We start from the raw sequence: 66,658 nt of genomic DNA, 5'->3' as shown, positions 1-66,658 counted from the left end.
GTGGAGTGTCAAGGGAAAGCAAAGATGCAGAACCAGTTCTATACCTTAGTTTTCACATCAGAAGTTGATATTACAATTTTACAGAATATTGAATGGACTCACAACTCTTAACATTCGCCTGTACCTGTTTTTGTTTTTTCCACTGTTTACCTATTATTTACTTATCTATGCTATTTAACTCTCCGATCTGCCTGTATTGCTCGCAAGACAAAGCTTTTCACTGTGCCTCAGTACACATGACAATAAATTCAATTCAATTCAATTGAGAGGTAAGAATAAAACAGTTAGAAAATATTAATATTCAAAGTGAAATTATGTTCAGGAAGTCCCTCAAACTTGATGCAGCTGAAGGAGAAAGTGAGGACTGCAGATACTGGAGATCAGAGTCAAAACGTGTGGTGCTGGAAAAGCACACCCAGTCAGGCAGCACAGCTCTTAAGCTCTTCATCAGGAATGACTCTCCTGCTCCTCAGATGCTGCCTGACTGGCTGTGCTTTCCCAGCACCACACTTAATGCAGCTGAACCCTAATCTCTTAAAATCTAAAATCTTAAGCCGGGAAAGAAATTTCAGAGGTTCTGACTGCATTTCTTCTGTAAACTCCCAGGATCAAATTTGAGCAGACACCATCACCAGAGTTACAAGGGCAGGTAAGTGGCTCACTTCCGGATTTGTCAAAATTTGTGCATCATTGTGTGGTACAATATTCACACTAACCAAATTCAATGCTAATTGGTACTCATGAGCTGTATCACAGATTTCCAACAACAACAGAAAATGCTAGAGAAACGCAGCAGGCCTGGCAATGTCTGTGGAGAGAGAAACAAAATGAATGCTTTAAATCGAGTGTGACTCTTTAGTTCTGAAGTTCTGAATGGTGAGGGCTGTTTGCGTGTGGGGAAGGGGAGTGGTGAATGTTGGGGAAAGATGCCTTAAGGTGTTCTTCTCCATGGAGAACTAGCCATTTGGATACAGAACTGGCTCAAAGATAGAAGACAGATGGTGGTGGTGGAGGGTTGTTTTTCAGACTGGAGGCCTGTGACCAGTGGAGTGCCACAAGGATCGGTGCTGGGCCCTCTACTTTTTGTCATTTACATAAATGATTTGGACGCGAGCATAAGAGGTACAGTTAGTAAGTTTGCAGATGACACCAAAATTGGAGGTGTAGTGGACAGCGAAGAGGGTTACCTCAGGTTACAACAGAATCTGGACCAGATGGGCCAATGGGCTGAGAAGTGGCAGATGGAGTTTATTTCAGATAAATGCGAGGTGCTGCATTTTGGGAAAGCAAATCTTAGCAGGACTTATACACTTAATGGTAAGGTCCGATGGAATGTTGCTGAACAAAGAGACCTTGGAGAGCAGGTTCATAGCTCCTTGAAAGTAGAGTCGCACGTAGATAGGATAGTGAAGGCAGCGTTTGGTATACTTTCCTTTATTGGTCAGAGTATTGAGTACAGGAGTTGGGAGGTCATGTTGCGGCTGTACAGGACATTGGTTAGGTCACTGTTGGAATATTGCGTGCAATTCTGGTCTCCTTCCCATCGGAAAGATGTTGTGAAACTTGAAAGGGTTCAGAAAAGATTTACAAGGATGTTGCCAGGGTTGGAGGATTTGAGCTATAGGGAGAAGCTGAATATGCTGGGGCTGTTTTGCCTGGAGCATCAGAGACTGAGGGGTGACCTTATAGAGGTTTACAAAATTATGAGGGGCATGGATAGGGTAAATAGGCAAAGTCTTTTCCCTGGGATTGGGGAGTCCAGAACTAGAGGGCATAGGTTTAGGGTGAGAGGGGAAAGATATAAAAGAGACCTTAGGGGCAACTTTTTCACGCAGAGGGTGGTACGTGTATGGAATGAGCTGCCAGAGGATGTGGTGGAGGCTGGTACAATTGCAACATTTATGAGGGGTTTGGAGGGATATGGGCCGAGTGCTGGCAGGTGGGACTAGATTGGGTTGGGATATCTGGTCGGCATGGACAGGTTGGACCGAAGGGTCTGTTTCCATGCTGTACATCTCTATGACTCTATGACTTGAAAACTGAACTCTCATCTTCAGGAAGCAATGCAGAGCCTCCCTTTGTCAACAGGAAGCTCTTTTATAGTACCTCTGTGGGTGTATTGCTGTCCCTGACGGCAGGTTTCACCAAGGTAAAATATCCCTCATTGCAAAGCCATGTGTTTCCCATGCAAACCGCTGACACTTCAAATTATGGTCAGAATCACATGGAAACCTGGAAAAGTGGCAATGGTGCCCACTTCCACTTATATTGAGTTAGGAACAGTGTATAAAATCTGCCCTTCTCCACACTGAAAATTGAAAGAGAGCTGATTTGAATTTGTCTTCACTTCAACGTTCTGTTGTCAGGACACTCTCTAATAGAGGGGATGCTATTTGATTTGTAGCTGCCGTTTTGAGATCAGCCCTAATGTTGCTCCAAGCATTTACATTTTCCTCTTAAAGTTTTGAAACTTGAGAAAGTTTCCCATCTTTCTCCAAATATTCAGCTGCAAGGTCTTCTTTTGACTCTGTTGGACAGATTCACAATTGCGCGCATTTTATAAATTATATGCATTTATAAATTCTATAAATACTATGAATTTTAATTTAAAATACTTTATAACAGTTTGTGTTACTGCACCAAACCCTGTATAAATAGTTATGATTTGGAGATGCCGGTGTTGGACTGGGGTACAAAGTTAAAGCTCACACAACACCAGGTTACAGAATTCTGTGTGTTAGGATTGAGCCCTCCACTACCACCTGATGAAGGAGCGACGCTCCGAAAGCTAGTGTGCTTCCAATTAAACCTGTTGGACTGTAACCTGGTGTTGTGTGATTTTTGACTATAAATATTTAGATGGCAAGTGATTGATTCCCCCAATTTCTTAACAACTCTCATTTTTGCCGACTGCCTTTGAAACATGGCATTTTGTAAACATTAAAACTGTCCCTGAGTTCTTTATGTTGGTTGGACTCCAACTAGTTTACAGTTAATCCTTTCCAAGAGACTGTCAGGAAGAAGAAAAAAAATGAGAAAGCTCCACTTTAAACCTCTCTCAGGAGCCTGTGAGGGGATTCATTTTACTGGAAGACAAATTTTTCAGTGGCTTGGTGAATCACCTAGGTTACCAGGCAAACAGCACTCTGAAATTTATTGTGAAATTTTATGCTTGATCTCCCCCACGCAAAATTAATTGTCTTATGTGAAGGAGGACAGTGCATAGCATCCAAAAAAATGGAATCCCAGCAACCAATGATGCCACATTGTAGCCAGAAAATTATGTAAATAGAAATCTCAAGAGATAGACACTACATTTAAAATTGATCTGAATTCAAAGAACAAGTTGGCTTAAATTCTGACATTTTAAAATGGCAGTAATTGCCTTACTGGTCTCTGAAGTCTAATAAATGATTGTTACAGTTTTCCTTGTTAGTCGATACCTGTATATGAGTGAAAGTATTTGCGCAAAGAGATAAAAAGACAGATAAAACTGCTAATGCTAGAAATCTAATACAATCTAATGGGGGGGCGGGGGCATGGTGGCTCAGTGGTTAGCACTGCTGCCTGCTGCCTCACATGCCAGGGACCCAGGTTCGATTCCAGCCTCAGGCGACCGTGTGTGTCGAATTTGCATATTCTCCTGGTGTCTGCATGGGTTTCCTCCGGGTGCTCTGGTTTCCTCCCACCATCCAAAGATATGCAGGTTACATTAATTGGCCATGCTAAGTTACCCATAGTGTTCAGGGAGGTGAAGGTTAGGTGCTCTGTCAGGGGTAAATATAGGATAATAGGGTAGCGGAATAGGTTTGGCTGTGTTACTCTTCAGAGGGTTGGTGTGGACTTGTTGGACTGAAGGGCCTATTTCCACACTGTAGGGATTCTGAAACAAAAAATGCTTAAAACACACAACAACATTTGGAAACAGGTAGGTTAACAATCTGGATGTAAGCTTTTTGTCAAAACTGGAATGAAATCAACAAAGCAAAATGTATTCTATTGCAAGTAGTGTATAGTATCCTCTAACCCTCTGCAGTTCTCATAATATCATGTCCAGTGGTACTCCAGCTTGAACTGAATTCAGTCATTGCATTGTCCTGTCTCAATAAAACCCAGGGCACTTCTTACATGCAAAAATAATCAAGATGAAAACTTTCAACTATTGTCAGCAACTCTACTTGATCTACATAGGCACCTAGTTACAGACCCAAAGATAACAATAAAAGACTTTTCATTCATATATTAATACTTACTTGAATTAATTTACTATGCCTTCATGACCTTCAATTTTCTTTTCTAAAATCTGTAGCTAATGCAGATACTGGGGTGAAACTATTGGCTAAATTAGCAAATGGCCTAGAGCAAGGCATTTCACTTTCCTGTTACTGGCCAGCATGCTCTGATATAGCTTCCTCTGGGGCATATTCTTTCAAGAAAGAGTGGGTAGCTTGTGACAACTTCCATCCACAAGGGGCCAATGGCCAACTAAATATTGATTAGAAATAGCTGAGTCCTGAGTACTGATCTTTGTGGTACCATGCTGGTAATAGCATGCCAATTAAAACATGTCCTATTTATTTCTACTTTGATTTCTGTCCTTAAACAAATCTTTAATCTATGCTTATTGTCTGCAATCCTGTGAGTAATCACATTTTGTAATTATGTATTTCCAGTTGGCATGCAAGTCCCCACTGAAGTCAAACCATGGTCAAGGGATGGAAATGGTCTCCTAGCAACAGACTGGGGATGGGGTGTGTTGAGGGGTTTTGAGGGGAGAGTAATGAGGATGGGTGCATTTTATCCCATTAGCAAGCCCCTGACACTGCCATATCCATAAGATCCCAACAGTGACAATTAGTCTTTCATCCATGGGTTGCCTCTGCAAATTACGACCTGGCAGCTTGATCTTTGTGAATTTTAAAGAATTACAAAATATCAAGAGGGCATCTACATCTTGAAGTATCCTCTCTCCATCATCAACAACAATCAGCCTCAGTGCTGGTGAGCTTCCTCATGATCCTTCAGGCTCAGGAACCTATCAATTGTTCTTAATTTTAAAATCAAGGTTAGTTATGAGAATTGTTATTAGTTAGAACACAAACAATAGAGTTTTGGATGACCTCAAGTTTATGGAATAGATTGGAATAATCAAAGCTAGAGAGAAGAAAGGCAGCGATAAGGATTTCAGAGGCAGATGAGCGAAGTCAAATAATGTTATAGAAATGGAAAGGTGCTTATAGAAATAATATGGGCATGTGGTTGGAAGCTCACTTGAGTCAAATATGACACAAAGTTTGCAGGGAGAATGTTTCACCCTCAGACAGTTGCTAAGGAGAGGAATGAAGTTTGTAGACAGATCAAAGACAACGGCTCTGGTTTTCCCAATACTAAGTTGAAGGACATTGTTGCTCATTAGAAAGCTGTGTAATAAACTAGAGACTGTGGACAATTAAAGAGAGTTAGCGATGAGGTAGAATGAGTGCCACTAAAGTACATGTGGAAACCAATGCTTTGTTTATACATGTTAGTAAAATGAGGATTGTAAATGTAGGAACAGGAGAAGGCACCAGAGTCAAATAAGCCATTGCAGCTGATTATTTTGGCTACAATTGAATAGATGAATGGAGCCAGACAAATACTGTTCCACACAGCTGGACAACAGCATTAGAGATTGATACGCTCAATTATGTCAAAACAGGCCAAGAGCAATAAAAAGGATGATTAACCATTCTCACAAATACACAATATACCAATTGTGACATTGTAAAGAAAAATTGGTACACTGGTAGGGGTAGAACCTGATTGGTGAAATTTAAAAGTAAGGAAGTCACCCTGATGTGTTTCACAGGCCTGCTTCATGGCTCAGTGGTACATTAAATGAAATAATGAGTAGGTTTTTCTTTAAACTACATTTCTTGATTACTCCTAATCACCTGCTCACTGTTAATCGAGGGCATTAGAACAAGTGATAGCCGTTAAAATGCTATCCAGCCTACCTAATAAGTGCTTACAGTCATTTTAAGTAGCAATGAACCCAATGCAATCCTCCAGTTTGCCATTCCTAGTAATGGCTTTAACACCTTTCCAATGATTCTGTCCAACCTGAAATGCAGGCTAAGCTCACAAGCCTTTTTTTTAAAGTATCTAATCATCCTATCAGAGATATTACTACATAGCCCCAGAGCTGGTCGAATTTGAACACAAACCTCCTGGCTCAAAGATAAGGAAACTACAACTGTGCTGCAAGAGCCCTCCCATGAGCCTCTCTTTTTTAAAAATTTTACCTATTTATCAAATCAACCTGTTCAGGAATGTTACTACACATCTCTGGAGCAGCTGTGTCTTGAACTTGGATCGCTCAGTCTGGGGTAAGGATACTACCACTGCACCACAATAGCCCCACGAGCCTATCTTAGTCAAATCTAAGGCCATCTTTCCATGTGTTGTGTTACAGATTATGGAAATCCAATCCCATCAGCAGGACCATACTGCATGTGATGTGACATGCTGGATTATCCCTTTCCTGAGAAGATAGTGGAGAGGATTTCCACTTAGATAATTGCTACTGCCTACCTACAGGCCCATCTTTTCTAGGTTAATTAAATATTTGCAGTCAGCTTCCAGTATGATTCCTACCAACAAAGGAAGCCGACAGCAGATACTGAAAGAAATTGGATCGTGTTTCAACCAGAGCATTGCTAGCCTCACCAATGTCACCTATATCCTCTGAATGAATAAGCAAATTTAAAAAAGGCATTTTAAAGGCAGAGAAGCCATTGATATGAGAATGACTTCAATTTTTATTGATTTTGGCTGAGACTAATGCTTATAAAGTGAGATGGAGAATGGGTATCTTTACCAGAACCTTTCTCTCAATTGACAGAATTCAGGACCAGAATTCAGGTGGCCAAAGAAAGCTGGAGCAGAATTCTGCTGTCACCAATAGGTGGACAATCAAGGCACGGTTGTGAGCAAGTGGGAGTTGAGCAAGAAAAATGGAGCTGTGGCAGAAAATGGAAATCTGCTTAGCACCCGATTTCAGGTTAGCTTACACAGGGGATTCCACACCAGTATTAATTCTACAGTACCTGTAACAAAATATTTTGTGTGAATAAAATAGGCTAACCATCTGTCTGACTAATAGACGAAGGTCAAAATTAGAGTGGGGCTGGAAAAGCACAGCAGGTCAGGCAGCATCAGAGAAGCAGGAAAACTGATGTTTCAGGCAAAAGCCCTTTATCAGGAATGAGGCCTCGTTCCTATGAAGGGCTTTTGCCCAAAGCGTCGATTTTCCTGCTCCTCGGATGCAGTTTGACTGCTGTGCTTTTCCAGCACCACTCTAATCTAGACTCTGATCTGCATCTGCAGTCCTCATTTTCACCTAATACTCAGAGGTGCCAATGGTACTTTGGTGACTCTAGCCGATTACTTACTTATTATCATTTTAGTGAAGGAGCACTGAGGGAATTTGTGTTCTCAGTTAACGCAAAATGAATCTCATTTACAACTTCTGATTTTCTATTAAGCAGACTGATAGTGCGAAGAGAACTTTGCATACTCTTTCTGTCTATATTCATATTTGATCATTCTTCTGCCAATTGGCTTCTTTTATTTGTTTGGAGCTTCTCATGATAAATATGTAAACTATTTAAATTGAATTTTAAATAATGAAGTGTATTCTGACTGGGTTACACTTTAATGAAGTTCAATGTCGATGACGATCTGGTTTGGAAAGTCTTTTAAAGCTATCTTTATGTGAACAGGAAAGCTTTTCTTTTACCTTTATAGAATTACTACAGATGTAACATTTCCAACTGTAAATGAAATCTTCAGCAGGAACCCCAAGGACAGAAACAGTTCTGCTTTTTTTTATGTGGCTTATGTTGAAGATACAGCAGGAAGACCCTTTAAGACCTTTACTGCAGTGTTTATTGGCAATCCATCATGCTTTTGTGTGTTTGATGTTTATTGGCAGAGAAACTGTCTCTAGAAGTAAGTTTCATCTAAAACTTCATGACCTGAGTGGAGGGTTAAAAAGAATTTGGACTGCACAGAAAGGTTGATCACATCAGTTGTTTGGACAGGATGTTTGGCAGGATTGTTAAAATGTAGTTTGTATAAGCATATCCTCATTGGAGTTGAAAGTAAAATATCAAACAAAAATATCCAACCATTTTACAGAGGACTGAGATGAATGATAACATTAAAATAACCTTTGAGAGTATTTGTTGACTGAAGCTCAGTACAATGTCAATGAGAAGATGGAAATTGTAAATTTACAGATGATTACATACTCAGTTAATGCACTGTATAAACAACTTCCTATAACTTTGATTATTTACCTTTGACCTGTGACAATTTCTTTAATCAGTGACAGAAAAGGCCATGAATCCTATATGAGCATGTTTACTTCAATGATTTATTTCCTCTGAATTGATGTGGATTTAAATTACTTACATTTGTTACTTGTCAGTATATCTGCGGATCTTCATCAGAAACTATCCTGAAAACTGAATACAAATGTACTACTTTAAATAGCTTTAAAATGAGAAAACAAATTGTGTGGCAATAATGAATAGAGTATGTATTAGTCAGAGCAAGGTGATTGTGCTCACTTCACAAAACGTCCAATCCAATTTTGGTAAAGTGTAACGTATTATTCGACAAGTGTGCAAATATACCAAATAATTAACAGAATTTATATGATGTGGTTTTATCTCCAAAATGTAAGATGGCCCTTTAGAGTGCCAACCGGTTCCAAGGAACAACTTATGTGCCTGAATTCAGAGGCCCCCAATGATCATTAGAAATTGGCTCTTGGGTTTTATCTACATATCATCGGAGAGCTTTAACACTTGTCACTTTTGCCAACGGTAACTCACTCAATGAGTTCAATGCTGGCCACGTGGTTTTGCTTGGGGTGAGGGGGGCAATGGCAAACATGGCCAGAAGGAACACCCAAGCAGCTGAGAAAACCAGGAATCTCCTTAGAGTCAAGCATCAGAGAGTCATGCAGCTTGGAAACAGACTGTTTGGCCCAACTTGTCCAAGACTAGATTTCCTTAATTACACTTGTCCCATTTGCGTGTGTTTGGTCCATATCTCTCTGAACAGTTCCTATCCTGTATTTGTTCAAATGCCTTTTAAATGTTGTAATTGTACTCACATCTACCACTTCCTCTGGAAGTTCATTCCATATATGCTCATTCCATAACTGTGTGGAAAAGTAGCCCCTCAGGTTCCTTTTAAATCTTTCCTCTCTCACCTTAAACCTATGCTTTCTTGTTTTGGACTTCCCTGGGGAAAAAGACCTTAGCTATTCACCTTACCCATTCCCCTCATGACTTTATAAACTTCTCACTGTATCCCATGTCAATGCATAGTTTGCTATAGAGCAGGAGGTGGCAAAACCAAGCAAGCAATCAAGACATGGGAACTCTCTAGGGGGCAGCCGCAAGCAAGACTCTAGGATGGTGTGTTGCCTCCCTAGTGTCAGGGTCATCTTGGAACGGGTCATCTTGGAACGGGAACGAGGACAAGGTCACTCCTCAGCCTCTGATACTCCAGAGAAAATAGCACCAGCTTATTCAGTCTCTCCCTTTAACTCAAATCCTCCAGTCTTGGTAACATCCTTGTAAATCTTTTTTGCACCTTTTTCCATTTAATACCATTCTTCATGCAACCAGATTGTATATAGTACTCCAAATGTGGCCTTACCAGGGTAAGTAACCCTAACCCTAACCCTAACAGCCATAACATGATATCCCAAATCCTGAACTCAATGCTCTGACCAATGAAAGCAAGTGTACCAAATGCCTCCTTCACCACCCTACTTACGTATGACACAACTTTCAAGGAACTATGTGCCTGCACCCCTGGATCTCTCTGTTCGACTACACTCCCCAGGGCCTACCATTAGCTGTATAAATCCTGCTCTGGCTTTTCTTACCAAATTGCAACACCTTGCATTTATCTGAATTAAACTGCGTCTGCTCTTCCTCAGCCCACTGACTGAGATTCTCCCAAGTAGCTCTAGCAAATATCCCCAGCAGAATATTGGTTCCCCTCCAGTTCAGGTACATCCTGTCCCTCTTGTACAGGTCACCTCTGCCCCAGAAAAGATCGCAATGATCCAAAAATCTGAATTCCTGCCCCCAGCAATAGCTCCTCAGTCCCACATTCATTTACACGATCATCCTATTCCTACTCTCACGAGCATGAGGCACCAGGAATAATCCGAAGATTACTACCCTTGAGGTCCTGTTTTTTAAGCTCCTGCCTAACTGCCTGTATTCCGTCTACAGGACTTCATCTCTTTTTCTCACTATCCCATTGATACCAATGTCCAGCTGCTCGCTTTCCTTTTTGAGAAATTGCTGTACCCGTTCCAAGATGACCCTGACACTAGGGAGGCAACACACCATCCTAGAGTCTTGCTTGCGGCTGCCCCCTAGAGAGTTCCCATGTCTTGATTGCTTGCTTGGTTTTGCCACCTCCTGCTCTATAGCAAACTATGCATTGACATGGGATACAGTTATCTTAGCTTAATATCTAGAACAATAGTGCCAGTGTTCCATTTTCTAACTTAAATCAATCTTCAAGGTCCTTGTTCACTGTATTAAATGTTCAAAAGAAATAGCTTCATTTCCAAAATGGCTGAAGGAAGTTAAAGAAATTTTTAAAATAAGGCTTGGTGGATTTCTTTGCAGTTAAGAGTTGCAACAAAGGTTTGTTTTATGATTCACATATGAATGGTGTATGGAATGATCTTCTATTTATATTAAATGATCTAAAGACTTGAGTTACTTCTGAGAATACTCTCTGACACAAGACTTGGAATGACCACCTCCAGCCATGCACACAGCCACAGCATTCCTGAATCTTTAATATGATTTCAAACAATTCTTTCTTAGTTAAAAATACCTTATCATATACTTCAATAATAAATTGCACATTTAGTGGAGCCTGCATGTTCAGATGTTTACATATGTTATCATCTTTGCCCCTAACACAGGCTCTGGTTCATGACAGCAAGTGTGTAGACAACCTCTTGTGCATGTGTTGAAATTAGACCTGGCAGTTGCTCTCTAATTACTCCAATTGTCATATGCACATCCAGGGACAATGTGTAAAGAAGTTATTATTTGGCGTTTGACTGCAACTTCTTTAACAAATGCTGACAGTAAGCTTGTTTGAAAGCTTTGCCTAACATTAACTGAGCCCAAAGACCTGAAAATATTGTTGTTGACCATTATGCTCTGTTAACCATGATGATGAGGCTAGTTCTAGTCTTAAGAACCTACTCCAGTTGTCCAAAGTGTGTCCAATGGGAGCCAGGGTGGCTCAGTGGTTAGCACTGCTGCCTCATGTGACCTGGGTTCGATACCACCCTTGGGCAACTGTTTATGTGGAATTGACATGTTCTCCCTGTGTCTGTGTGGATTTCTTCTGGATACTCTGGTTTTCTCCCACAGTCCAAAGATGCACAGGTGAGGATAGCTTGGCCATGCTGAATTGTCCATAGTGTCCACGGATGTGCAAGCTAGGTGGATTAGCCATGGGAAATGCAGGAATAGAGTAGGGGGTTGGGGATGGGATGCTCTTTGGAGGATTGATGTTGACCTAATGGGCTGAATGACCTGCTTCCACAATGTAGGGATTCTATGATTTTATTCTAAAGTGCCTGCCTGTTTCAAATGGTTGATGTCTTCTAATATGCAAATTGGGATCCTATAACATAAATAAACCCTAATTGCCATGGTGGATTTGAACTGGTTAGATCATGTGACATACAGATACTGATATCCATTGGTGATAGAGTCGGAGAGGTTTATGAGTATAATTTTGGGACATCAGGGAGAAATGAATTCAGAAGTGAAAATCAACCCCTCAATTTCTAGGTTTGCATGCATTGAATGTCCACTTTTTGAGGCAGTGAAGAGTAACCATCTTCCTTAGAATAATATGAAGGACAATATCCCTTTCCTTGAGGTTTCAGGTGACTTGAGTCATCTGCATTTTCACACAACCCAAAGATTTCCAGGTATCTTCTACTTCTGTAGCTGTCCCACTGTAAGTACAAGCCCATCAGAGGCAACATTCCTTGCCTCATTTTCCAATCTGCACATATATCAGATACAGCACAGGACTGTCTAGAAATCATGGTGATAGAGTCTGACACAAAAAGCATACAACAGCTTGACTGCAGCATTCCCTGCGACATGCTGAAGTGTTTCAAGTAGAACTACTTCCAAGATTTTGCTTTAGTATTGATATGTCAAAGCAGGACAAAACTTTGACTTAAAGCATTGAAGGGAAAAGTGGCAAAAAAAGATAATTGTTGTGGGGACACAAGTATGTCTCAGCATGGAGTGCCTGACAAACTGGAGCTCTGGTTTTCAAATGTTGGCCTGTCGTATCCTCATGAGAGTCCATCCAAGCATGTACTAACCCACTTTGGAGTGAACCCAGAAACAAAGGATTCTGAAAGCCAAAGAATTAGCCTATTATGTATTTTTCAAGTTACCGATTTTATATTTGAAGTAATTTAACAAAATGTGCCTGTATATTCAGAAGTAAGGGGTGTTTTGTCAGCAACTTCAATTACTTCTCAAATACTTCTTTATAAATGGAAATACTTTCTTTTGGCCAATTCTAGATCAAACAACTAATGGACTTTCATGCTGGTAACCAGGAGCTCAAAGTAGAATGTCGCAATTTAATGACACACACAGAACACGACTTGTCAACGGACATCTTCCTTTCAAAGTCCTATGATGTCTTCCCCAATTCCTTCTCATCCATTGTACACTTCTGTCACACATCAGTAAACAGACCATCCTTAAGTAAAAATGTTATCTTTCAAACATATTGAAAAGGGAACATGGACATACCCTTAAATAACACCACAACAGCTGGTATCCCATCACCAAGTCACCCTTTATTTATACATGGAATGTCCTTGACCCTGATCTAGCCTCCCCAGAGCCAGTTCAGTTAATACATTTTTTTTTTGCAACTTGCATTAACTTGATTATCCTGCTTTCTATAATCAGAATTTTCTAATCCAGAAGATAACTCTAGGAGAAAGACAATTAAAATGTAAATGTATCAAAAATATGTTTTTTTAATATCCACAGTCAGTACATTTAAATAGCTTTTGTGTAAAGCTATAAAAGTGTCCAGGAGGACCATTAGTGAGTGCTTTGATAATACGATTGGATATCTCACTCCAGTTATTTTCCACTCTGTATCAAAGCCAAACACTATCTCTTTGTGGCTAGTCCTGAGCCAATTCTTAGATCTTTGATAGAAAGTAGAAGCCACTTTTCAGAAAAGCTTAAGTCAAACATAAAAGTTGCCATGGACAAAAGGAAAATATTTACATCTCAAAACATGTTGTCGAGTATAACTGGATCCAGACAGCTAGCATCCAATAAGAGTGGAACATGCGTAAGCTCGGGGAATTGCATGTGGAGGATCATTTAAGATATATCTGTTTATCTCTTCAACTTTTAAAAAGTAATTTTCTCAAGAAAGTGGGCTTTGTTCTGTGGGCCAAAAGTACATATTCTGGAACTAGAACGATAGATATTTGTTTGTAATTGAATTAGTAGGCATCCAATATTGGACCAGTTACATTACACAGGAAAACCACAGACACTGACTAGACATCCCCAGGTAGTTCATTGGTGAGGAGGCTTCTAATAGGTCACATCAGGGTAACCATAGCTGTTGGGCTGCTTACTTGTACATGTACAGGGCCTTCATCCAGTTTCAGACATCGCTGCCATATGCCCATTGTTCGTCTACACAAATGCAGCAGGTTAAATATTTTCAGTTTGTAATTGCTCTCCTCTTATGGAAACTTTAACTCGTCTAAAACTCTGCTAATTGGGTTCTCTCCTGCATTAAACCCTGTTCATCCTTTGCACTTGTTCTTGCTGATCTGCAAACCTATCTGTTTCACAATGGAATTTAAGTTTGTATCCTCACTTAAAAATTCCCTGTAGACTCACGCCACCTCATTTCTGCAAATTTGCCAAACTACAAACTTCCTTTATGTATCCACCTCAACTATTCTTCACTTGTTGCCATTATCTTGCCTTCACTTGCTGCAATGCCCTCACTGAATCGTTTTCAGTGTACTGTAGCTACATCTTTATTAACTTTGCAGATATTTTTCATTCAAACTGTCTGTCTCATCCCATGAGATATTCTCTCATGCACTTTCATAGTACTTTTAGGAATGTAATAAAAATTCATGTTAATACAGCATATTGCAATACATTTGTTTCATACTGGATCCCTGAAATTGATTTTTACAGAGATTTTGTAAAACTTGAGTAATTACCTATCTGTGTCATAGTTGAAGCTTTATTGCTGGAACAGCACAGCAGGTCAGGCAGCATCCAGGGAACAGGAGATTCGACGTTTCGGGCACAGGCCCTTCTTCAGGAATGAGCAGAGAGTGTTCAGCAGGAGAAGATAAAAGGTAGGGAGGAGGGACTTGGAGGAGGGGCGTTGGAAATGTGATAGGTGGAAAGAGGTCAAGGTGAGGGTGATAGGTCGGAGTAGGATGGAGGCGGAGAGGTCAAGAAGAAGACTGCAGGTCAGGAAGGCGGTGCCGGGCTGGAGGGATCCGGCTGAGACAAGGTGGGGGGAGGGGGGATGAAGAAACTGGTGAAGTCCAAGTTCATCCCCTGCGGTTGGAGGGTTCCCAGTCGGAAGATAAGACGCTCCTCCTCCGACCGTCGGGTTGTTGTGGTTTGGCGGTGGATGAGTCCAATGACCTGCATATCCTCGGTGGAGTGGGAGGGGGAGTTGAAATGCTGTGCTACAGGTTGGTTGGGTTGGTTCGTCCGGGTGGCCCAGAGGTGCTCTCTGAATCGCTCCGCAAGTAGGCGGCCTGTTTCCCCAATATAGAGGAGGCCACACCGGCTGCAGCGGATGCAGTAGATGATGTGGGTGGAGGTGCAGGTGAATCTGTGGCGGATATGGAAGTTACATTGATGACTGTATCGGCGCTACCTCGTGCTCCCACGAGGAGGTTGAACAGTTCATCCACTACACTAACACCTTCCACCCCGACCTCAAATTCACCTGGACAGTCTCGGACTCCTCCCTCCCCTTCCTAGACCTTTCTGTTTCTATCTCAGGCGACCGAATCAACACGGACATCTACTACAAACCAACCGACTCCCACAGCTACCTGGACTACACCTCCTCCCATCCTGCCCCCTGTAAAAACGCCATCCCATTCTCCCAATTCCTTCGTCTCCGCCGCATCTGCTCCCAGGATGACCAGTTCAAAATACGTACAACACAGATGGCCTCCATCTTCAAGGACCGCAATTTCCCCCCCGACGTGGTCGACGGTGCCCTCCAGCGCATCTCCTCCACTTCCCGCTCCTCCGCCCTTGAGCCCCGCCCCTCCAACCGCCACCAGGACAGAACCCCACTGGTCCTCACCTACCACCCCACCAATCTCCATGTACAGCGCATCATCCGCCGTCACTTCCGCCACCTCCAAACAGACCCCAGCACCAAGGATATATTTCCCTCCCCTCCCCTATCAGCTTTCCGTAGAGACCACTCCCTCCGCGACTCCCTTGTCAGATCCACACCCCCCACCGACCCAACCTCCACTCCCGGCACCTTCCCTTGCAACCGCAGGAGGTGCAACACTTGCACCCACACCTCCCCCCTCACTTCTCTCCAAGGCCCCAAAGGAAACTTCCATATCCGCCACAGATTCACCTGCACCTCCACCCACATCATCTACTGCATCCGCTGCAGCCGGTGTGGCCTCCTCTATATTGGGGAAACAGGCCGCCTACTTGCGGAGCGATTCAGAGAGCACCTCTGGGCCACCCGGACGAACCAACCCAACCAACCTGTAGCACAGCATTTCAACTCCCCCTCCCACTCCACCGAGGATATGCAGGTCATTGGACTCATCCACCGCCAAACCACAACAGCCCGACGGTCGGAGGAGGAGCGTCTTATCTTCCGACTGGGAACCCTCCAACCGCAGGGGATGAACTTGGACTTCACCAGTTTCTTCATCCCCCCTCCCCCCACCTTGTCTCAGCCGGATCCCTCCAGCCCGGCACCGCCTTCCTGACCTGCAGTCTTCTTCTTGACCTCTCCGCCTCCATCCTACTCCGACCTATCACCCTCACCTTGACCTCTTTCCACCTATCACATTTCCAACGCCCCTCCTCCAAGTCCCTCCTCCCTACCTTTTATCTTCTCCTGCTGAACACTCTCTGCTCATTCCTGAAGAAGGGCCTGTGCCCGAAACGTCGAATCTCCTGTTCCCTGGATGCTGCCTGACCTGCTGTGCTGTTCCAGCAATAAAGTTTCAACTTTGATCTCCAGCATCTGCAGACCTCACTTTCTCCTCCCTATCTGTGTCATACTCCTGCCTCTGAATCCAAAAAAAAATGTGGGTTGAAAGATCATTCTAACAGATGACATGTCTTCTAGGCTGACACCTCATCTGTAGGAACTGGTGATGTAAGTTTAAATTAAGACATTTTCTGCGTATTATGTGAACATAAAAAAGACCCATGAACATTATTTGAAGAAGTGCAAAAAGTTCCCTTCACCTTTAAATGTCCTTCAATTAATAACCACCAAAACAGGTTAACTTTTCATTCACTCACTTGCATTTCTTGATGCTTGTTGTGTATAAATTGGTTGCCATATTGGCCAATGTAACTTTCACTTGCTGCAATGCTGAGATGTTATATTACAAACTGAATTTATTTAATTGAAGTACTTTTGAATGTCTTTACAGATGTGAAAACAGTTTTTTTCCTTCTTTTTGAAACAGCCAAAACAAAAGGAAGATGAAGGTATTACTCTGTAGATTCTTGGGGCTGGTGCTAAGTATCTGGAGATGTGGGGTTGATGCTGGAAGTGCAGGTATGAGGAGGGAGGGAGAGATCAGCAACTTGTCGATATCAGCAGGTTTTAGCAGATGATTAGCTTAAGTTACTGAGGGACGAATCTTTGTTCTTCCTAGCTCACTTGTGCTACTCTAAACAACATTTACTTAATGCAGCTGGCAGCTTTCTCTTCCTATAGCTGCTAGATCTTCAGAGCCTTGGGAAACCTGACTGCACAGTGACAAACTAAAATTGCTGCTAAAATTTGAATAATAAGTCTCAGTAACATATTATAATCACAGATATCCTTATACAGAGAAGGGAGCTTCACAAATCCATCGCTGTTAAATCAGAAAAAAGTTCCTTTGCAATGATTTGTCTCAAGTTTCACATCTTTTATTGAATTAATTCCTCTCTCTTACCCAGCATATACCTTTTATGTCTGTACCTATTTGTAACGGTTCAGAAAATGCTGGAAACACACAGCAGACCAATTAGCATTTGTGAAAAGAGCAGACAGGTAAGCATTTTGAGTCAGACTTCTTGAAAGTGAAAAGTGAAAGATGATTAAGATTTCAAAACCATTCAGCGTCAGAAAATAAAAACCAGAGGTGAAAGGGACAGAGATAGTTGATATGCCAAGGACAAGAAATATTAGTTGAATGGTTTGGAGTTAACATGACAGAATGTGATGTAAAAGTTTCACTCTAACTATAGAAATAAGCCTTAACAAACTTAAAAATATGTGAAAGAAATAAAAAGCAAGAGTTGCTAAAGCAGTGAAAGGTACCAATAAAGTTGAGAAAGTGTGAGAGATTGAATTTGGAAAAGCCTGCAGTGAAACAGAAAATGCTGAAAATAACACAGTGAGTTAGTCCCAAAGTGAAAGAAGCAAAATTAATCCAACACTGCAAGCACAAAGCCACCTCTTCTTCCTCCAGTTCTGCACAGCTTTTACCAAAATGTCACCATCCAAGTAACTTGCCTTCCCTCAGTAATGACCTGAGCATGAAGTTAATTCAGCTTTCTTCTGTCTACCAAATTTTGAAATACACCCATGGAGCATGTGCTGTAAGGGTTTCATGTCCACAAATAAAGTTGCTTGTCAATGTATATGAATAGGATGATTCTTAGAGGAATTATATTCAATTCAATCTAGTGTGACATTGCTTGGGGTGTGAAGAAGCCCAATTTTCCTAGGGACTAACCTAGTTGTTCTTTTTATGGGTATTAGTGCAAAAGATTAATCTGTCACTTCTCTGAGAAATTGTATTCACATTTGGGTTAACATCTTTGAATCAAATGAATAGTGAAGTTAGAGAACTTCACAGGAGGGAGCCAAGAAGTGGGAAACTAAACAATAATTTTAAAATGAAGTAGCACTTACTGTAGTTGCTCTCCCATGACGTCTTTGACTACAATAGCTGAGCTGTGCAGGATGGAAATATTGCAAGGCTGTTCAGAAGTAGCTGGTGTAATCCAAAACTGTCAGAGTGCATATCACTATAGACCTCCCAAGTTTAGTTTAATTAGAGAGGGAAATATCAACTCCTGACTGCCACTTTGTCACTGTGAAGTGGACAGGGTGGAATGTGCAGCAAGTCAGCGTCACTGTAAAGCAGACTGGAACAAAACTGAATAAAACTTAGCTTAAAAATATACTGTTAGAAGTAGCATAATGAACTGAACTATGATTAGCAACCTGCACTCTGGAATAAGCAACCATAACATTTATCAGTTGATATGCTCAGAACATTTTCTTCAAATGTTCCTGTATCGGGGTGGAAGAGAAAACTGCAAAAGCATTGTAATGAGGTGTTGGATATTTCACAGCATTATGTTTTTAAGTGGTATACAATTTAAACCAAGTCCCTTTCTTAATGTTATTTACTCAGGCAAATGACACAGGGCATTTGCTGTAATACAATTTAAAAAATGCATTTTTAGTCCAGGTTCCACAATAATCTTATTGGACTTCAGAATTCCTGAATCTGATAGCAGTGTTAAAGATGGATATTGCTGTTTAGATTCCAGTTATTAAGAATTATAGTTAATACTGATTAGCTACTGAATAAAATACAATTTCTAAGCTTTTCCTTTAATGGATTTGTGATGATAAATTGTAATGTGTTGAACAGCTCAGTTTTGCAAACTGCATTATTATGCATTAAACGACAAAGATTGCTTAATTACTGCAGGAGGTTTATAAATGGATGAGGAGATTCCAAAGCTTACAGAACATACAAAATGTTCTACTTTCTTCTTATTTCAACCTGTAGAACTGAAATTTCCTGTGAAATGTTGAATTGATACTGAGAAAGAGGTCAATGATAATCCCTTTTCAAGTAAGGTTTTAGGCTTTTGCACTGGATTTGGATCCTTTATCAGTCCAAAGCCTGTGCAAAACTGAAGCACCATACTGTTAATAGACCACTATGCCACCAGATTATGTGCTTGAATCTGAGGACAATTTAATGGACCAAATTGCACATGGCCTGTTATGGGAAGGATATTATTAAGCTGGACAGGGTTCAGAAGAGATTTACCAGGATGCTGCTGGGAATGGAGAGTTTGAGTTGTAAGGAGACGCTGGAAAGGCCAGGACTTTTTTCTCTGGAGCATAGAAGGTTGAGGGGTAAAATTATAGAGGTTTATAAAATCATGAGGGACATAGATAAATTGTAGTGTGTTGAACAGCTCAATTTTGCAAGCTGCATCATTCTGCATTAAATAGGTGACTTTTCCCTAGATGGGGGATTTCAAGACTAGGGGTATATTTTTAAGGTCAGAGGAGAAAGATTTAAAAAAGAATGAAGGGCAATTTTTTAACACAGGGAGTGGTTCATGTGTTGAATAAACTTCCAGAGCAGTATGGGTTGCAACATTTAAAAACATTTAGATAAGTACATGAGTAAGAAATGTTTGGAACAATATGGGCCAAATGCAGGCAGGTGGGACTAGTTTAGTTTAAGAAAATGGTTGGCATGGATTGATGGACCAAAGGGTCTGTTTCTGTGCTGTTTAACTCTGTTACTCTAATCTTAATCTTGAACTGAATGCTATGCTGATTCAATTAAAATATTCTTACTCCTTTGCTTGAGATAGTTCAAGTTTTTTTTTTAAGTACTTTCTTTGTACTGCTTCCCTCAGTCAACATATTATAAATGCACACAAAGTGTTGGAAATAAATGTCACGAAACACTTTCTGGGTAACAAAGCCTTTGTTCAGTCAATCACTGTTGGGGGATGGGGAAGTGGAGAAATAAGCATTTTAGGTTTCCTGCAAGAAGTGCATGTGGATAGTTTTAGATATGGACATATAATGGTATAATTGGACAGTATAATCGTGTGTTATTTTGAATAGGATTGAATAATATACTTGTATGTACAAACTTGGCATGCCAATTATAGACTCAGGATTGAGAAGTCATAGGAATGAGTGTGTGACCCTTTGGTTGGAAATTATTATCTGTATTAAGGATCGATTGGAAGCTTATTTTCTGTAGCAATGGTGTAAACCTTTGTTTGTGTAATAAAATCTGAGTTGTATGCCATTTTCTTGATGTGTACATCTCCCTTGCATGAAGAAATCTGAGTCTTGTCTGGTTTAAGAGGAAATAAAGGGTTAATATTCACTCTTTCAGTGTCATTATGCTTTTGTTATTCTTATGGTGGACCGTTATAAAGTAGTTTTATGAAGGAACAGAAAACTCACTCATCATTCTCCCATATAAATATTTTTCTGATAATGTGCATGTTTAGGTGCATATGGAAAATCCAGAGTTATTGTACTAACTTAATAAATCACCATTATCATTTCTTCCACTTTTTTAGAATTGTTTACACACTCTCAGTTGTCATAATTCATTATGTCCAATAGAAAATATAGCTGTGAATTACTTTCTCCAGAGGACAATGTAGGTGGCATTATTGAATGTGTTCAAGGCTGAGCTAGATAGAGTTTTGAATAGAAAGATTATGGGAAAAAGCCAATAAAAGGGACTTGAGCCATTATCTTATCAAATGATGGAGAAGCTCAAGGTCTAAATGAATTACCACAGCTCCTGATTCTTGTGTCGTGGGAAATGGAACCATACTGGTAAGATCACTGAACTAGAAATCCAGAATCCCATGCTAATGTTCTGGAGATATGGTTTGAATTTCGTCATGAGAGACAGCGAAATAATAATTCAATAAAAAGACTAGCTTAATGGCAACCGTATGACCACTGTCAATTTTCAGGAAAAACAGACCATTTAAGTCATGAATGTCCTTTAAGGAAGGAAATCTGCCATCCTTCCCCAGTATCACCACATGTGACTCCAGACCCATGACAATGTGGTTGAATTTTAATTGCTGTCTAGGCAGTTGGGAAAAGGCAATAAACACTGGCCTAGCCAGCAACACATACATCCCATGAGCACATTATAAGAAAAAAAGTCAGTGTAGGTTTTTAACTGGTATTAGTTTCAGTAAGTAACTAAGACAACAGCCACATATTTATTACACAAATGTATTCACTGCTAGACTAAAGTCTCACCATCTAAGGAATTGTCCTATGCCCCTGGAACAAAGATACTAATTCCCTCCAATACAATCTGCATATATACCGATTCAGAAATATTTTGAATTCAGAATTTATAACCTACCCAGTTAATTTGTACTGTTATCAGCATTATATCAAATTCCAGCAATGCATGACTTTTTAAAAAAATAAAATTGAATTAAAAGGATTAATCAGAATCTAAAAACAATATTTATTAAATGTTAAAGAAAATCAGGAGGTGAACTCCACTGATGTTCAGTTAGTATTCACTCAAACATACCAAGAAGATTTTGCATTTCATCTATGTTGACTTAACTGAAGTGTTTGCTCAGTATTACAATAAAACTACAGTCAAAATAACATGCTCAAATCTGCATTAAAGCTTGAGCTCCCAAACTGCTGACTTACCAGTATGTGCGCAGTAACTGAACTAAACTACAAATAATTTTCTATATTTTAGTTCATTCCGAAGTAGTATCAGGTAGTATTTTCGGAATTATTTCTTTTTAAAGCAAGCTGTATTCTGTCAGTCTCCAACAGTACTGAAAAATGAACGACAGAAACTAGACTTTGCTGCCCGCTCCTGAAAGCAGACACGGTTCCGAAGTTCCTGAAGAAGTCGCATTGAACTCAAAGCTTGAACTCTGTTTCTCTCTGTACAGATGCTGCCAGACCTTCTGAGTTTCTCCAGTATTCAGACTAACATATTCCATTGTGTCTGGGAGGCTCCCTGGAGCCTTTCAACCTTAAATATCCATGAGCCACCAGCTTGTGCGACAAGGATAGTATGGGAGTGACAGAAAGAAAATCAGTGTTGGAATCGAACTCTGCAGTGTGTTTAACTGAGTTGTTGCATTCTCTTTCTTTCTGTAACTATGTAATATCGCAAAAATAATGCACTGACGTTCTTTAATTTGAACTTCCTTCTGAGTTACAATGTGGTTACAGTGTACTGGAGCATATATTCATAAAGCACAATATGGTCACATTATTATCATCTATGGTAGGAATAGTGTGACGAGTAACTCACCTCCTGACTCCTCAATGCCTGGCCATTATCTACAAGGCACAAGTTAGGGATATGATGGAATATTCCCCACTTGCGTAGATGGGTGCAACTCCAACAACACTCAAGAAGCTTGACACCAATCAGGACAAAGCAGTCCATTTGATCAGCACCACATCCACGAACATCCACTGATGCTCAGTAGCAGCAATGTGTACTACCTATAAGATGCACTGCAGGAATTCACCAAAGATCCTCAGACAACACCTTCCACCCCCATGACCACTTCCATCTAGAAGAACAGATTTACGGGACCACCATCACCTTCAAGTTCTCCTCCAAGACAATCACTATCCTGACTTGGAAATATATTGCTGTTTCTTAACTGTCACTGGGTCAAAATCCTGGAATTCCCTCCCTAACAGCATTATGGGTGGACTGCAGCAGTTCAAGAATGCAGCTCACCCCCACCTTCTCAAGGGTAACAAGGGATGGGCAATAAATGCTGGCCCAGCCAGTGAGGCCAGCATCTCACAAATGGATAAAGTGAAAAAAAAAACAAAAATCAGAAAGTGCTGGAGAAACTCAGCAGGTTCAGTGGGATCTGTAGAGAGAAAGCAGAGTTCACATTTCAGGTCCTTTCTTCAGAATGGTCACATTATTAAGTTTTCCTCATGTTGTTGTTTGACCCAGACAATACATCATGATATTTTAAGTGTGAAGCACTTTGCAAATTCAGGCCATTAACCCTAGAATCGATCGGTTTGCTCTCTGCAGTTCCTGGAACTGAGCAACTCCTGCTCTCCTTCCTTGTCTGGTTGCCTGGAAGTTTGAATTTCAGGATCCCGAAGCTCTGAAGGAGACTCACTGCGCATATTTCTGCAGAATTCCTGTTCATTCCTGAGCTTCTGGATTTCCCTGTTTAACTCCAACAAGGTTTTAGCGAGCTCCCGATCCTGGGATCGCATCTCCAACTGCAAGGCAAATCAAAAGAAGTGAGACCGCCTCTTCTGCCAATGTCCCCGTTCAGATCTGTTGTTATTGAAAAGCTTCGACTCCACCTTGGGGAAGAATCACACACTAAACCCACTCCGTGTTTCCCTTTCCTATGGATCTCGCTTGAAAAAAACCACGACATTCCCCTCCCCCCCCGCTCACATTCACTCGATCATTAACATCCGTCAACAGTGACGACATCTGCACAAAGTTAAAAATCAGACAACACCAGGTTATAGTCAACTAGGTAAAAACAATGACTGCAGATGCTGGAAACCAGATTCTGGATTAGTGGTGCTGGAAGAGCACAGCAGGTCAGGCAGCATCCAAGGAACTCCGAAATCGACGTTTCGGGCAAAAGCCCTTCATCAGGTCTTGTTCATCTTCAGACAGTCCCCGAGGTTCTGCAGAGTGCTCGCAAGTAGAGGAGAAACTGCCCACTCCTGGGGTGTGCCATCAACATGTGCCCATTCATTCCAGGAACAATATCCTCATTTCATTTACACATCAAAGGAATCCACTGAATTGCACTCCGTTGAGCTCCTCTCGGCTGACTTTTATATATTTTATTCCTGATGAAGAGCTTTTGCCCGAAACGTCGATTTCAAAGCTCCTAGGATGCTGCCTGAACTGCTGTGCTCTTCCAGCACCACTAATCCAGAACACCAGGTTATAGTCCAACAGGTTTATTTGGAAGCACTAGCTTTCAAAGCGCTGCTCCTTCATCAGGTGGTTGCTAGTGCTTCCAATTAAACCTGTTGGACTATAACCTGGTGTTGTCTGATTTTTAACTTTGTACACCTCAGTCCAACACCGGCGTCTCCAAATCATGACTACGTTTGCAAATTCCCCCAAATCATTGGGTACACAAGTAACAACAATTTGAATTTATATTGCGCCAACATTGCACAACATTCCCGGACTCTTTAAAGGACACCACTAGAACCCGAATCACAAAAAGAGATTGGGAGAGGGGGAAATGGTCTAAAGCTGGATCAAAGAACTAACTTTTGGAAGCGATTAAAGGAGAAAATCAAAGTGGCCTAGAATTTGGGGGAGGGGGAATTCGAGAGCCTTGGAAGCTGAAGGTACAGTCCCATGCAGTGCTCGATTGGCTTGCTCAAGGGGCCAGAATTGGAGGAGGGTCGTTCTGCTATAACATGCATTTTGTTAACATGAATTCATTACAACACGATTGGGGACACTTTCTGAAGCGCGAAGGTTTAAAGCATGCATTGGTTATAACGTGATTCCGGCCCCATTAGTTTAAATAGTGCTGCTAATATGCAGCAGGAAAGCATGGAACTACCACATTAGAGCGGATGGGACTGCATCCCAGGGATATACATAGGAACATAGGCATTCCCATCAGGAGTAGGCAATTCAGCCCTTCCGAGCCTGCTCTGCCATTTAACATGATCATGGCTGATCTTATCCTGATCTCAACCCCACTTTCCTGCCTGCTCCCCATAGTCCTTTATCCTGCTTTTCATCAGAAACATCTATTTTCTTCTTAAATCTGGTGGTTCTGCCTCCACTGCACTCTGGGGCAGTGAGTTCCACACATACACGACCCTCTGAGAGAAGTTGTTTCTCTACGGGGCTGGACAGGGAGATTTTCAGAGTTAGAGAGGTCATGGACTGATGGGCATCTTGACAGGTTGCTTTAGCAAGCACAGGCTGGTGCTTGAGTGGCCAGAAGAAGTTTGGCATGAATTTAAATTCAGAGAGAATTTAACACAGTGGGAGGGTCCCCTGGGGATTTACTGGAATGGTCAAGCTCAGAGATGGAGAGAAGAGCTGGATACGGTTTCAGCAGCAGATGAGCCCAGGTAGAAGATGCTAACACCTACAAGGGGTTGGTCATAATGGCATGGAGTCAGAGGCTTAGCTTAAACGATTAACTGTTGCACAAAGGGTCATCTCGGACAGCTTCTAGCGAGTGGGATGCAATCCTTTGCCAAGGAACTGAGGGTAATGTGGTCAGTATTTCCAACATTTGGTTGGAAAAAAGCTTCTGCTCTGCCAATACTGGGTACGGAGGGCGGTCCTCAGTGAGGGTGGGGCTGCCGACTGTCCTCAGGGTGGACAGGAAAACGGACACGATGACCCATGGGCCGGAAACACATTCATCCTCTGTTACAGATAGGAGAAAGTGAGGTCTGCAGATGCTGGGGATCAGAGATGGAAATGTGTTGCTGGAAAAGCGCAGCAGGTCAGGCAGCATCTAGGGAACAGGAGAATCGACGTTTCGGGCATTAGCCCTTCTTCATTTCCTGAAGAAGGGCTAATGCCCGAAACGTCGATTCTCCTGTTCCCTAGATGCTGCCTGACCTGCTGCGCTTTTCCAGCAACACATTTCCATCTCTGTTACAGATATGCTTACAAACAAAACCAACCCAGTTCAAGGACGTTAGCGGTTCATGTTCTTTACAGGGAGTACAGGAGCTGGGGTAAGGGGTTGGGATTGAGGTTGGGTCTGCTCCCCAGACAGCTGGAGGAGCGGCTCAGCTCCACAGAGAGTGAGCTCCGGCCCGGCTCTGAGAAATGGGGTGGGATTGGGAGTTTGGGAAAGAGCTGAAGTTGAACAGATATGGAGTTTTGTCCTCACCAGTTCAGTCCGGAGCCAAGTGATGGCCCCATCGATCTTGGCTCTGCGGAGTTCCTGATCAGCCCGAGGGTTGGTGCTGAGCGACCAGGAAGCAGGCGGCTCTCTCTGGGCGGAAGTTACCCTGAAGGCGCTCAGCAGCCTGTGTTTGATGTTCTCCAGCAGCAGGTCAGAGACACTGTCCTCATACTGGCTGTCAGTGCTCATTGCTGTAACAGGCGCTCGCTCAGGCAACGCTCCAGCAGGGAGTTCTCCCTCTCCACTCCCTCTCCGGAGTGAAGCTGCCCCTTCCCGGGAGGAGCATTGCCGAGGCTCCCTCTCCCTCTGTCTCGCACTCCCGGTTTTCCAGGGCTGGGGAGTTTTGTTTGGGGTCGCTGCGCAGCCGTTGCACTGCAGCGAGCCGCTTTGTCAGCGTTACTATGGCAAGCTGCGAGGGAGACAAAGCCGCTGAGATTGTCCACTGCTTCACCATCCCATCATCCCCCCCCCACCCCCACCCCCCCAACAGGAGGGGGAGGGGGTGAGAGAGAGCTGCTCACCGCTACAACCCATACCCTGAAGAGACCTGGAGACAGAATGTCAGCTTCCCACCCAGATCTATCCCTTGGTCAATCAGGGGCTTGTGCCACACTCATGTCAGAAATCCAGCCGCGCCATCTACACCAACCCCGCCACACATTAAACTCTCTCAGACCAGCCCACAGCTCCCGGTTCCAACAGGAAGCACGGTTAGTGTTGAAGTGTTGTGTTTTATTTGTGTGTGTGTGTTTCTGTCGATGAACCGTTTCCAGTATCAATGAGAGAGGGGCTGGCGCAGTGCTCCCTTTCCGCTGGTCTTGTTCATCTCCAGACAGTCCCCGAGGTTCTGCAGAGTGCTCGCAAGTAGAGGAGAAACTGCCCACTCCTGGGGTGTGCCATCAACATGTGCCCATTCATTCCAGGAACAATATCCTCATTTCATTTACACATCAAAGGAATCCACTGAATTGCACTCCGTTGAACTCCTCTCGGCTGACTTTTATATATTTTATTAAACAGCTCAGTTTACAAAACAATTAACATTTACGTCTGTATACAGAGAAACAGCAACTTTACTAGGGAGAAGAATGGCAAAGCCAAGCCCCAAATCCTGACATTCAACCACTTTTCAGGGAAATGAGGACAAACCTCAAATCCCAGTTCCAATCATTACAAACAGTAACAATGACATTTAGATTAGATTAGATTACTTACAGATTACTTACTTCGGCCCAACAAGTCCACACCGACCCGCCGAAGCGAAACCCATACCCCTACATTTACCCCTTACCTAACACTGCGGGCAATTTAACATGGCCAATTCACCTGACCTGCACATCTTTGGACGGTGGGAGGAAACCGGAGCACCCGGAGGAAACCCACGCAGACACGGGGAGAATGTGCAAACTCCACACAGGAATTGAACCCGGGTCTCTGGCGCTGTGAAGCAGCAGTGCTAACCACTGTGCCACCGTGTCGCCCACGGTAGAAACAAGACAGTCCAATTACGTAAGAAACAGTGCATACAATACAGACCCCCAGAAAACCCAGCAATCCCCTCCCACCTTCAGCTGGCATTTAATAAGGTCTTCCCTCAGCTGTTTCCATAGTGCTGTGATTTGTTGTGATTTGGAGATGCCGGTGTTGGACTGGGGTGTACAAAGTTAAAATCACACAACACCAGGTTATGGTCCAACAGGTTTAATTGGAAGCACACTAGTTTTCGGAGCAGCGCTCCTTCATCAGATGATAGTGATATAACCTGGTATTGTGTGATTTTTAATTGTTGTTTGTTAACTGTTACTACACTGTATAGAAGTTCTGTTGCTTTGGTCTTCCCCGGGGAATTATTTCACTGAAGTAACCCCAGAGCCCCTGGTCCAGATGTATCTCTGCCTGAGGCAGATCTGGCTTCCACGAGAGCGAGTGGTTTCATTGCCCGGACCCCTTCCTACCAGCTTCTCTCTGGCCATCCTGTTCTGAGGGATCACTAATCATAGAAGCAGCGCTGAGCTGGTTCCCTTTCCACCTTCGTCCCGGGATTGAAATTCCTTTTGGCAGGCATGTAGGATAGGTGACCCTGCCAGTCCTAAACACAGTGCTTAATATTACACTGTAAATGTAATTAAACATCAGGCATTTAGCACCCAGGCAGCACCAGATAAGACCTCATCTGTTCTGCACAACCACCCAAGCCATGTTTTAAAATATTCTTTTCATGGGATGTGGGTGTAGATGGCCAGTCTAGCATTATTTCTTATCCCTAACTTCCTTTGTGAAAGTGGCAGTGAGCTGCCTGTTTGAACTGTTTGCAGTGCTGGATTGTAGGAACATCCACAAGGCTGTTAGGATTGGAATTTCGAGGGTTTAACCCAGTGACAGTGAAGGAACTGCAATACAATCCCAAGCCAGGATGGTGTGACATTTGAAGGGGTACTTGCAGGTGGCACTGCTGTTGTCCTTCTGGGTAGAGACTGCAGGTTTGGAAGGTGATACTAAAGGACTTTTAGTGAGTTGTTGCTCTTTCTGCACCAAACATCAATAATTATGCAATGTTTAGTAATCCTCTTGATTCCTCATGTAATGATGCAGTCTGTGATATTGTTCAGCAAGTCCTATATAACATTCAGAGTCGAGAGTTTGGTGCTGGAAAAGAACAGCAGGTCAGGCAGCATCTGAGGAGCAGGAGATCCGATATTTCGGACAAAAGCCCTTCATCAGGAATGATGCTTGTGGAACGGGGCTGACAGATAAATGGGAGGGGGTGGGGCTGGTGGGAGGGTAGCTGAGAGTGTGATAGGTAGATAAAGGTGGGGGAGAAGGTGGTAGGTTGGAGAGGAGGGTGGAGCGGATAGATGAGAAGGACGACGGACAGGTCAAGAGGGCAATGCGGAGTTGGAGGCTTGGGACTGGGATAAGGTAGGGTGAGGGGTAATGGGGAACTGGTGAAATCCACATTAATCCTATGAGGTTGCAAGGTCCCAAGGTGGAAGATGAGGCATTCTTCCTCCAGGCATTGGGTGGTTTGTGTTTGACGATGGAAGAGAGTCAGGACCTGCATGTCCTTGGTGGAGTGGGGGGGGGGAGGGGTGTTAAAGTATTCAGCCATAGGGCAGTGGGGTTGGTTGGTGTGGGTGTCCCAGAGATATTCTCTGAAACAATCCACAAGTTGGCATCCTGTATCCCCGATGTAGAAGAGACCACCTCAGGTGCAATGGATACAGTAGATGACATTAGTGGAGGTACAGGTAAATTTCTGTCAGATGTGGAAGGATCCTTTGGGGCTTTGAACCAAGGTGAGGGGGAGGTGTGTGTGCAGTGGCAAGGTAAGGGGGCTGGAGTGGGGTGTGGAAGGTTTGGAGCGAGGATCTGACAAAGGAATCATGGAGGGAATGGTCTCTCCAAATCGCTGATAGGGGTGGGGGGAAACATATCGCTAGTGGTGGGGTCTGTTTGTAGGTGGCGGAAGTGGCAAAGGATGATGCAGAGGTTGGTGGGATGGAAGATGAGGACCAGGGCAGTTTTGTCCTTGCTGCATTAGGAGGGGTGGGGTTCAAGGGCATAGGTGCGGGAAGTGGAGGAGATGTGCTGGAGGCCGTCATCGAACGTTGGGAGGGGAAATTGCAGTCTTTGGAGAAGGAGACCATCTGAGGTGTTCTACGATGGAATTGGTCACCCTGGGAACAGATATGGCAGAGGTGGAGGAATTAGGAATAAGGGATGGCATTTTTACAGGAGACAGGGTGGGAGGAGGTGTAGTCCAGTTAGTGGGTTTGTAATAGATGTCCGTGGTTAGTTGGTTGCTGGAGATGGAGATGGAGAGGTCTAGGAAGGGGAGGGAAGTGTCCGAGGTGGTCCAGGTGAATTTAAGGTCGGGTTGAAAGGTGTTAGTGAAGTTGATGAATTGTTTAACCTCCTCATGGGAGCACGAGGTAGCGCTGATACAATCATCAATGTAGCGGAGGAAAAGTGGGGGTTGGTACCGGTGTAGCTGGAGGATTGGAAGGTGAAGTTGTTGAGTGTGAGGACCAGTTCAGCCAAGTGGATGAGGGTGTCGGTGAAAGGGTACTGGTTGGGACAGCATGAGGTTAAGAAATAGAGGGTTTGGAGGGCTTGAAGGGCATATGCCCGAAACATTGATTCTCCTGCTCCTCAGAAGCTGCCTGATCTGCTGTGCTTTTCCAGCACCACACTCCTGACTCTGATCTCCAGCTTCTGCAGTCCTCACTTTCTCCTATTTAACATTCAGAAGAATATAGATTATTGTCAGTGGTCCACACTGCTGCCATTGTCCATTGGCAGTAAGAGGATTGAATATTTAAAATGGTGATGCCAATCAAGCGGGCTGCATTGTCCTTGATGGTACCAAGCTTCTTGCACTCATCCAGGCAAGTGGGGAGTATTCCATCACACTCCCGACTTGTGTCTTATATATAGGTGGAGAAAGCTACTTGCTGCAGACTTCCCAGTCTCTCTTTTTTATCCTCTGTATGTATATGATTGGTCCAGATCAGTTTCTGGTCAATGGTAACCTCCAGGATGTTAATAATGGGTGGTGGTTCAGCAATGGTAATGACATTGAATGTCAAGGGGAGACAGTTTGATTATCTCTTGGTCATTGCCTGGCACTTGTATGGCGCAAAGGTTGTTTGCCATTTATCAGCCCAAGCCCTTGTTGTACTGTTTAGGACTTGCTGAACATGTACACAGACTGCATCAGTATAAGAGGAATGAAAAGTGAAACTAAACATTGCGTGGTTATCACTGATCATCCCAACTTCCTACCTTGTGATGGAAAGTAGGTGATTGATGAAGTAGCTGAAGATGATTCGCCAAGGACACCACTGTGTTCTAAGGAAGGATCACTCAACTTGAAATGTTAACTCTGATTTCTCTCTGCAGATGCTGCCAGACCTGCTGAGCTTTTCCAGCAATTTCTGTTTTTGATGCTAACCCGGTTTCATCAGTTCTTTCAGTTTTTATTGAATAGAGTGATGTTGGTAGAGCCTCCTCCTCCTAGTAATTGTTGAATTATCCACTATCATTCACAAATGTCCATGGTAGGACTTCAATCTTATCTGTTTGTTGTGGACCACTTATCTCTTTATATTGCAAGCTGCTTCTGCTGTTAACCTGTGGTAGCCCTAAATTGTAGCTTCATTAGATCAACTCCTCATTTTTAGGTCTGGATGGTGCCCCTCCACGCTGTCTTGCATTATTCTCTGAACCAGGATTGAACCCCCGATGTGGTGGTGATTAATAGAGTTGGAATTGTGGTTGAATACAATTCTGCTACTGCTAATGGCCTGCAGTGCTTCATGGGCACCAAGTTTTGAGTTCCTAGATCTGTTCAAAATGTATCCCATTTAACACAATGGTAGTGCCATACAATACGATAGAGGGTTAACTTCAATGTCGAGTCAGGACTTCACCTCCACAGGGAATGTGTGGTGGTCACTCGTGTCAAAACTGTAATACACAGATACATCTATGACAGATTGATTGGTGGGTGTCCTGTGATGTATAGGATGTCCTGTGCTGTATAGGATGGGCTGAAGGGCTAAAATTGTTGACAGTATTCGACAGCTGCATGACCTTGAATGAGTCCTGTGCGCATTCCTGCATGTGCCGCAGATGGCACAAACAAAACTTGTTTTCTCTGCTTGCAAGCAGCTTGTTTTCTGCATCTGCTTTTCTGTGCTGGCTGCTTGTTACACTATATGAGAGAGAGAGTTTCGTTCTGGGTTTTTGGACTTCACCTCGGACCGGGATTGTGGACAGTGCCAGGAATATACCTAAGCCTCCAGACCAGCCATCAATCGAGGGGTTCCCTATGGGCAGGAGGGCGTGAGGTTCATTGCTTTCTTTTCCTTCCTTTTCATCTTTTCCGTTTTACTTAATAGATGGTCATATTACAGTCCTTTTTCCTTCCTTTTCCATCTTCTATTATTATTTAATAAATGTTAATATTTAAGCAAATTGCTATTGTCAAGTCTTCTCTTAAGTCAATTTAACCAAATCCGAAAAGATTCGCTTGGATCCACTCTGTGATCTCTTGTCTGTTCTATTATGATCTGCATTAGGCCCAGTCTTGCAACTACTCCTTCAGGATGACTAGCTGTGTTACTACCAAGATATTCTTGGTGATGGATGATTAGATGAGATTCCCTACAGTGTGGAAACAGGCCATTTGGCCTATCAAATCCACACTGACCCTGTGAAGAGTAACCCACCCCGACGCATTTCCCTCTGTCTAATGCACCTAACACTATGGGCAATTTAGCATGCCAATTCACCTAACCTGCATATCTTTGGACTGTGGCAGGAAACTGGAGCAACCAGAATAAACCCACGCAGACACGGGGAAAATGTGCAAACAGACAGACGCCCGAGGCTGGAATCAAACCCAAGACCCTAGTGCTGTGAGGCAGTAATGCTATAACCACTGTGTCACTGTGCCGCCCATGTTTACGTGTCTCACCCAGAATGCTTTGTATCCTTCCCAATTAGTGTTTAGCCTGGAGGATTACTGATTTAGTAGATGAGGAGCGTGGGAGATAGTTACAAGCAGGAGGTATCATTTAACCTGATGCAACAAGATGTCCCGAGGTCTGAAGTCATTGTTGAGAATCCCCAAGGCAACTTCCTCCCAAATGGACATTAGTGTGCCATTACATCTTGTGGGTTTGTCCTTCTAATGAGACAGAGCATAACTAGGTATGATGATTGTAGCATCTGGTACTTTGTCTCTAAGGTATGATTCAGTGAGCATGATTATATCAGCCAGTTGCTTAATTAGTCTTGGGACACTTTCCTGATTTTGGCAGAAATTCCTAGGTGTTAGTGAGGAAGACTTTGCTGGGTTGACAGGGCTGGATGTACCACCGCCATTTACCGTGCTTTGGTCCACTGCCCTATCTGTAACTGAAGAGTGAGCCATTCTTTTGTGAGCAGTATGCCACTATGTTCTTCACCAAGTTATCAAGGGCACACTGTAAGGTAACTATCTCACTCATCCCACTACTTGGCCTGTTTAAGAATCAGAAATATGCTTTAAACATCCTAATGATTGGGTCATCATGTCTAATAATTAATTCTCACACAGGTGCCAACTGCCTCCTGGATGAACAACTGTCTGTGCATGCACAACTCCCCTTATAGTGCTACAAATGACACTTGTATCCTGTACATGCTCTGGCCAAAGGATGGGGAATGTGTCATTGCATTTAGGAAGGGGGTAATATGAAATTGCTTCCACTTCCAGCCATGGGGCTTCAAGTAATGTACTTATTTTCTTTGCTTTGCATTCAGATGATTTGTGAGAGTCAAGAGCAAAGAATGCCGAATGATTGAGACACGGCAATGTTTTCAGCTTCCTTACAAATGTAGAAGTAGATGGGAGCCCTGAAATGAATTGCCATCAGACACTAATAGGGAAATTGTCCAGTAAAGTTAGCATGAAATGAAAGCCAAAGGAAAAAAATAATATTCTAAGAACAATTTTCAGACTGCTGGGGTGAGGCTCGTGGTTTCAGCTGTGCCCTTGGTGTCCTCCTGACATAAATCACATCAATACCAAGTTACCAGTGTCATCAATTATTAGACCAAGTGGCTGAAGAAAAATAATGACATAATGGTAGAAAATGATTGATCTCCATTGACTGCAATGAAGGGCTGATGATGAGCTTGAGCTTTTTGTGGCTTAGGTATGACTATCAATGAAGTGTCAAAAATTGCATTAGTAAATTATGGTTTGGTTCAAATAATGGCTAAATCACTTAACTCTGTTGTCTCCTAGATCTTGTTCAGCATTAATAATAGTGGATGCTGTTAATCCATAACTAGTATGGTGAAACCATCCAGCAAATATAGGTCTGTAAGGGTCATCAGTCCTCATTGAAAAAACCCTCTTGCTGGGATTAGGGATATGCAACTGTACTCATTTTAAATAGAAGCTAACAACATTATCATCTAGAGCAGTAAGGTAACTATGGGAAGAGACCACATTGATTGAATACCTATGCCAGCCGTATTCTCTCAAAAATTCTTCTTTTGTTGTTTACTATTACATCTCAGTGAGTCTCAACCTGCCCAGCTGATGTGGAGGCAGCCTGTGTCTACTACAGCCTGTGGCCTGTGAAAACTTTAGCCGGTGTCCTTTATGAGTTACGGGCCTCCAGGGCCTTGGTTGCTGAGTGACTCCAGCAATTTTGGGAGCACCGCCTATAGTCTGACCTACTGGAGGCGACGGGATCACTGGCAGAGAGAAAGTGGAGGGGCAGGACTTTTATGAGATGGAGTCTCCGAGATATCTGGCTAGCCCTCCTACTTGCTTTGCATGTCTGACGGCATCTCCCTGGCTCCTTGAGCAGGAGGGACAACTGAAGGGAGGTCAAAGTGCCTTTGTGCCTCTGCACCAATGGTTACAGTGATGGAGGACAGACCTGAGAACTAATCCAGCAACTCAAAGGCCTTTCCCACAGAGGCAGCCGAAGCACTCACATGGCAGAGTAATGACTGTGTACAGAATTTTGATGGACTCCTCCAACCTACACTCTCATCTCCTCTTGCTTCTGATGTTCCCCTGCCTGTCTATGCATCTCCTGGCTAAGTACAGAGGCACAACATCTACATGGAGATCAGAAGGGGTCTGGTCTCTAGGTGTCCTCTGAGGGTCACCGCTCCCAGCTGTTGCTTCCTCCACTGGTTGTGAACCCCTGTCAGTGATGTGCTCACCAGGTTTTCCCTCAACCTAGTCCAGATAGTGTAAGCAGTCTGACATGAATAATGAAGGATGCAGGCAGATGCTGCACCAGTGCTTCCTGTGAGGACTGGGAGACATCATTGTTAGAGGTACTGGTGAAACTGGACCTTGAAGATCAGTTAAATATGGAACAGGGAGAAGGCTGCTTCCTTTTCTTCTTCTACATGTCTGGTCACTAGCATCTTAAACAGAGAAGAGGAAAAATGAGCAGCTTGTCAACACACTCCCTTATCCAAACAACCTGTCACACTGCCTACACATCTAACCACAGCAGATTGGAGGCATCCTGTGAAAATCCTAACCTTCTTTCTATGCAGGCAGGGTAACTGCCTGTTTAGTAACTTGAGCCCTCCCTAGGAAGTGAGATTTACAGACACACTGTCCTACAAACAGAAGAACATTGACAGCAAGAGTTTGTTGCCCCCCCATTCATTGCACATACTTTATTAGGTGCCCAGGCTTAGATGTGACATTCTCTGAAATTCATCCACATCAAATAGTTAAACTGAGTGCCTGTGAGTGTCAGTTTGCAATGAACAGATGATATGCCTTGCTCTTGAAGGCAGTTGTTTATCTTCTTCCCACCCTGGACTCTTGTGAGTACAAAAGCTCTAAGTTTCACTGTTACTTCCAACTGTTCTGCCTTGTTCAGACAAGAGGGACTTCTGCTACCATCCCTGGGAAAAGAACCTACTGCATTTTCGGGATTGCTTAGACAACTTTCATCAAGGGCCCAATGAATCATGGGGCCAATGGTCTGTCGGGCTTGCCACATCTCCAGAGGAGCTAGAGGTGTCCTACAGACTATGGATGATCCTGCCTTGAGTGAGTGGAGAGTTGAACTGATACCTGTTAAATGTGATATTTTCTATCATTCACCCCAGCAGATGAAGGTGAAAACACCTGCCCAACAGCTGTACAAGATGCAAGATTGCTGTTCTTGCAATGCATGAGTAGGTAATGAGCTAGGAACAATGTGATTGTGTTAGATTGTGACCCATCACAAGCAGAAACTCTTACCATTTTCAGTTCCATGCCCAACACTAACCTAGACTTCATAATGGAAAATACTGTCTAAAGTAAGAGATGTCAGGAAGTCATAGACTGATTGGTGAAATGATAGGAACTGATACAACTGTTTAGGAGGAATGAAGAGAAGCAAGATGACTAAGTGAACAAGTTCAAAGTAGTCTGGTGTCAGGACAAATTGAGAAAATTATTAGAAAAGTATGTGATAAGCATATTCTATGTGAATATAAACAAAATTTACGAAAGCAAGCAAATTACATTAAGTCTTTACTAAATTTTAGTTAGATTTCAGTAGGAGGTTGTTTAATCCTGGGAAACATGTTTGAGGATATCAAAGCCTTAAAGGTCATGTAAGAGTGGCATGTGCGTGGTACCAGAGAGAAAGGTATACGAGGAGACTGGAGAAGCTGGTAGCGTTCTCCTTAAAGTAAAGAATGTAATGAAGACTTTTGATAGATGTGTTCAAAATCATAAATGGCTTTTCGAGAAGAAACCTATAAAAGACAACTAGATAGGAACATAAATGCCCAGTTAGAGTCATAGAGTCATAGAGATGTACAGCATGGAAACAGACCCTTTGGTCCAACCCGTCCATGCCGACCAGATATCCCAACCCAATCTAGTCCCACCTGCCAGCACCTGACCCATATCCCTCCAAACCCTTCCTATTCATATAGCCATCCAAATGCCTCTTAAATGTTGCAATTGTACCAGGTTCCACCACATCCTCTGGCAGCTCATTCCATACACGTACCACCCTCTGCGTGAAAAAGTTGCCCCTTAGGTCTCTTTTATATCTTTCCCCTCTCACCCTAAACCTATGCCCTCTAGTTCTGGACTCCCCGACCCCAGAGAAAAGACCTTGCCTATTTATCTTATCCATGCCCCTCATAATTTTGTAAACCTCTATAAGGTCACCCCTCAGCCTCCGATGCTCCAGGGAAAACAGCCCCAGCCTGTTCAGCCTCTCCCTATAGCTCAGATCCTCCAACCCTGGCAACATCCTTGGAAATCTTTTCTGAACCCTTTCAAGTTTCACAACATCTTTCCGATGGGAAGGAGACCAGAATTGCACGCAATATTCCAACAGTCTAACCAATGTCCTGTACAGCCGCAACATGACCTCCCAACTCCTGTACTCAGTACTCTGACCAATAAAGGAAAGCATACCAAACGCCTTCTTCACTGTCCTATCTACCTGCGACTCCACTTTCAAAGAGCTAAGAACCTGCACTCGAAGGTCTCTTTGTTCAGCAACACTCCCTAGGACCTTACCATTAAGTGTATAAATGCTGCTAAGATTTGCTTTCCCAAAATGCAGCACCTCGCATTTATCTGAATTAAACTCCACCTGCCACTTCTTAGCCCATTGGCCCATCTGGTCCAGATCCTGTTGTAATCTGAGGTAACCCTCTTCGCTGTCCACTACACCTCCAATTTTGGTGTCATCTGCAAACTTACTAACTGTACCTCTTATGCTCGCATCCAAATCATTTATATAAATGACAAAAAGTAGCGGACCCAGCACCGATCCTTGTGGCACTCCACTGATCACAGGCCTCCTGTCTGAAAAACAACCCTCCACCACCACCTTCTACTTTTGAGCCAGTTCTGTATCCAAATGGCTAGTTCTCCCTCTATTCCATGAGATCTAACTTTGCTAATCAGTCTCCCATGGGGAACCTTGTCGAACGTCTTACTGAAGCCCATATAGATCACATTTACTGCTCTGCCCTCATCAATCCTCTTTGTTACTTCATCAAAAAACTCAATCAAGTTTGTGAGAGATGATTTCCCACTTTGTTTTAAAGCCACAAAGCAATTATGCAATCTTGACTGCTATCTACACCAGCAGTACTTTGATGAGACCTGGCATGATAACCATATGTTGAATGGAGTCCATGACGTTCTTTGCACCCTTTCATCATATGCCCTCTGTCTTGGCCAATTCAATGCAAGATCTCATTGGTGTTCTGCAGCCCCTCACACTGTGATCGATCTTTATACAGTTTTCTTAAAGAAAGCAAATGATATCAAACCTGCATTTATTTTGAAGTCATGGCTGGCTGTCTGTTGAGTAACTTGATTGAGTGCAGTCTGAGCGAAGTCATCCCCCTGTTGTCTCTGAATGACAAGTTGTATTGCTTGTAATTTTGCGTGGATATCAGGATGATGTTCTTTTAAGCTGCACATTCCAAGTTAACATAGTAAAAGATACTTCATGTAGCTGACTCAATCGTAAGCGATGGCCCAAGGCAACATGGAGTGAACAGTTGAAGGATGAAGATCTCAGCTGGCTATCATGTTCTGCTAAATATTTGCTGTTCTACTCCCATATTGATGTAAACTGTATGAGAACTAAGAACTTATGCTATGAAAGCTATTCTAAATAAGTAATGACAAACAAGTATACTTGGGTATTCTCTGAATACTTGGAAGTGTATGGTAAAATAGGGCAAAATTGGAATGGTTTCACCAAGGGGAAGTCATGCCTGACAAATCTTCTAGAATTCCTTGATGAAGTAATGAGCAGGTTAGACCAAGGAGAGCCAAAGGATGTTATTAGATTCCTAAGATTAGATTCCCTACAGGGTGGAAACAGGCCCTTTGACCCAACAAGTCCACACCGACCCTCCAAAAAGTAACCCACCCAGACCCATTTCCCTCTGACTAATGCACCTAACCGTATGGGCAATTTAGCATGGCCAATTCACCTGATCTGCACATCTTTGGATTGTGGGAGGAAACCAGAGCACTCAGAGGAAACCCACGCAGACACGGAGAGAATGTGCAAACTCCACACAGATAATCATCTAAGGCTGGAATCGAACCTGGAACACTGGTGCTGTGAGGCAGCAGGGCTAACCATCTGGACATCCAGAAGGCCTTTGACAAGATGTCGCACAGGAGGCTACTGAGTAAGATAAGGGCCCATGGTGTTAGAGGCAAGATGCTATCATGGATCGAAACTTGGGCTGTTTGGCAGAAAGCAGAGAGTGGGGGTGAAGGTGTCCTTATCAGGGTGGCACCGGTGACTAGTGGTGTCCGCAAGGCTCAGTGTTGGGACAACAACTTTTCACTTTATACATTAATGATCTAGATGAAGGAACTGAGGGCATTCTGGCTACGTTTGCAGATGATACAAAGATAGCTAGAGGGACAGGAAGCATTGAGGAGGTGAGGAGGATTTAGACAGGTCAGGAGAGTTGGCAAAGAAGTGGCAGATGGAAAACAATGTGGAAAAGAGTGAAATCATGCACTTTGATAGGAAGAATAGAGGCATGGACTATTTTCTAAATGGGTGAAAATTCAGAAGTCAGAAGTGCAAAGAGACTTTTGTGTTCTAGTCTAGGATTCTGTTAAGGTAAACTTGTAGGTTAAGTCAGTAGTTAGGAAAGCAAATGCAATGATGACATTTATTTTGAGAGGACCTGAATATAAAAACAGGGACATACTTCTGAGGCTCTAAAAGGCTCTGGTCAGACCTCATTTGGACTACTGTGTGCAGTTTTGGGCCCCTATCTCAGGAAGAAAAAGCCTTGGAGCTTTTTCAGAGAAGGTTCATGAGAATGGTCCCAGGAATGAAAAGCCTAACATATGAAGAACGTTTAAGGACTCTGGATCTATAGTCGGTGGAGTTTAGAAGGATGAGGAGGGATCTAATTGAAACTTACAGAATACTGAATGGCCTGGAGAGGGTAGATGTTTGGAAGATATTTCCATTGGTAGGAGAGATTAGGACCCGAGGGTACAGCCTTAGAGTAAAGGAAAGACCTTTTAGATTGGAGATATTGAGAAACTTCTTTAGCCAGAGAGTGATGAATCTATGGAATTCACTACCACAGAAGGCTGTGGAGGCCAGGTCATTGAGTATATTTAAGACTGAGATAGATAGGTTCGTGAGTATCAAGGGGATCAAGGGTTACTGGATGAAAGCAGGAGAATGGGTTGAGAAACTTATTGGCCATGATTGAATGGCAGAGCAGACTCGATGGGCTGAATGGCCTAACTTCTGCTCCTATATCTTGTGGTCTTATGGTCTAAGTATCTAGTTGTTCATAATTTATGATATCATCAAAATCATTATGGGGGAAACATTCCGAAGTTCAATTACTAGATTTTAAAACAGGTCTTGTTCTCAATCAGGCCAAAGTGTCAATGTAAGCCTTCCTTTTGAATCCCTGTTGAGCTTCACACAGTCTTGTGAGTTCTAACACTACTGTTGTACAATGGCCTCTTACCACATCATTGATAGTACTAGCTGTGACCAGTTTGGATTCAATGACAATATCCTGCAAATCCTGGCTGTGTGAAACTACCCATTTGGAACAATAAGTCTCAGCTTGAAGAGAGTGTTCCTCCAATGAATCTTCTGGACTTCTGTGTAAATTATCTAGTATATTACTTTGACAATCTCAACCAGTATGTGCTTGTCTGCACAATCCACATTTCATGACAAGATTGTGTTCACTCCAGTCTGACGAAGGGTTAGCTGAAACATTAACCCTGCTTTCTCTCTTCACAGTTGCTGCCAGACCTGCTGAGTTTCCCAGCAATTTCTGTTTTTGGTTTTGATTGTATTGTGCTCAGTTGGGATGGTATCTATGACTGGGATGTAGCAAGTCATGCAATTTCCCCATGTTTTATAAAACTCATTTGTGCAATATGATCATTTTTTTGAAGATGGAAGCATTAATTTGTATGATGCTTGGTCTCAGAGCAAATAATAGTACAAACGTAAACTACTGCCATGGAAATGCATTGCTTTAAGAATGGGCTCATGGTCTATTTGAATCTGCTCAGAACGTCTTGGAGTACTGGTCTTCCTTAACAATAGATTTCCAGACTATAGGAATTACAGTAAATTGGAATATTTTGAAAGAAAGAATGCAGAAAATCTAAAACTTTCTTGCCTGTTTCCTAATTTGTTCCACGTCCTGCTGAGCCATGAACCTTGACCTACATTAGTTCCCAGTTCAGTGACACACCAATTGTAAACTCCTATCCTTGTTTTCAAATCTTAATGGTTTTAAATTTCCCTATCCAAGTTACCTCCTCCAGCTCCATAACAGTCCAAGATCTCTGCCCACCAGCAATTTTGGATTCTTGCACATCCATGTTTTTTTTTTCTTCATTCTTGATGACAGTGACTTTAGCTGTCAAGAACCTAAACTCTGGAATGTGCTTCCTAAACATCCTTGCCTTGCCATCTCTCTTTCATCCTTTAAGGCCCTCCTTTAAACCTTTACTTTTTGACCAAGCTTTTTTGTCCACCTGTCCTAATAGCATTCTGTGTCCAATTAAAATTAATATCTATTCTTGTGAAGTGCTTTAAGGTGTTTTAACATGTTATGGCTGTGATATTAATGCAAACTGTCGCTGTTAATTTTGGCAATGCGAACCAAAACCCCTTTTTGAATGGAGATACTGAGGATAATAGACAATTCCAATGTTGCAGGGCAATGCCATGTTTGCAAAAGAATATCCAAGTATCAGAAATGTTTGAAGTAATGCTGTGCTTGAATTTAAACCTCTGATTTTCAGGAATAAGAGTTGGAAAATGCCATGGTTGAAAATTGCAGTTGAAGCACTCAAAACACTGAACTATCAGCAATATGATAGTTGTACTTTTGATAACTGAAAAGTTATCTGCAGGTAATTAATTAATTTGGATAATTTAAAAAGACCTTTTAACGAAGTAGGGGGTGGTTAAGCTCATGAAACTTTAACTTTAATAGAAGTAATATTGAGAATACTTTTGCTAGCATCTTTTTGGTTTTATTGCTTTGACTAAACAATTTATTAATTCAGCATCTTATGCCAATAAATAACTCTTTGAGTCCATTGCAGTTCTCATGTCAACACTGGGTACCGATGAAAATAATTTGTCAAAGCATTGTCTTTGAATAACCTACCTTTCAATTATTCATGGGAATTCTTTTGTTCCACTGCTACTCCCATTATTCTATCAGCTCAAGTGGTTGAACAGCCAGTTTGTGATACAGAGTACTATGAATAGCATGGGCTCAGTTCCTGCACCATCTGAAGTTACCATGAAGGGCTCTTCTTCTCAACCTCTCCCCTTCCCTGAGGTGAAACCACCACCAGCTTTCCTCTCTAATCAGAGAGCAGCTGTATGACCTTGTAGGACTACAGTGACATTATCTTTACCCTCATTATTACCTTTAAAACAAAAGAAGTGTTGTACTAAGCCTTGTATTACTTGTAGTAATGTTTTTAACTTGTGGATGAAGAGTCATCTTTTATTTAATAATACAAGTGGATTTCTAAACACTGTTTCATGCTCGCTAAAATTCAAAGGCCACTGATTTGATCAACAGGGTCCGAAGGAGAGCATTCAGTGCAAAGTTTCACAATTGCGGATCCATACTTTTTAAATTCCAACGCCACCTTGAACGGAGAGTGATAATTCATAATTACATTTGAAGCCATTTACACAATGTGGCTCAAAGCATCGAGTTTCTACATCACATTGGTAAAACTCTCAGACCCATAAAACTGGGAGGATAGTGATAGAATTCAGTAATACATTAGCTGGTGGAATTTAATGCAGAAACGTGGTGCATTTTGGTATGAATGATAACAGGCAGTATAAGGAACATAATTGTAATGGATGCTAGAATAGAGACGTCCATGCTAAAATTGTTGAATGGAGCAGGGAAGGTTGAGAAACAGTAAAAATGTCACATAGGATCATGGCCATGATTTTCCCCTCCCTCGAGAGGTGGTGAGAAGGGGAATTAGTAGGACAAGTTAACTCTGGAGAGAAACACATGCTTTTCTCTCTGCCTCAGCTATTAAAGACGAGATGAGATGGTCAAGAGGTGCCTTTCTCAATTCGCCAGCAGTTTTGCATGGTCAATTATTAGCCACTTAAGAGCTTAAAGTCACCACTTTCCCAGTCACCCATGTCTACAGTGGTTGAAAAAGATGGCTTATTTCTGAAATGGGAAACAATGATCCATAAGGAGATTTGATAGAAGTGTTCAAAATTGAGACTCCAGACTTAAATGATGGAGAGTAACTGTTCCTATTAAGGAAAGAACCAGAAGTGACCAAGTAGATTAGATTAGATTACTTACAGTGTGGAAACAGGCCCTTCGGCCCAACAAGTCCACACCGCCCTACCGAAGTGCAACCCACCCATACCCCTACATCTACCCCTTACCTAACATTACGGGCAATTTAGCATGGCCAATTCACCTGACCTGCACATCTTTGGACTGTGGGAGGAAACCGGAGCACCCGGAGGAAACCCACGCAGACACGAGGAGAATGTGCAAACTCCACACAGTCAGTCGCCTGAGGCGGGAATTGAACCTGGGTCTCTGGCGCTGTGAGGCAGCAGTGCTAACCACTGTGCCACCGTGCCGCCCAATTTAGGGTTTTAGGCAAAAGAACCAATAATGAGTTAAAACTTTTAAATACAGCAAGTATTTGAATTTAGAACAGACTGAATGTGTGATGGAAGTAGATACATAAAGGCTCCCAGATAGGAATTCATTGGATAAGCATCTGGATAGAGAAAAATAAGTTATAACTGGCATGTGGGACGAGTTTAGCTTGGGATTATATTCAGCATGGACTGGTTGGACTGAAGGGTATTTTCTGTGCTGTAAGACACTATAATACACACCTTTAAATGTGAGGGAATTGTTATAGGGTTGCCTAAAAAGCAAAGATGTGCAATCCAAAAGGACTTGTGAGTCTTTGATCATAAGTAACTGAAAGTTAGCATGCAGGTGCAACAAGCAATGAAGGAGAAACATTCTATGTAAGCCTACATATTGCAAGAGGATGTGAGTGCAGGAGTAAAACAGTCTTGTTGTACCTGGAGTATTTTAGCTCCTTTTTCAAGAAGGTTATACTTGCCATAGAGAGGTTGCAATGAAGGTTCACCAGACTGATCCATGGAATGGCAGGATGGTCCTGTAAAAGGAGACTGAGAAATCTGGGCTGTGTCCTCCAGAATTTAATTGAATGAAGGATGATCTCACTGAAGCACACAAAATTCTTATGGGGCTGAACAAGGTAAATAAATGCAGGATGTTTCATCTTTTTGGGTGGGATGGGGGAAGCAGAGAAACAGGGAATATAGTTTTTGATTAAAAGGTAGGCCTTTAGGACTGAGATGGTGAGGAATTTCTTCACCCAGATTCATGATTCTTTGGAATTCTCTAATCCAGAGAGTGGTGGAAGCTCAGTTTCTGAGGATGTTCAATCTACATTTCTAATTATTAAATACATTGAGGATAGCAAGACTGGGAGAAAATGGAATTGTGGAACAGCATCCATGATCGAGTTGATTGGCTGAGCTAGCTCAAAAGGTGAAATATGCTAGAGTCGTAGGGTCATACAGTATGGAAATAAATCCTTCGTTCTAATCACTCCATGCCGATCATAAACAAGTCCCATGTGTCTGCGATTGGCCCATATCCCTCCAAATATTTCCTATTCACGTACTTATCCTAATGTCTCTTAAACATAGTAACCTACGAACCACCACTTCCTCTAGGAGTTCATTCCACACATGAACCACTCTCTATTGTGCCCCATGTCTTTTTTAAATCTTTCTCCTCTCACTTTAAAAATATGCCCCTTAGTCTTGATATCCCAGTTCTAGCTTTTTTTATTTTTTTTATTGAAGTACCAACTGGGTTACTGATCTTGTGTCCATGAAATATTGGGATGGGACTTCATAAGATAACTAATGGCCTTCAGAAAAGGAAACCGCCATCCTTACCTGGTCTGGCCTGTATGTGATCTGAGAACCACAGCATTGTGAATGACTCTTAACTTCCCTCTGAGCTTTTAGGGACGGGCAATAAATATTGGTCTAACCAGTGACAGCCACATCCTGTGAATGAATAATAAAAAGAAAGGAAAGTGATTTTATGAAGCATTAAGCTGAGATATTCACCCTATAGGGATTGGACTGAATGAAGTCGATATTAAAGCTGAAGATTAAACCATGAAAATATTTCTACAAAGTTAGTAGAAGCCTTTTGTACATGCAACAGATTTCAGTCAATAATTCAATTCGCAACCTCTTTGACAATTATTTTAATTGACAATTTCAATCCCTCAAATATGAGAATATATATGACAAATATTAGTTAGAAATATTATTTGACAAAATATTTATTTTCATTTGCTATACCTTTTTTGAATTGACTCTAGTTTAATAGGATTTTACTAGTCATTCTCAAAATCCTCAGAATAAAAAGCTATTTCCATATTAACTTAAAGTCATGGAGTCATAGAGATGTACAGCACAGAAAGAGAACCTTCAGTCCAACTTGTCCATGCCAACCAGATATCCTACAATAATTGAGACCTACTTGCCAGCACTTGGTCCTTATCCCTCTAAACTCTTCCTATTCATATACCCAACCAGATGCCTGTAATTTTACCAGAATCCATAACTTCCTCTGGCAGCTCATTCCTTACATGCACCATGCTCTGCGTGAAGAAAGTCGGCCCTCAGGCCCCTTTTAAATCTTTTCCCTCTCACCCTAAACCTATGTTCTCTAGCTCTGGACTCCCATACGCCATGTCTCCTTACCCTATCCATGCCCCTCATGATTTTATAAACCTCCAGGGAAAACAGGCCCAGCTTATTCAGCATCTCCCTTTGGCTCACACCCTCCAACCCTGGCAACATCCTTGTAAATCTTTTCTGAACCCTTTCATGTGTCACAACTTCCTTCCTATAGGAGAGAGACCAGAACTGCACACTTGCAGTTTTTGTCCATGCTCAGATTATTCCATCATCAGTGCCTAAAGCAATATGAGTAGCATCAGTGTCTACACTTTTAGTGTCACACTCTGCATTTTCAGTTTGTCATGATAGTCTACATTAGAAATTCTTTTTTACTCAGCAATTTCCAATGCCAGTGATCCTACTCAGCTCTTACATCTTCAGATGCTTTTTATATGCCGTTCAATTACACACAAATTGTTTAATGGAAAACATAGTTGATTTGGTAGTAGCATTCAATAGATGAAAAGTACCATGGGTGATTTGCTGGTGGGAAAAATAATCATTCAGTTATGCATGGGAGTATTTCTAGATTTTAAGAAAAAAGATTTTATTTAGTTATTCCCATAAGAACATGCATTGGGTCAGGTAGCTTACTTAAAGTTGGCAAATAGGCATAACCATTTGTGCAAGGAGGTTCTTTTTTGTAGCACAATATTTATACATTTCTGATAGGCTGCCAGTATTATAGTCTGAGTCTGCTTCATAATTATGATGAACATCGTAGACGAAAGCTCCCGGTCACTTGCAGCAATGGTTCTTCCTGCATTCTGTTGCTCTGTGTGAATTTCTTGTTTTTTTATTGCCTCATCTTTCCCTTCTTAAATTGCTACATATGCGCTGTGACTGTGTTTTGCCTGTTTGCTTCAGCTTTTTCATTTTGCCTGGCTATGTGCTGCCCGTTACTTACCCGTTCCAAGAAATAATGTGTATTGTCTCAGAACATAGCCTGAAACGAACAAAATATGAAGAAAAATACACAGGAAAGCAAGTCTTGCATTTATGACGTAAAGTTACCACACCCTTCTTGGATGCAAAAATGCTCTGATGGAAATCCACCTAACAGTCGATGTGGTTAGATGTCGGCTCTCCTACAACTTGCTCTTTCTCCAAAGATATCGTTAACAAAGTTTGGTTAAGATGAGCCTAAGGACCTCAGTGGATTTTGCCAAAGCGACAGACTGATATTTTGCTTTCATATGTAGATTATTGTATCTAAATGATACATTTCAATTAAATGTCTGAGTAATACCCTCTAATAAACGTATTTTGATGCTTTATTTAATTGAAGTCTGGTTTTAATGTTTCTAATATTGCACCTTTTTTGTCTCCTAAGGCACATCTTTTTACTTTCTTTTGTCAGATACACTCCAATTTAATCCCATTTGATGTAGGACATTGTAAATTTAAATGGCCAGCATCTATTCCAGTGTGATAACTGTTAAACAGTGTGAATACATATTAAATATATATATATATATATATAATCTAAGCTCTTATTTGTTCTCAATATATGAAACTCTAAACTCCTGCACTGATTAACTAAATATGGCTATAACCTGAAGGGTTTAAGAGCAGGCACTGCTGATTACTAAAGATATTCAAAAATATTAACAAAATTTAATTATTTTAAATTAGAATTAAAAATTGCAGCAGTTTTCTTTTCCCTATGACATTCAATTAGACCTCCAAAGGGAAACTTCTATTTTCTGGCAGGACTGCATTCAAAATAAATTCAAAACTTGCATCCCCATTCTAAGTGATTAACAACTTAACAGTAATCTCGGTTTGTTCAATACATCACATCAGTTGTACGACACTTTGATCTTTTACTAAAAATTCTGTGTTCTATGATCCTGCCCCACTAGCTACCTGATAAAGCTCTTGTACATTCAGATAAAACTGTTGGACTATAACCTGGTGTTGTGTGATTTTTAACTTCAAAATAAAAAGTAGTTCTACAATTAAGAAGAGGATCCACTGGCATTTCACTGCTACCTGCTGGTAACAATGATATATTGCAGTTACAACTCACCCTACTCAAAATATTAATTTGAGAGCTGGAATTTAATATTTAACAAAGATCATTATGTTCTCAAATTATGATGTATTTTCTATTTAAATATCAGAAAATCTAGTTACGCCTTATTCTGAGGAAGAATGCTGGAATTAAAATGTCAGAATCTCTTAACCATTACCATATCACCTGCTGAACATTTCCAGATGTTTTCTCCTGTATCTTAACTTTTAGGTACTGACTTCTTTCTATTCTGTATTCAGATTAAATATCACTGAAGAATGCAGATTTCCACTTTGTCAGGAAGCCATTTGCTGATGAGAGTGCTGCTATTTCTCCAAAAATGTTTGTGCTGAGGCAAAATTAAAACATTTATTTATTTAGGCAATCTTTGCTCAATATTTTTGACTTTTTGGACTTTGGTCTCTGAATGATAATATTGCTGATGAAAGCTGGTTTGAGATAGGTGGTAGAATTCTTGTTTCTATGTAAAAGGAATTTGGGTTCAGATTCTATTCGATGAGAGTTGAATGTTGACACAAGTGCAGAACTGAGTGAGTGCTGTGTTGTCTCGTTGATCTAAAGCCCCACCTTCTTGTTTAGACAGGTGTAAAAGATTGCATGGTACTCTTTAAAGTAGAACACAGAATTGCATTAGCTGATATTTATCTGTCAAGTAATATCCTTTGAAAGTCTCATTTAACTTCAGTCTCATTGAGTGTCTCATTTACTTTGCATAAATTATCTGCAACATTATCTAAATTAAAACAATTACTACACTTCAAAAGTACTTACTTTGCTGTAAAATGTTTTGGGATGTCCTGAGCTTATAAAAGTCATTATAAATGCAAGTTAATTTTTTATAGTTTCCATGGATTGGTAATGAAGTAAAATAGATCTTCTTAAAACATTTATAACTGAAGACAAAATTGCAGTAAATAAATGTGGAGATTTTATAGTTTATATAGGTAAAATCAAGGTTACTAAATATGTTAGACTTGTCTACAAGAAATATTGGTTTCCAAAATTATTAACATTATAATCTTTAGTAAGAGGTGGATTTTTTCTTGTAATCAAATATGCAAACTCAGAAAAAGAAAGATCAATCTTTTATTATCAACGTTAATAGTGATAGTCCATGAGGAAGAAACATATAAACAAATTAAGGAAATGAAGAGCACCCATAGAAAGAACAACTATAGGGGTTATCAATTACCATTAATATAATGGAACAAAAAAAGGTGACCAGGATAGGGAATAGAGTTCCTTTAATGCGTAAGGACTCCTTCAAACCCAATAAGTGAGAAACCAAGGAGGATTCAATACTTGATGTGTTAATGTGGAATGAATCAGAACATCTGAGAGAAGGAAAACTCAGGGAACATATCGGCAATAATGCAGATAATATTCTTTAGGTTCTTAGTTGACATGGATGGATGTTAGACAAAGGCCAGGGTAACAGAGTATGAGAAGTTGACTTCTAAGAATGGAGAATAGATCTTGGTAAAATAAGGACCCAGATGTTCCACTAGCCAGACAATTATTACGCCAAGTGTAGTTAGGAGTTGCTGCACTGTGTAAATCTCATCATAGCACACTCCAAAGGAATTACCCAGGAAATTGAATTTTCTGCTAAGTGTGTGAAAGAAGGAGCCTGGGACAGGGAGTCAGCAGCACCTGGAGGAGGGAGAGAGGTACAGAACTTTCACATTGCCGAGACTAATATTATAGAGAATTGTATAACTGGATAGTGGAACAGGGGTTTAAACTTAAGTAATGGTTGGTGGTGACTTCAAGTGAGGAAAGATATAGTCAAGGCAAACATTTAAAATACAATGAAGCAGAGCATAATTTGGATAATGAATACCAAAATACAACAGGAAAAGGCCGGAATATGAAAATATTGGAGTGCACCAGCAAATAGAATATAAAAATAGTTTACAAGAATCTGAACTTAAGGGTGTACCTGATTACACACAACTTGTAACAAAATAGGTGAACTGTTAGCGCAGATAGCGATAAATATCTACGAACGGGTAAATATTACAGAGACATGGTTGGAAGGTGACCAATGCTGGGACCTGAATGTTCCAGGGTGTTTGACACAGCCAAATGATATGAAGCTAGGAAAAGGTGGCAGCGTAGCTCTTTAATTAAGGCTGACATTAACTTGAAAGATCCAGATGTAGAATAAAAAAAAACAAAGAACTGCAGATGCTGAAAATCAGAAACAAATCAGAATTTGCTGGTAAAAACTCAGCAGGTCTGGCAGCATCAGTGGGGAGAAAACAGAGTTAATGTTTCGGGTCCAGTGATCCTTCTTCAGAACCAGTTTGAATAGAGACAAGAAAGTAAGAGGTCACTTGTGGGAATTGTTTAAATAATGTGTTTAATTGTAGTTACACTGGAGGACAGAGCATACAGGAATAAAGAATATCATGAGAAAATAAGAATTAATCATGCATGTCATTAATTTATATTTAGATTGGGAGAATCAGATTGACAAAGGTAACCTGGAAAACTAGTTCATGAGCAAAGTTCCATCTAATCAATTTTTTTATTCTGCTGCATGGTTTTCAGGAGTCTGCATGTGGCAGCGGCTTCCAAAACCAGAAGTCAATGCATGGAACTGCACTGACACACCGATCGGAGTGTGTGGAACCTCCAAGCACAGCAAAGCTTAGAGGGAATACAGCTCAAGAGAGATTTTTTGGGATAATTTCTTAGAGCAATACACTTTAGAGTCAACCAGGGAGCAGTTTATCCTAGATCTAGTAAGTGCAATGAGACAGGATTAATCAACTACCTTATGGTCAGAGAACCTCTAGGTAACAGTGATGACAACAAGATAGAATGTCATATACTGTTTGGAAGTGAGAAATGCAAGTCCATAACTTGATTTCTTAAATCTAAATAAAGGTTGCTACTACGGATGATGCTGAAGCTATTTAAAGGTTACAGTAACTAGAAGTTAAGTTAAAAGGTAGAGCAGTGGAATTGCAGTGGTCCACTCTTAAGGAGATATTAGATATTATTGGCAAAGATTTATCCCAGTCATAAAGAAAGGCTCTTTGTGAAAAATGCATCATGTGGTTAAATAAGGAAGTGAAGGGAAGTTTTACCCTGTACTTTGAAAGTCACACTACGCAAATCTGAAATGATTAGCCAGAGGGTCAGAGGATTTAGCAAACTTTGAGAACCAGGAAAAAAAATGACAATGTGCTATGATCCAAGCTAACATTGCTACTGGACTAGTCAGATCCCAGCCTGAAATCAGGCTTGATAGATCATATTTTATTTTGATTTTAGCAAGGTTGTCTCACTAAGGCAGAAATATGCAATGTTGCAGATTTTGTTTTAACAGGTTTATTGAGCAAAATACATTAATAGAACATAAACCATTCTATTTACTTATAACACAAATTTCAAAAGATGCAAACATACAGTAAAAGTGTAATCCCATTAATCTCAAAAGACTCCTTCACAAGTTCAAAACAAATCTCTTGTATGGTAACCAACAGCAGTCCTGTACAGTGATCACACCAGAATCCCTTTCTCTAAAACCCCAAATGGTTAAAAATAACTAACTTCCACACTGAAACCTCTGGTATTTACTATTGGAGCTGTCATACACGTGAGTGTAAACAAATACTCAGCCTTCAAAGACCTCTTCAGTGTTTCATCCCACCGTTACTGATTTGGATCAACCCCTTACTTTAAGCTGAAGCAATTTCGCTGTATTTTCCCCTTCTCAGGAACACTGCTTGATAAATGCACCTCCAAGAAGTTCGCCCCATTCCATCTTCTCAAATGTCTAATCATTTTCATTCCTGAGGGTATCTCCATTTTGCAGGACTCTCAGAGTCTTTACTTACCTGATCAGTGCCCACCACTATTAGGGGACAGTCAAGCCTCCAGACTGTGATTAGGTTGACAGCAATGGGAGCCTGCCAATGTCCTTAGTAGGATGGCAAGTACAGCGGCAGCCAATAGGAAGTGCTTTACCACAATGGCTGATAAAAAGTGTAGGCTTGTGACCTAATCTTGAGATCCTGAAACCTTCAGGAAAATCCTGCCTCTTAGCTCAGTTTTTCTATCCATAAACCATCCCAGACCTTGACAAAGGATTACCTCAAACATTCACGACTTCACCTTAAGTAATAATCACAAGATTGTTGCGTGTAAATTCTGCTATTTCAATAATAAAGGTGTTACGTAAATGCACAGTAATGTAGTGAAGCATGCCAGGACACTTCATGGGAAGATTAGGTTACGTACAATGTGGAAACAGGCCCTTTGGCCCAACAAGTCCACACCGACCCTCCGAAGAGCAACCCACCCAGACTCATTCCCCTACATTTACCCCTTCACCTAACACTATGGGCAATTTAGCATGGCCAATTCACCTAACCTGCACATCTTTGGACTGTGAGAGGAAATCAGAGCACCTGGAGGAGACCCACACAGACATGGGGAGAATGTGCAAACTCCACACAGATAGTTGCCCGAGGTGGGAACTGAACCCAGGTCTCTGGCGCTGTGAGGCAGCAGTGCTAACCACTGTGCCATCCTCATCAACTGGAATTTGACAATCACATAAGGAAGTACTCAGATAGATTACTTATAGTTTTATCGCAGAGGTAAAAGTCTTCCATGGAACATAGGCATCAGTGGCTAGGCCAGCATTTCTTATCCATCTATAATTGCCATTAAGAAGGTACTGGAGTCAGCTTCTTGAACTGCTGCAGTTCATGTGGTATGACACGCCTAAGGTTCTATTAGGATCAACCAGTGAAGATAGGCAACTGCACCTCCTCCACAATAACACTTAACACTCAACACTGGACCCCCCCCCCCCCCCCCCAAGGATGTATCCTCAGCCCCCTACTGTACTCCTCATACACCCATGGCTGTTCCGCTAAATTCCTAACGAACACCATCTATAAGTTTGCTGACGACACTACCGTAGTAGGATATCTAACAATGACAAGTCAAAATACAGAAGGGAGGTAGAGGGCTTGGTAACATGGTGCAATGAGAACAATCTCTCTCTCTCTCTCTCTCTCTCAACATCAGCAAAACTAAAGAACTGATCATTAACTTCAGAAAGAAAGGAGGAGGACATGCCCCCTTCCACATCAACAGTGTTGAAGTTGAGAGAAGGAGAGTGTCAAGTTCCTCAGAGTGATGATAACTGACACTCTACCTTGGACTTCCCACATAGATGCAACAACCAAGAAGACATAACAACACCCCTCTTCCTAAGGTGGCTCAGGAAATTTGGCATGTCCCATAAGGACCCTCACCAACTTCTACAGATGGACTATTGAAGGTATACAATCCTTCAAAGGTGCATAAGGGCCTGGGATGACAACTGCTCGGCATTAAGAAACTACAGAAGGTTGTGTGCACAGCCCAGACCATCACACAAGTCAACCTGACATCCATGTACTTCATTTACACAGCCCGCTGCCATGGAAAGGCAGCCAAAATCATCAAAGACCCATCGCACCCTGGCAATGCTCTCTGACAACCTCTTCCATCAGGCAGAAAATACAGAAGCTTGAACACACACACACACACACACAAAGCTTTTCACTGTATTTCTGTATATGTGACAATCAATAAATCAAATTAGATTGAATCAAATCAAAAATCATACAATACCAGGTTATAGTCCACAGGTTTATTGCAACATTTCTAAGTGTGGGTGGTGTATGCTTAGAGGAAGTTTGTACATTTTTTTTACAATATCTGCTTCCCTTCACCTTCTGGATGATACAGATCATGGGTTTGGAAAGTGCCTAATGAAGGAGCGGTGCTTCAAAAGCTAGTGCTTCCAAATAAACCTATTGAACTATAACCTAATGTTTGATTTTTAGCTATTGTTTTTAGTAATGTAATTGTTTACTTTACTGGTTGTCAAATTGCAGTTCAGCATTAATGGAATCTACTAAAGATTTCCCGGTCTTTTTCACTTTAATCCTTAGCTATTACAATACAAATCATTGGGTAATAATCATATTTTTCCCTTAATTAATATTTTATATTTGGTTGCATTAAATTTCATTGACCATTTTTCCGCACATTTACATACAGTATCGTATTCTGTTAATTTAGCAATATCTGAGCCATCTTCTTGGACTCCCTCATAGTTTGGTGTTGTCTACAAAATTAAGCACATTGCATTAAATTTATGAATATAGTGAGTAAAATTAACCAAGATATGGGACAACCAACTTTTTATTTCCTAAAGCTGGACTTTATGTTTTCAAATCTTTCAGTCTTTAAACATTGATTTTTAGGATTAAGATACAGTTCACAGTTTAACTAATGATCTTACATGTGAAAATCTGTCAAAGTCTTTTCAAAATCATGCTGCAGACATGGTCATTGTCTACACGAGCTGTCACATCTTCAAAGTTAAGAGTGTTGATTACATAGATCTGAATCCACATTAATTTCTGTTTAATAGCTTAATGATAGTCTTCAGATTTATTTCTGCTAACAAATTTCATTACTTTCCAAACTGAATTTAAAACCAATGACTCCTGTCTGAATGTAAATCTAAAATATGCTGATGGCATACGTTTTTCAGTTATCTATTTGATATGGCATTTCTAAAATCTCTTTTCTACCAAACCCTCCTTCTCTGCCACCAACTATTTAGAATATCGACATGCATGTTCAATATATGAGTGCTACTCACACATTTATATACATTTTTTAAAACCGCTTGGAGGTGAAACAACAAATATTTGTCAAAATAGCTCTCGTTTCTGGTCTTTAATCTTTATTTTTCGATTGCAATTTTACTTATCTCGATCATTTGTGATAATATAGGAACTACAAGCAATAGGTTATATGGCCTTAAAACATGCTTCAAGATTAAATTAAATCATGGCTGAAGTCTATCTCAACTCCACTGTCCCATACTATCTCAATAGCTCTAGACTGCCTGACTGTCCACGAAGCTATTGATTTTTGTCTTGAATATACTTGATGATTGAGCATCCACAAACCTCTGGGGTATAGAATTGCAAAGTTTATGTACAAATTTCTCCTCTAAATGGCTAAGCCCTTAATTGAAGTTTGAGGCCCCCTATTTGCTTAGAAATATCTTATGAGCATCCACTGTCTGAAGACTTGTAAGAATTTTGTATGTTTTGACACCACTTCCCTTTCTTCTAAACTCCATTGAATTAAAGGTCTGGATGACTCAATCTCTCCTTATTAGACAATCCCTTCACCGTAAATCTACAATGCAATCTTTCTAAGGTTCATATATCTCTCCCTACCTAAAGATATCAAAATTGGAAGACAGTATTCACTGAAGCCTAATATAATTGTAATAAAAGCAAAATTCTGTAGATGCTGGAAATTTGAAATAAAACAAAGTCCTGGAGAAACTCAGCAGGTCTGGCAGTGTCTGTGGAGAGAAGAAAGAGAATTAATGTTTTGAGTCCAAAGACTCTTCTTCAGAACAAGAGTACTTTGGTGGGGAGTTTGGGCTGGTCCAGCATAGCCAACTTCTTCAACTCCAGGGAAATTAGGTGCAGATTGCTGAAATCCAGATTTAGGGGCTCTAAAGGGGATATAGGGATACTGTCTGAATAGCTCAATTGACTAAAACTATATAGCTCATTGGAGAAGCTTGTTTGGTTAGAACCATTGGGGCTTTTTTTAGCTTTCTTTGGAGCCAAGACTTGACTTTATCACCTCAAAGACACAGTGACTCTAAAGATCTGTCTTACTTCCCTCAAAAAGCAGCTGTTTATTAGTTGTCATAAGATTAATATATGCTAATAATTTATAAAGTAGCTTGTATATTGTGAATGAGTACATTTATTCTCAATGCTAACTGCTTCTCAATCAGGTTTTATAGCTTCTCCAAGAGTGGGATACTACATGCTTTCCCTTGTCTTTACATTGTCATGGTGTTAAAATGAAGATTAATTGTATAATTTTGTAATCAATATCTTCCCAGCATTTCAAATCCGAGTAGCAGAGCATCACGTTCAGTGCTGCGTTCACCCCCAATATTAAAAAAAATTCAATTGTGGCATTAATTACTGCCTGATTGACCTTGTGTTCCCTTTCATAGTTTTCAGTCTTGGCTTTTAGATGTTACATGCAGTATGACTTTCTAATGACTTTAAGCCATGTCAATAGTTAGACTTACCCCTGCACATTTAGATTTTAGATCCTTTGCATGGCAAGTTATTGGAATGGTGAGAGGAGAGTGCAACAAGAAAAATAGGACATTTAAGACCTGAATGGGTAATCCATCTGCATCAATGTAATCAAACTGAAGGTCTGTGAAATTAACCATCCGGTGATCAAGTGTTTTTCAAAGTAGGTAAATTCAATGCCAAATTAGTTACACAAACAGAAATAAAGACAGGGGAATCAAGATTGGATTAAGTAAAAACGAGACAGGCAGGAAGGAAAAATAACAAAAAGAAACAATTTTGAGTCTCAAGCAATTAGAAGTTTGAAGGAATGACACATAACCTTAGTAATAGCTGTTTCTCAGTGTCAGAGAGATTGGCAGCCTCACTGTAGAGTTAAAAAGGTACTTAGATTGGAATGGACAACATAGCATTCTGTGGAAAGTTTAGCTTGTATCAGCTGTGGAAATACTTCACACCATTCAATAAGTTCCAAAGGTGAACTAGATAGAAAGTCTTTGCTTTTGTGAAACTAACAGTATAGCACACAACTCAAACAGCTACTTTGGATTTGGAAACTCTGGATGTGCCCTTTGCCTGAAGTTATCACATCAACTGCACACACTAACAGTAAGGATTATTATCTTGACAAGAAATCTGAGCTCATACCTATTTGGCTCCATTTGTAATATAATTATATTGTAATAAATGGACTACATTTTTAGTGTAGTGTGTAGTATAGTTTAAAAAACAAAATTGAACAAAAATAATTAAGATAATGGAAAGTGTAAGCGAATTGAATAAATGGATTTTTAAAATAATACAATAAATATGAAATGATAGATCAGGTTTTCATGCGATCACCCCAAAGAATCATTCCTTTGGGATGTCTTTAATTTCATAAATATACATATTTTACAAAAAGAAGTATGTCAGAAAATATTTATTTGCATATCCTGTATGGCAATTTGATAAAAACTGAAGTTTCACAGACAATCCCACATAATACATTTTAAAAAGTGAATCAAAGAAATGTTTAATAAACTTTCAACATTGAGGTAGAGTTTTGAAAATACCTACATTCAATGTTGCATAAATAAATTTATCACCTGGTGACAAAATTTCCACTTCCATTCTTAATGTAAGACTTTTCATTAACTGCTAAGTTAAAATTGAAAACATTTAATAAAATACTTAAATGCTACACACCATCCCTACTTTAAAGTACATAATCCAGAAAATGCAATAATTACTCATCATAACAGAGTCACCAACTCATGAAACATGGAAACAACAATCAATTCTTCAGTTACTTGTTACAAAACAGCTCCTACAAATGTTTGGAAATCATTTAGTGCAAAGGAGCAATATGACTTGTCAACTTTAAAAGTACAATGCATCACCGCTTCAACGTGATATTGGTATTTGATAATAGTCAACTGGGTTGTACATCTGTACAAAACATTTGTGATGATCAGCATTCATAACCATAAAAAGACTGCAGATAGCACTGAAGTGAACAATTGAAGTATTTCTCTGTTCTATAACATTAAACATTGTAAGTTGTTGTGCAAACTTTAACCAAAAGTAGTTTGTCATACACAACAGGAAACTCCTAAATAATTCAAATCTTGAATGAATGATTGAGTTAGCTAATCTCAGTAGCAGTTCCACAATTGACTTCAGCACCATGTTGGCAATCTTTGAAGTTTATCTGTGCACTATTGAAATACTTTCCTCATTTTCCATACTTTCCCATTCTTTTTGATAAAGACTGCTATACTAATGTCGGATCAGGCTCAGTTTTCTATATAGGTCACTAGGAACTTATTATGACAACCAGATTATTTAGCAAATGATGTGACAGATGAGAAAATTAATCATTCAACCAACAGTTCAACTGGAGGATTGGGAAGTACCAGAAATGAGAGGCTACCTTGTAACCCATTGCACCATCAAATGCCACATAACTACTGAAAAACAGCATCACTGTATGTGACATTGAGTAATACAGAAGAGAGTCCAAACCTTCTGGCTTGCTGTAATTGAGCTAAAACGTGAAAATGTATTTGCACTGGCATGGGTGTTTGGAGAAGAGAGAGAAATACATTAATAAGCTTAGTTTTTCATTGTAATATTCAAGCCAGTCTGGAGCAGATATAATCTCTGGAGAAATAACTGAACTGCCATTTGTTCATCTCAGAATGTGATTTGAAAGAAGGAAAAATCAGAGGGCCATGTAGATTTTTAAGAAAACTTTGTTCAAACATCCATCCTTTTAACTGCTACTTGAGCCAGAAATCAATTAACTGGACTAATATTCATCTAAGATTGTAGTCTATTCCAGTTAATGTCTCTGATCATCAATTGATTACTTAGTTTAGCCTGTGACTTTTTTGATTTTAATGAAGACTTCACATCATCATTATGCAGTTTTGCACAAAACATTTCTTCACATTCACATTACTGATTTCCTTCAGGAATCATCCAGAATTCCTTCTCTTGAGTTTTTGAAAAATGTTAATTAATAAACTTTTTCAAGTAGAATTGCATAAAGAGACAAGCACAGCCAACAACCGACCAATGACAAATCAATTAGTGCATTCCAATGTCATACAACATCAGGGATCAGAGTAGATGAAGACAAAAAGGATCAAGAAGTTTTTGTGACAAAGAGTCATGTACATATTATAGCACCAACTGGCAAATTCATTGCAGAGTGAATACCAGAAAATTCAAACAATTATTGTAATTTACAGAAAATGCAGATACTCCTCGGGCAGTTCAAAAGGGTGGAATACATTACTTCAAATAGGTATGAACATTAGGTTTTCCTTTTGTTTACAGTCTTATTACTATCAAGATTGTGGACCAATTAATTTGTATAAAATCCCCACAGTGACATCAGTGTTTCAGCATTCAATACAGTTACATAGAAGTTTTCATAGAATCCCTACAGTTTGGAAACAGGCCACTAGGCCCAACAAGTCTACACCGACCTTCCAAACAGTGACCCACCCAGACCCATTCCCCTAACCTACATTTACCCCTGACTAATGCACCTAACCCACATATCCATGATGGGCAATTTACTATGGTCAATTCACCTAACCTGCACATCTTTTGGACTGTGGGAGGAAACCCATGCAGACATGGAGAGAATGTGCAAACTCCACATAGTCACTCGAGGCTGGGATCAAACTTGGGTCCCTGGTGCTGTGAGGCAACAGTGCTAACCACTGAGCCACCGTGCCACCCCAAGTACTGCATGAAGTACAGCTTGAAGTCTACACTCGCAACATAATATGATCTTTCTGGAATGTGTAGATGCAAATTGAAGAAAAGGATTATGGAAAAACATTTGTAATGGTAGAAATCCATGACTGAAAATCAGAATATCACCAAAAGACTTGAAATTTCTTAAGCTCTGCACTTTATATTGCATCTAGAAAACAAAAGGTGATGAACTTTCCTTCAACTTATTATTTGAGGAAACAAAACTCAGCAGATCTTGTAGGATCTGTGGGGAGAAAACAGAGTTAGATTTTCAGTGCAGTGCCTCTTCATTAGAACCCCAGGAAGTGGTATTTTGTAGGTTCACTTAGACTGAACTTTGGTTTCAATTGAATTAAAAATGGTAAATTGAAGTCAGGATTTAAAATACATATAAAGCACTATTGCCCGACTCTTGGAGATTACTATACATTCAAACTCCTCAAAAAAGCTGTTAAGTGAAAATTCCAAAGGTTCTTTCAATGATTTTTTTTGTATATTTAAAATATATTGTGTTGTTTCAAAGAGAAGTGGAAATATATATTGAGAGGTGGACTTAGCCATTTTCAAAATGTGAATCCATAATTAATCAATATGGTGAGGTTGTCACAAATGGACTAGGAGCCAATGACATTTGCTCCAAATCTATAAACTGCACAAAAAGAATACATAACCAAATGGTAGTGAACATGACACTTGAAGTAAAACAGGTTAACCTAGTTCATGCAGAAAAGCAAGCACTGAATAAGTTAAAAGATGATAAATAGAAATGACAAAATATCAATAGTATTTCTATCGGAGGACACTATTGGTACAAGGATTAATACTTTCTTTCATTTGAGCTTTCAAAACCGGTCTCATAAATATTGCAGTACTCTATTTTTGTGGAAAATAATGGAGTTGGGTATGGTGTTGTTCCTTTTGTGAAGAATGCAGCAGAAGAGAATTGGAAAGTTATACACAAACTATTGCAAGAATGGTTAGAATATCAGAGAATGTGTCTAGAATTTGTAGGCACAGCATGAGGCCATCTGGCAGAAGTCTATTTTTTCCCTCTCTGGAATAACAGAAACAAACCCTGGAAGTGCTGATATTTCCTGGTCCATAGTCGATAGTGGTAATAGTATGTTAATTACATTATTGTTAAGGATAAATCAGCAAAGGGCATAGATTAAGTCTTTCAAACACATTAAAAATACTGCGGTGGTTTTGTGGTAGTATTGCTGCTTCTGGCTCAGTAGCTCTGGGTTCCAATCTCACATCAGGATATGTTGGCCATGGAAGATGCGCTCATACCAAAGTTCATTGTATTGATATTTAACTCAAGAATTCTTCCACCACCACCCTATTATTCATTGGGGAGGCCAGCTGACTCAGTTGCGTAGACAGTTAGCATGTGGTTCAGAATAGTGCCAACATCTCAGTATTGGATTCGCAAAGCATCTGGTGTAGACTTACGGCTTATTGCCTTGTCTTGTCTGGCAACAATATCATGGGATAAGCTGTAGTTCTGCAACCTACGTTTAACTGAGGATGCTATCTGAAGAATACACAATACATAAACAAACTAGATCACTGCATCAATCCTGATAATCTTATTACCTGTATGCTTCTGACTTTTTGCCATGCCATGCTGAGCCACCATGATCGGCTCCTGGGCCTGGCCAAGGTGGCCATTAAAACAGGTTCAGGCAGCAGCTGTGTTTGTTAGACACACCTGCCTATTTCTCTTCTGTGAGTACATCCTTTTTTTGAACCCATGGAGAGGAGGAATGCCGTGCCCCTTGAATCCTTCTGTAACTGGTTGGAATTGCAGGGGCTGTGTCATGAGGTCTGGAAATTCTACTTTAATTTACATCTATTATATTCCCATTTGAATATTTGACTTTTGTTACAGAGTCCCTTTGAAGGATTACCACTCTCTTATTTAGTCAATTAATCTTGCTGTTTTCCAAAGAGCGTAGAGATGTCAGAAGTCTTTGGCAAAATGGTAGCATCCTGTCCCTGGGTCAGAAGCTCCAGGTTCAAATGTCATGACAGGCAGAACTTCCTGATCACACAAGGAAAAATGATAATCAGCCCTGGAATTGTTATACCATTTCAGCATTATTCTTGGCATATTGGGTGGCACAGTTGACTAGATGGTTGGTGTGAATGAGATTAGTGCCAACATAACAGAGTTCAATCCAGAGTTGGCTTGGGTGGACTTGAGATCTTGCACCTTGTCCTAAGCATGATGGGGGTAGTGTTACTGTGGGTTGGACCTGCTTTCAGACAGAGAACTCTGAGATGTTGACAATTTTGTAAACATTCTGGGGGATATTAGTAGATAGAAAGTGGTTTGATAATTCAACATCTGTCAGGATTCATTAACAAGGAAAAATTGCTTCAAGGTCAAGATGGAAATTAAAATTTCTTTTCAGACAGAAGATTGCGATCTAAATTTTGATAAGAATGGCTAAAACTAAGTTCAGGCAGTCAGGAATTAGTTTCCACATTTTTTCTGATCCTGAATCTTATATCAATGGAAGAATGAAGTGGCTACCAGTCACATCCTTACCAAGGAGAAAACAAGGTGTAGGCTTTGGCACAGTGGTTTCAAACAAAAGCAAATTGAAGTGCAAAGTATCTTGTGAACTCGAGACCCATTGATCGGGCACTGATAAAGTTCTTTAAATTCATGAAATTTAAAAAAGCTGATTTATACATTTGAGATATAGACTGTGATCAAAATTTAGAATGATGGGAAATTCCTCATTGAAGAAATATGTACATTATATGATAGACTGGAGAAACTCAGTTTCCTTATTTGTACACACCCACAATTTGTTGGATTGTGCTGAAGTGGCACACATGGATAGATTCCTGGGTTTAACTGGAGTTAGTTTCTCATCAAGAGACAGTGCTTTGGAGCAGATGTTTGATGCATTTAAAAAAAGTCCTGCCACAGCAGTCATTTTATGGTTCAAGGAACCATGCTGTAGAATCTGTTTGGGTGGAGTTTAGGAATAGTTGGGGAAAAACGTTACTTGTGGGAATGACTTACAGGCCCCAAACAATAAACACAATGTATATCAAATTATATGAGAATGGTTGGGTTCTTATGCTAGAGGGACAGCAATTATCATGGATGACTTTAAATTTACACATAAACTGGAAAAATCTGATTGGTAGTAGCAACCTTGATCAAGTGTTCATAAAATTATTTTGACATAGTCTCCAGAGTCATAGAGATGTACAGCATGGAAACAGACCCTTTTGTCTAACTCTGACTAGATATCTCAACCCAATCTAGTCCCACTTGCCAGCACCTAGCCCATATCCTTCCAAATCCTTCCTATTCATATACCCATCCAATGCCTTTTAAATGTTGCAATTGTACTAGCCTCCACCACTTCCTCTGGTAGCCCATTCCACATACGCACCACCCTCTGCGTGAAAAAGTTGCCCCTTAGGTTTCTTTTATATTTTTCCCCTCTCACCCTAAACCTATGCCCATCGCAGGGAAAAGACCTTATCTATTTATGCTATCCATGCCCCTCATAATTTTGTAAATCTCTATAAGGTCACCCCTCAGCCTCCGATGCCCAGGGAAAACAGCCACAGCCTATTCAACCTCAAGCCTGACTATTTTCAGCTGCTTCATCAATGACCTCCTCTCCATCATAAGGTTAGAAGGGAGGTTGCTTGCTAACGATAGCATTCATCTTCACTGACATTTCCCCATAATAAAGGGTCTAGGTCCACATGTAGCAATATCTGGATACCACAAATAATTGGCTGCATGCTGTGAATGTTACATGCCGCTTAAGTGAGTAGCTTACCTCGTGACTCTCCAAAGCCTTCACTACGCCACAAGGCAAAAGTTAGTAAATATATTTCATTTGCCTGGATGTATCTCTATTAATATTATCAAGATGCTTGACACAATCCAGATTGTAGCAGTAATTTGACCAGCATCCTAGCCACCAGCTTAAACAGCATCTCTATGGCAGCAATGTTTACTACTTGCAGATTTACCAAAGCACCTTCCCAAGGCAAGTCCCGCAGCTCAACCAATGTCATAATTTCTATCACTAATAAGAAAGAAGACAGCAGTCACATGGGAAAACAATCACCTCAAAATATCCTTCCAAGTTGCACAAATCACCCCAATTTGAAAACATATTGTCATTCCTACATTGTCACTGTACCAAAATCTCAAAACCCTCTACCTAACTGCCTCATGATAGTACTTTCACCAGATGAGCCACGGCAGTACAAAAAGGCTCACCACCATCTTCTAGGGATCAGCGATAAATGCCAGATCTGACAGTGATGGTCAAATCCAAAGAATGAATAGTTGATAAAGCTATAAAAGAAGTATACAAGTTTCTATATTTCATAAATTCCAACAATGAATACAAAAGCAAAGGGGTAAGGCTTAGACTATACATAATATTAGTTAAGACACACTTTTAATTTTATATTTGGATTTTTCAACTTACTTTGAGGACATCAAAGTCACAGTCAGAGTACAGAACAGATTCACAAAGATCATACCAAATGTGGAAAGATTTAGTTATAAGGAAAAATTACAGTCTTTCTTAAGACCACAGCCAATATCATGATGAGATCTTTTTCAGTATAAAGAATAATGAACTTGGATTAGGTAAATAAGGAAAACGATATCCAATTAATTGATAATCTATCAAATATAAGATTTAAATTTATCATTACCCAAACAAGATCAAGATAATTATTTATGTTTAAATTCAACTGTTAGGACATGGCAATAGAATCTTTAATAGATGTTAACAGGGAATTGAATAAATGTTTTAATTTAAAAGATATGGAAAAAGGATAAGCCATGGGGAAGAACTAGAAGCTCTGAGATGCACCATAGATGTAATGAGCTAAATGGCTTCCTTCTGTAGAATTCTACTATTTGCTTAATTATTTGTACATTTTCACCGATTCAACATTGAGATTTAAAATTTGACTGCTACACAGAAATTAATAGGAAAATGCTTTTTGCAGCACCGTTTTATGGGAAATAAGTGACATGAAAAAACAAGCAAATTTCACTATAATAAAATCAAATAACAGTTATATACTATTAAAAGCCGGAACAGACATGAACAGAATTTTCTGATCATTAGTTGTCACAGGATTATTCATAGATAAAAGTTTCAATCTCTTCCTTGATGGGTACCTCAGATCTCTCACAATGTGCATGAATTTCACATTTTAATCCTATCTCACATTCACAGTTCCTAAACTTTGATATGTCTGCTTTGGCTTTGCGCCACTGCTTATTAATGTCCATTATTTTTTCCCCAATGTATCGATTAACTTTATTTAGTCGCTTGTGAATCTCATTGTCATCTTTGGCATCTTGTCGTATTCTGTTCAGTAATTGTTCTGTCGAGGAAACAGAATTTTATTTAGTTTCATTAACAAAATAAATAAGATATTCAAAAATATTCCTCTAAACTGTACATCTTGGGAACTAATTTACTTTTCTGAAACTTAAATATACTCCAGATGCTTGTTGTTGACTGAAGATGAAGAGTTCAAGGTTTGCCCCTGGACTACAGCACATAATCTTGACTGACAGTTCAGTGCGTTCCTGAAGGAGTCCTGTTTTGTTGAAGTACTACTTTTTGAATCGGCTGAGGTCCCATCTGTCTGTTTATACGGTGACAAAGATTTATGTTTCAGTTTAAGAAACAAGAACATTTTCCTCGTATACTGCCTAACATTAATCTAACAATGATAAAAATAAATTCACTGGCTTGTGGGAACCTGTGCACAAACTGGTTGAATTCGCCTACATAACAAATATTGGTTATACTCCAAACATTAGGGCAATTGGGATCTTCTGAAGTCCTGAAAGGTGCGATGTGAAGTTAAGTTTGATTGGTATTAGAATAAGTACAGTAACAAAATAAGCAAAATCTTCCTAATTCACTGCAGCTTACCTGCTGTGGTGATATTTACTGTGATGTCAGAATGGGTGGTTCAGGATTTTGACCCAGTGACAGAGAACGAACAAGGATATTGTTCCAAGTCGAGTGATATGTAGTATGGGTGATGTGTTTCCATATGATTATTGCCCTTGAGACATGGTAGAATTTATGGCCTCAGCAGGTGCTTTCAAATGTGCCTTGGATAGCATTCCATCATCATTTTTACTTATGCTTTGTAGATTTGGACAGGTTTCAGGAAAGAAGAGCTGACGTACTCACCACAGAATTTCAAGTATCTAAATTTGATTTTGTAGCTGCTGAATACATATGGCTGGTCAAGCTCGTTTCTGACCAATGGCAACTCCCCAAGATAAATTGGGGGGGGGGTGCGTGCATGTGGGGAGAGTCGGTGATGGCAATGCCCTTGGTTGTGGTGATCCTCTCTGGTTGTGGTGGTCATTGACAGATACTTAGGTGGCAAATAACCATGTCCAGGTTTTGCTATATGTGGATACAAACTTTGTCAAGATTTGAGGAGTTACAAATTGTGCTGAACCTCGTGCAATCATCGAAAACATTTTCACCTCTGATTTCATGATGGAGGTAAGGTCATTGATGAAGACAGATGTAACTAACTACAAACATTGTCTGTAGCTGAGGGATTGGTCTCCAGCAGCCACCACCTCTGTGTTAGGATTGACTTCATTTCTGTTGGGACACTAATACCACAGAATGTTCTGAGGGAGGGTCACTGGACCTGAAACATTGACTCTGCTTTTTCTCCAAAGTTGCTGCTAGACCGACTGAGTTTCCCCAACAATTTCTATTTTCATTGTAAGAGTAGAGTAATGGGGCAGTAATCGACAGAATTAGATTTGTCTTGCTTTGGGGTCAGGACATACCTGGGAAATTCTTCATATTGTGGGATGGATGACAGTGTTGAAGCTGTATTGGACCAATTTGGCTACAGAATTCTGGAGTACAAATCTTTGGTCTGACTGTTGGAACGTTGTCTGTGTTGATAGCCTTTGCAATGTTATTCAGTGCCTTCAACCATTTCTTGTTATCATGTTGAGTGAATCAACTTGGTTGAAAACAACTTGGCGGGAGATGACAGAAGAGGCCAGATAGATAATGTACTTGGCACTTCTGGCTGAAGATGCTTGGTCTTTTCTTTTTCATTAATATGCAGGGCCTCAATTAGTATGGGGCCTCTTTGGTTTCAGTATTGCATACTGCTTTCATTATTTGGCAAGCATATAGTATCATTATAATCTCACCAGGTTGGCACTGCTTTTGGCACACCCTCATGCATTTCTTTGAAATTGGACTGATTCTCTGGTTTGATGGAAATAGTATATTGACGGATATGACTCTTAAGACAACAGATTGTGGTTGAATGCAATTCTGCTATTGTTTAACAGTACTCGATGATGCCCAGTTTTGAGCTGCAAGGTCTGTTCTTAATTTATCCTATTTAGTACAGCGGTAATGCTACATAACAGAATGGAGGGTATCGTGAATGGGAAAATAGGACTTCAACTTCATAAGGACTGTGTGGTGGTCAGTGTTACCAATGTGTCATGCATAGATGCACCTGTTACACAGATTGGTGACAATGAGCTAAACAGCTTCTTTCTCGTGTTGGCTATTTTAGGATGTGCCATAAACTCAGATTTGAAGCTATGCATATATACCTAAAAACATATAAAGTAGGTGCTGATGTAAACCATTCAACCCTTTGACCCTGCTCCACCGTCTAATAAGATTATGGTTGACCTGTTTGTGTTGTAGGTTCTACATTCCCATCCAACTCAATAAC

General features: G+C 40.7%; 2 protein-coding genes across 3 annotated transcripts in view; both read right to left on the bottom strand.

Annotated features, from left to right (window-relative positions):
• Nucleotides 1–21,263: 21,263 nt before the first annotated feature.
• Nucleotides 21,264–26,531, bottom strand: LOC122549594 (alanine and arginine rich domain containing protein). The gene is made up of 2 exons (XM_043689426.2): nucleotides 26,055–26,531; nucleotides 21,264–23,421 (listed from the first exon to the last, which is right to left on the bottom strand). The coding sequence occupies exons 1-2, from the start codon at nucleotides 26,256–26,258 to the stop codon at nucleotides 23,197–23,199; spliced, it is 429 nt and encodes a 142-aa protein (XP_043545361.2). The 5' UTR covers nucleotides 26,259–26,531; the 3' UTR covers nucleotides 21,264–23,196.
• Nucleotides 26,532–63,325: 36,794 nt separating this feature from the next.
• Nucleotides 63,326–66,658, bottom strand: part of LOC122549343 (BEN domain-containing protein 5-like) — a 26,127-nt gene continuing 22,794 nt past the window's right edge. For both annotated transcript variants that reach the window (XM_043688996.2, XM_043688998.2), the window contains exon 6: nucleotides 63,326–64,288. In XM_043688996.2, coding sequence (XP_043544931.2) covers nucleotides 64,038–64,288 — 251 coding nt within the window. In that variant the 3' untranslated portion in view covers nucleotides 63,326–64,037. The remainder of the gene's footprint in view (nucleotides 64,289–66,658) is intronic.

This window comes from Chiloscyllium plagiosum, unplaced genomic scaffold (assembly GCF_037043375.1).
Source record: "Chiloscyllium plagiosum isolate Xiang-an unplaced genomic scaffold, Cpla_swu_hap1 HiC_scaffold_4, whole genome shotgun sequence".
In the NCBI taxonomy this organism is placed as follows: Eukaryota; Metazoa; Chordata; class Chondrichthyes; order Orectolobiformes; family Hemiscylliidae; genus Chiloscyllium; species Chiloscyllium plagiosum.
This window is presented reverse-complemented; position numbering and strand designations above follow the sequence as displayed.

Coding starts and splice junctions, on each gene's coding strand:
- LOC122549594 (XM_043689426.2), bottom strand. CDS start 26,258: ATGAGCACTGACAGCCAGTATGAGGACAGTGTCTCTGACCTGCTGCTG. Junction 23,422..26,054: donor CTTGGCTCCGGACTGAACTG/GTGAGGACAAAA, acceptor TTTGCCTTGCAG/TTGGAGATGCGATCCCAGGA.